The sequence below is a fragment of the Notechis scutatus genome, chromosome 3, assembly GCF_049901735.1.
Source record: "Notechis scutatus isolate UNSWTSFEM ecotype Mainland chromosome 3, rNotScu1.2, whole genome shotgun sequence".
NCBI lineage: Eukaryota > Metazoa > Chordata > Lepidosauria > Squamata > Elapidae > Notechis > Notechis scutatus.
The window spans coordinates 83,761,888-83,833,976 of NC_142011.1; the positions used below are offsets into that span (position 1 = coordinate 83,761,888).

At 40.0% G+C, this 72,089-nt stretch overlaps 2 protein-coding genes across 7 annotated transcripts in view; both read right to left on the reverse strand.

Annotated features, from left to right (window-relative positions):
* Positions 1–6,323: 6,323 nt before the first annotated feature.
* On the reverse strand, positions 6,324–22,899 carry GFI1 (growth factor independent 1 transcriptional repressor). The gene is given in 7 exon segments (XM_026674080.2): positions 6,324–6,644; positions 9,946–10,111; positions 15,587–15,649; positions 15,651–15,725; positions 16,844–17,238; positions 21,961–22,152; positions 22,620–22,899. Coding segments are annotated over 7 exon segments (1,185 nt in total). The 5' UTR covers positions 22,735–22,899; the 3' UTR covers positions 6,324–6,465.
* Positions 22,900–55,463: 32,564 nt separating this feature from the next.
* Positions 55,464–72,089, reverse strand: part of EVI5 (ecotropic viral integration site 5) — an 85,324-nt gene continuing 68,698 nt past the window's right edge. For all 6 annotated transcript variants that reach the window (XM_087960615.1, XM_087960613.1, XM_026674098.2 and 3 more), the window contains one exon: positions 55,464–56,727. In XM_087960615.1, the coding sequence (XP_087816741.1) occupies positions 56,425–56,727 (303 nt within the window). In that variant the 3' untranslated portion in view covers positions 55,464–56,424. The remainder of the gene's footprint in view (positions 56,728–72,089) is intronic.

Sequence of the window (72,089 nt, forward strand, 5' to 3'; positions counted from 1 at the left end):
ATATGATCATTTTGGAAAACATGAATGAATAAAAGTATAGTCAAATGATTGATTAATAATGATATTAATGTATTTAATATATTGATTGAAAATAGGAGATTATATACAATGTAATTATAATTGAAGACTATGAAATGGAAGCACAAAACAATTTGTAAACCAGCCGGCACACTGTATGTACATATATGGAAGATGATTTGATGTTTTTATGTTTTGTTTGTTTATGTTTGTTTTAGAAACCAATAAAAATTTATAAAAAAAAAAAGAAAGAAAAAACTTTCTCCTGCAATGAATCAATTTGCACTGATTAATATGTCTCGGTGTGAATGTGTATATGTAGTGGGCTGACTGTGTGTGCACTAATATATGTGTGCCTTCTCTTATGTTATTCATTTTTGGGTAAGGGCCATTTTGATATAGTGGTATATAAGGCACCAGGCCAGAAATGGGAGAGTGATGAGTTCTAGTCCTGCCTTAGAGATGAAAGCCAGCCAGATGTGCAAATACCAGTAGAAAAGGACTGGGTAATATGTAGCCTGTCTCAGAACACTCAAAGAAATTACGATAAAACATTTAAAAAAAATTAAAACATTCCAAACTCAGTGAAATGAGGAGTCTCCTCATTTGGGTGAAGAGCTGGGGCTTCACAACAGAGCTGAGACCAAACTCAAGAGATAAGACCACAGTCAACAAGAGGGAAATAGAGAACAGTTACCAAAAGATTCTTCTTTTTGGTCAAAACACACAATCGCAAGCCAGTCACCACACAACCTAGTGTGTTGTCATGATATTAGCAATGAGGTTCAATTAATCTGAGCTTGCATACAGGCCAGGGATGGGATCCGACCGGTATAACTACTGGTTCCCTTGCTTTGTGTTGCGCAGAGCGACAGAACCAGTATGAGTCGCACGAGTCACGCAAATGCAATTTACGACCTGCTGAGCTGCCCGGACAGCTGAGCAGCGCTGCGTGCGGGTGCGCAGTGGTTGCAAAAGCCCTTTTTTCTTGCTTTTTCAACCGCAGCTGTGTCACGCAAAGCAGCTGAGGTTGAAAAAGCAGAAAATAAAGGTCAGGTAAGAGCCCAGGCGGGCGGGTGGGCCAAAACAGCAGCAGACATAGAACCGGTTCTATGTATGCTCTCTGTTTGCTGCTTTTCAGAGCAACTGGTTCTACAGAAGTGGGACAGAACCGGTAGAATCCCACCCCTGATACAGGCAGTTCCTGGGTTTAAGAGTGTATGATGTAAGGGTAACCTTACATCCCCTTCCTAAAAATGACAGATGGCACAGTTGTTCCTGGAACCACCATACTGCTGAGCCATTGAAGCTGCGCTTTTTAAAATGCCTGTTTAAAACGCATTAAAAACAGACTGTTTTTAATGCTTTTCAGTGGTTCATAGAAACATTGTGCAACTTCAGTGATTTGTCAGCCAAACAAAATCATCCACTGTTTTTAGGAAAAGGCAGCCTGTTCATAAGTATGATTTCTGACTTATATACAAATTCGAGTTAGGAGAAAGAGTCAGGAATAGAATGCATTCTTAACATGGTGACTGCCTATTCTTATGTCCAAAGACCCTAATATGTCTATTGTTAACTTTTGCTTGCATGCAGATAAACTGGACTATAATACCCTTTAAGCTCATCCACTTAGTTGCAAAGGGCCATGTTTACTTCTGGGTTCCTATGTTATATGCATACAGTAAAAGTCACACCCTTAAGAACAGCAACCTTGTGATTTTGATTGGACTAGTAAAGAATGGCTGGCACTTTCCATGGGTCAGACTGGATTTGAACTGGGTTCCCCACAGTCCTATCTAACACATCAAGCATGGTACCTCATCAGCTCTCAATACATTTGCAAGGCACTGAATTGAGGCAATGCAAATCTCTTAAAGTCAATGAAGGCTATGTACTGTATGTTCTGCTGGAGGCAATCGTTGAAACACACTCAGAGACCTTGAATTTGTTACTTAAAGCAATTAATTTAATGCAAATTACCTTATTGCACTTTATGAGAGTAGAATAGGGTAGAGAGTGGGATATGGTTATCATCCCTGCACAACTTGGAAGAAAGGGAAAGATTTTTTTCAAACCTTAAAACAAAGCCATTTTTCTGCTAAGAATAATATCAGCAAAGAAGAGTGTGCTCTTTTTTTTTTTTTTTTTTAACTGTGGTAAGTTTTCTTCTTGTTGTTTTTTCTCATTTCAGTCCCTCACTCCCACACATTTAAAGATGAAATTCAGCTTGTTTTTCAGAGCTGTGAATCATGATAGCTGGGCACACTCGATAGGTAATTTAATCAAGACTGGATGAAGGAAAGGCTCAAATGAGAAACCACAAAAAGGGTTAGTCTTTCTAGATAGCTCTGTCCTTTTACTCTTCGGCAGACACCGAGCTTCACCAACTGGCTCGCTGGAGGTGTTATTAAAAATTCAGCAAGAGAAACAAAGGTGTATAAGTGCTACATCTCTTCTTACTCTTTCCTTCAGATACTTTGACAGACAAAAGGTAGGAAACCTGCTTCATGAATAATGAGTCACACAATAGACACCATGCATTTTTAATGCACCTAAGCAATAACATTAGGGAAGCTATTTGCAGTCTTCAAATGTTGTACTGTAGCAGACTCAATAATCTGTTGTGATTATTAAACTCTTTCCTTCTTATTTTACTGTGGTTCTGCAGCTTCGCTGGTTTTTTTTTCTGGGTAAATCCATTACCAGTTTAACTCACATAAAGGTTTTTGGAAAAGGCAACTGAATCTGAAGGCCAGCCTTTTCTAAAGAGCTTCGTTCCAAAGATGATGGATTGTTTTCTAAGGATTCCAGGCTTGGCTATGACAACTATATTCTAACACATCTAAAGAGCAGCAGGTTGGGAAGGCTACCGTAGATTCTGATCGTAAAGTAAACTGAGTCATCACTCAAAGAGTTTTGAAAAGGAACTTCCTATGTTAATCTTCAGGGATCAAAAGTAAAACATAATTTGAAGCACAGAAATAAACTGAGATGGAGACATGGTGGTGATGTGAATAGATTGGATGGACACCTATAAAGGCACATAGGTTTGCTCAATAAAACATTCCAAGGTTTGTGGCAAAACCTGAAATACAATCTACACCAGGGGTCTTCAAACTTGACAGCTTTAAGACTTATGGACTAACTCCCAGAATTCCTCCTCCAGTTATGTTAGCTCAGGAATTCTGGGAGTTGAAGTCCACAAGTCTTCAACTTGCCAAGTTTGAAGACCCCTCTACACCTTCAGAGCAATCATAAAATATAGTCTTCATGGAACTGTACAACAGCAGAAAGCATCACTTAAGCACTTCCACACATTGGGGAAATGCCCTTGGCAGTTCAATTGCCATCACCAATGTCAAGCTCTGACTCTTACAATCCACAATAGCTGCAAATTGCAGGAGTGTTCTAGGTTAGTGAAAAAGATTGCCATCAATATTTTGTGGAAGAAGGTGACAGTTATGTTGCTTAGTGGCATACAGGAAGAACATTCAAATATTAACTTTTGATCGGTGCCCTTCCCAAAAGTAAGTTCTACTGAATTTCGTAGTTTATTTTCCTTCCCCAATGGGCATAAGATTGCAGATACTGCATAGAGCCAGGGGAATTATGTGTGAAGTCTCCTGAATATATACAACACGGAGCATTTCAAGTACTTGAACATGAATTAAGGCTCGTTTTCTTACCATATTTGTAGTGGACTCTTATAAACATTATGTGAATGTCTCCAAATTTGGTTCAGAATCATATACTCCCACTTGCAGACTATAGAGAACACTTTTATTCTATGTGTAAAGCAATATATTCTATGTGCTGTTATTATATTGCCTTACAAAAAAAAACATTAGAAATTTTATATATATATATATATATACCTTAGTAAGACTAATACATTTTTCTTCCTATATTCTTATGGATGCTACTCCATTGAAAGTCCATTTAAGATGCAGAACGCTTGGTTAACTCTTTTTGTTGAAATAAATACAACTCCTGAGAATCCTCAGAACTTTATTAATTTAAGCTTTACTTGAATAAATATGAATTAATGAACATAAGACACATTGTAGAATCTACACAAAAAACTTTACATTCCTATCTATAAAGTAAAACAATTTCCCGCCCCCCCTTCTTCCCTTCTCATAGTGAGGTATGGCCAGGATTAGTTAAGGCAACTCTTTTTTGACCCAGAATTATTTCAAAGCAAACTGTCCCATATATAAGTAAGGAGGGGGTTGGGGGAAAATGAGGAATGGTGTACATGTATTTTGATATTGTGACACAAACTCCACCCTTTGTTTCTTGTGTGTGATGTCACAGCATGACTGTACAAAGACAGAACTCACGCTATGCTGTCACAAGACGCGTCTTGTCATTCTGGCATCCTTGTGATTAAGGATAGTCAGCTATGAACTATCTAGCTGTGCAGATCTGATTAGGAGGCTATTTTTGCCTATCTGACACTTAACTACAAAGTTCCAGTGCCATTCAGGGAGGGAAATTCGTCACTCTCCCTACCTGTTCCTTTCCATTTTAGGACAAATCTCTAAAATATCTAGCATTAAGACCCTTCTTGCTTTATGTTTAGTTCTTTCGTTGCAGCCCTCATAAATGACGTTCTTTCCAATGCCTGAAAAACACAGACTATTTTCATGCACATAGACATGTGTACAGAGAATGACTCTCAGTCTTCACTGAGTAGATTCAAACTTTCGAAGGACATCACTGAGACATTGTGTTCCCTCAGATTCCCACCTTGATAGTCATTACTGTAGAATCAATGCATGACACAGGGATGCCGCATTAAATAAAACTGATTGGATATAAGCTTGTGGAGCAGAGCATTAGGGTAGTACTGCAATCTAGCATCCCTATTTTATACTGGTGCATAGCTGAGGGCCAAAGGACATATGAACTTGCGTGTTTCAGTGCATATTTCTTTCCCCATAATTCAAGGCATTCAGTATCCTAATCTGTAAAGGGTGTCATGGGTCTTTCCACTTTGATTTCAGGACAACGCCAATGAGGAACCAAAAAGGAGACTCACTTACAATGGAAACTGCAAAAAATAAACCCCTGCTGTTTCAAAAGATCTTCTTGCAGGTGCAAATTGGAAGTACCAGCAAACTGCAGCAGGAAATAAAAGATTACTGGTTCCTAATCCAAAGGGATTGTGAGGAAAAGAAAATGCATTTTCTAGCGGAAACATACATAGAGGCCATGATGTAAATTGCACACATCGTGACATCATCACATAAATGTCACAAATTACATAATTACCTCATGAGGCACCCAATATTAATTTCCCCCTTGCAGACACCATAAAACCGAGGCGGAAGCTGTGAGGAAACTCTCTTCCTCCAGGGAAAAAAATGTTGCCTCAAGCCCCGACTAGTGTTCAATAGTTTAACAAAATGGCCAGGAACAACCTATAGAAATGGCCTAGTAGGAGCTTCCACTGTAATTTTGAGGAGGCGGACAGTGCAAAGATATTAACACTTTGCTTGTGGTTGATTGGTGAGTTACGTAGAAAAAACATATAAACTTTTTCCTCTGCCTCCCACTGACATTTTTTATTTCCTTTACCCACTTTAATAGGCTCATTGTATTTAACAATGAGCTATAAAAGAGAAATTCACGGGGTTCTTCTCGTTTTTTAAAAACACGTGTGTTTTTAAATATGTGAAAATAAATATTCGAATATAAATATTTGAAAATTTGAATATTCACGTGTGTGGCTGGGATAGAAAGATGGAACTGACTCAGTGGCTACAACATTGATGGCTTCACATCTTCTCCCATCACTGTAGCACTGGAGAGGACCATCTTTTCAATTAGGATTTTTATCATCGAGATGCTTTCTGCCTTACAGAATGGGAAATAACAATGGCTCCCGCCACAGTCAATTTAAAATTCCCATGCAAATAATAATAATAATTTAATGAAAACATGACCTTTTAACTCTTAAATGGTACAAAACAAAAACCACACTCTCCTGTATACCCTTTTGTGGGATTATATACCATGTGAAGTTTGGGCAACCCAGAAAATTAACTTCCAGGAAACCAATGTGGTCTGTGTGATTCCCTGGGGGTGGGTGGGATTTCTGGTTCGCAGGTGCCAGTAGCTTATCCAAATAGGGCCTTTTGTGCCACAAGGTATGAGTGAAAGGGGAACAGACACGGTACATATGTTATTCGTCCAGGATTTCATTCTGAAAAGGTGCCCCACGTCTTTAGGCTTGGCAGTTCATATTCATTCCAAGGCTTTAATTTCTGTAAAATTCTCACCAAGTTCCTTCTAACCTCCTGTTTAGTGAGAATGGGGTAGGAAGTGAACTCGAGCATCAGACCGAGAGACAGAGGCAGGACATGGGCAGCCCACAAGGAGAAAAGGGAAGTTCGCTGACATAGTGTTTGTGTTGCTATTCCAGAGTCCACCAGGTTCTCATTTCAGACCGTGCTGTGTCTCTCGGTGTCTCCGCAAATCCACCTTCCTCTGAAAGCCTTTGCCACATAGATCACAGCCAAAGGGCTTGAAGCCAGTGTGCTTCCGACTATGAGTGATCAGGTTTGAGCTCTGGCTGAAAGCTTTGCCACACACCTGGCACTTGTGGGGTTTCTCACCTGAAAAGGTTGAGAAGATGGACACAAGGTTAAAAATAATACAACAGCCCTACCAAACTAACTTAAAAAGGAGATGCAGATATTCTACAGTCCTACGTTCTGGGTGTTCAGTCCTAGATATTTTGACTAGAAATATGAAGGATAAAATTCTTCTAGAAAGGAAGATATTGTTAGTGGAATCAATTAAATCAGGGATCCTCTACCCTCAGTACGTAGACTGGCACTGGGTTGTGGCATGCCAAAAACTGGGCCATGCAAACAAGCAAAGCCTCATCCGTGGCACGCAGGCAGCATGCCCCCTCCCAAAAAAAACTCTCTCCACAAAACTTAAACTTTTTGCTGCCATTTCATGAACATCTGGATTTTTGAAGTCCAGATCTGATAACTCCAACACTGACGTTTCCAATAATTATAGTTGAAGTGTCATAGGCAAGAATTCCTCAGCAGTTTGTTCATCAAGAGATTGTCAGTCCTCCTCAAAAAATGTATGTCTTCATGAGATCTTATGTAAGCCTGCTCAAAAATCTCATGATTTGGTGATTTCATACAATTTCAGTCCAAATAAATATTGTTTTTTTTTTTTTAATGGGTGCCATTTTAGGGAGCAGCAAGTGCTATGTGGCTACATCCTACCCTCAAATAATACTGACAACCTATTTGGTAATCTTTTTCTGAAACAAGGACTCCCAAATACAAAAAGGATCCAGTTATAGTTATAGCAGCTAAAAGAGCTGATTAAATTAGCCAGAAGGAAATGCCCGTGAAAAACATTCATATAAATCTCAATATCTTTCTATTTGTCATTTGTCTCCATTATTCATTGCCTTAGTTTCTCTGTTTATCAAAAAAGAAAATGACTTTTGAGTTTATGCCACTTTGTCCATTATCACACACAGTTTTAAAGTTATTTCATTGAAAGGAGGTGGTGGGGGGGGAACTAACTAAATTACTTTAGAACAATGAGACAGAAAAGAGCCAATTTGATGTAGTGGTTATGGCATTAGGCTAGAAACTGGGAGATTGTGAATTCTAGTTCCTTCTTAGACACAGTCAGCTGGGTAGCCTTGGGCCAGCCACACTTTCTCAGCCTTAGGAAGAAGGTAACAGCAAACCACTTCTGAAAAATCTTACCAAGAAAACTACACACACACACACACACACACACACACTGAAAATTATAACCTGCTCATATTTCACCTTGTAGAAGAGGTTACTCTTGTGGCTATTGACCACTGCTACGTGTTTTAGAACCTGTCAGAGGGGCAGCCAAGGTGTTATTACCCTCACAAGCCACATATCAGCATCACCTTTTTTCAAATTAACACCACTGACTGATGTACAAATATGCCCCAAACAATCACACAAAGAAACCGTTATCAGTAAAAGACAGGATGGTTGGATTTTAAAGCTTTCAGTTATTAAATAGATGTAGCTTCTTGTTAAAATTCATGACCATTTCTTGTGATTTATATCTGTGATGCCTATTTATTTATCTATTTATTTATTTGCTTAGTTTTATTGATTTTTATGTGATTTTCTTTTATCTTGAGGTTAATCAATTGTTAAAATAATGTCATTTCATTTCATATAGATGCTACCTATGCAGCTAAATTTGGATCTAGCTCTGTTAATACCAGATAGCGCAATGTAACAGAACTCATCTAAAATAGACAATGATTTGCCTGGTATCTGCAGCAGGAAAATCTCCTATTTAAACAAAGTCTCATAGGGACTGGCACTATTAGCAACTTACATAACAAGAAACATTTTTAAGGAAGATAAATCTGACTAATTTTTCTAACCAGCATTCTTAGCGTTTCTGAAAGTAACATTTTTTTACTCTAGGAAAATGATATTTATACCCTTTTCATAGAAATAGGATGTGACCCTTTCTCCCCCCAGACTAGGAGTATGGAAGAAATGACACATTTGTTTGTTTTATTGGTTTTACAATTTAATTATAAATTAGTCTTTATGATGAGACAAACATATAATACTGAATGTGTGTATGGCCCAGTCTAGAGAATGACATGACGATATTCATGATTACTGGAGCCATGAAAAGCAATATCAAATGGTAGTATATAATTGTTGTTATTATCATATGAGGATGCATTTATGTGGAATAGCTCATTATACAAAGAACAAATGCAAATATTCATCATAGCTGAAAAATGCCTGAAAACAAGTCTTCATGCTGACATAGGAAAAAAATGTTTCCAGTTTTATAATTAGGGCTCCTATGGATATACTGTAGCTTCAATATATTCCATTTATTGGTCTATGGCAGGGGTGTCAAACTCGCAGCCTGCGGGCCGGGTGCATCATGCACTGGCCACGCCCACTCCCATTTTAGCAAAGGGGGAAAAGTCATGATACATCACATGAAGACAACGTGACACCCCGAGTTTGACACCCCTGGTGTATAGCATACCTTATTTTTTACATTACTAAGATGGCTGCCTTTCCTTTTTTGGTAGATTTGATCAATTAGCAGATCAATTAGCAGATCAATTAGCAGATATTTTATATTTAATTTTTCCTATATTTTGATTAGTGCTAAGAACAATGGAAAAGTTAAGAAGATTAACATAGTGTCTAAAAACAACACACACCAAATTGCTTTGTTCTGATTTGGTTAATTATAGGAACAAAATATACCTATTTTATATATTTCCATGTACATGCTAAGTCTTACCCTCTAACATAAGATTTTTTCTGTTTCAATCATCAACAACAACCCTATTCATCTTTCTGAAATGAATTAATACTAGCAGATATACTGGTTGTAAAATTTTCTCCATCCTGATTTAGTGAGAAAATTGGTACAATGGATGGATGGAGGGAAGGAGAGATGAGATAGATTAATGATAGATAGATGGTAGATGGAGGGGGGGAGATAAGAGATGATGATCATGAAGAGAGAGAGGGAAAAAACCTAAAAGGAGCTAGTGGGTACATCAATGACCATACATTTATCCCGCCATTAAGAAAATCTATCAAGCTGAGATATGTAATTGAATTAAGAAAGGAATGAGATAATTTAAAATAAGGCTATAGGAAGTAAAGAAAGGGAAAAGCTATTGAAAAAATTGCAAAAATAGTTATAAGATATGGATTAGAATGTATAAGATAGATATGTACTGAGTTTATGTCTGTATGGAGAAGTGATAACCTGGGGCCACGCTGTTCTCAAAAAAAGATATTTTATTTGTATTTGTATGTTTTGTGAAAACTTAAATAAAACTTATTAAAAAGAAAAAAGAAAATCTATCAAGCTGGATGAAAATGCAGACTTCACCTGTGTGGATGAATGTGTGCTTCTTCATGTCAGATTTCTGGTGGAACCTCTTTCCACAGTACTGACATGGATAAGGCCGGGTATCTGAGTGGATGAGAAGGTGGGTGGACAAAGTTGAAGATCTCTTGAAGCTCTTCCCACAGATCTTACAGTCAAAGCTGCGTTCCTGCAAAACGAAAACAGACCTTACTGACCTATACAAGGCACAGCAATACAGCTACAATATTAACTGTCTTATCCTTGTTAATTGATTCACAACACAACAAAAGTGGATTGAAAAGTCTGTTTTGTAAAACAAATTCGTACAGTGTATAGTTTTAAAGGACAATTTGAAAAAGGGAAGAATCTTAGTGGAAGAAGGGATTAAAATATTATTAATGATCTGGAATACTTTTGAAAAAAATAATTAAACTAGATTATAATTAATCTCTCTCTTTATCTCTCTCTCTCTCTTTATCTCTGTGTTTATCATCCAGATATAAATACGTTGATACATTATCTATAAATAATTAGACTTTGGAAAAATAAATTAAACTAAGCAGAGCTAGTGTTTCTCAAACTTGGCAGCTTTAGGGTATATGGACTTTAATTGCCAGAATCGGCCCAGCCAGCCACTAATGGAACACAATCTGGGTCTGGACATATTTCAGAATATTCAGGAAACTCTCCCACCAGCATAGTTTCCTACAGAAAGCAATGAATACTAACAAACTTCTAAAATAATCTACACAAACTGGAAGAATCGATTAGCCTTTATATAAAATTAATTGTCGTAATTACCATGCGGCTGCTTCAATCATCATGGGGTTGAGACCTTATTATCTTCCTACTATTCTGCCTGTCCTGTACAAATACTGTACAAAGGCAGATAGATCAACTCCACAAAGCATCCACACAAAGTCTTTTTTTTATTGGTTCATCAGGCATCCTGTCAACTCACATTTATGATGAGGTTCTTCTTAATGTCCAATCCTTTGCATATCTGAATTGTGGAGTAGGAAGATAATAAGGTCTCAACCCCATGATGATTGAAGCAACTACATCATAAAGGATTCAGGCTAAAGTGAGGGAGCCTCCCCCAATCCAACAAGGGTCAATTTAGTGACCAATCAGGATTACAGATGTGACCACATGACATGGACTACATTTCCCAGGATACCTTAACAACATTTACCATGATGCATTCCCTTAAGGGGACAGCTCTCAAATCCTAACTAACTATCCCAAATCCCATTAACTCTAAACTGTCTGGACAGCACAAATACATTTTTATTTCACAGAAATATCCACTGTGTGCAGGGTAAACCCTGCTTTGGCCTACACCTTGCTGCCTGAAATTTACCTGGGGTTGCATCGGGAAAAGGAAAAATATATCCAATAAATAGCAGAAACTTGATTTTTAAACCTTAAAATGCTTCTGCTTTGGAAGAAATGTGCATTTGCACATATGTCTCACTCCTCGGGGTTGCCATTTGGAAAGTTTGACTTGCAGCCCAAGTGTGAACAGCATGAAGGAACAATGTGATGGGTTTGCTGTTTTGGTGGGGATAACTGACTCACCCAACAAATGGAGGTGTATTGAGGCTCAGATTCTTTTTTATATGTAAAATTCTCCAAATAGAACAGAATTACCAAATGATTGTTTGACTGGTTACTTATTAATTCTAGAAATTCATAGATCATACCTTCATCCCAAAGAAATCTCAGGACAGGCTACTCAGACATAAAAACTAAATATTTCTATGCATTAAGAGCTGCAAAGAAAATTTCCCACAAGGGTAGTTTGTGTGGAAAGCCAAGAAGGAAAGAGATACTGCTATAACCAGAAGTTAAAACAAACACAACACTTATGAAAGCTGTAAGGAAAATATATTATTTCCCAGTATGACTTATGCTGTACAACCCTTTTACAAAATCTGATATTAATCACAGGATTTGCTTGAGTGCAAGACTTTCTTTCACAAATGAACAGTACACTCTATCTATACTGTCCTCATCTAGGTCAAGCTACGTTACCCAAATCTATAATTTGAAAAGGCCTACCAGCAGGGGTGGGATTTAGCTGGGTCAGGCGAACCGGGTGTTAAATTTACATCTGGTTTGCCAAACCGGTAGTTGAACTGACCGGCTGGCCCCGCCCACCCTGCCCCTCCTCTCCCAGGAGTCTCCACGCGGCCCATTTTGGATTCAGGTAAATGCAGGGCCCCTGTGGAGGCTCTTGGAGGGTGAAAAACAGTTCCGGAAATCTGGAAACGGGCCTTTTTCTGGCTTCCAGAGGGCCTCCAGAGCCCGGGGGAGGCTGTTTTTGCCCTCCCAGAAGCCTGAGGAAAGCCTCCAGACTCTGGGGGAAGTGAGAAACGGCCCTCCCGGAAGTTCTGGTAGGTCACGCCCACCATGCCCATACCCACCCATCAACCGGGCAAAGAACCGGTTGTTGGGACTTTTGAATCCCACCCCTGCCTACCAGCTCCCACTGAAGCAAATGGGTAGCAGCAGACATGAATACTCAATCCAGATTACTTTAATCATACCTTCCACAGCCTATCTTCAAGTCTAAATCGGACGTTTATTGAGAAAGCAAAATATAGTTACAATAATTGTTGATGAGGTCTATGTCTACCAATTCATAACGGAAATCAATCTAATCTAGAACTTCCTCTCCAAAAGCAGTCATGTAGATCACAAGCAAGTTCCAGCCATTCTCCTGGGCTACAACTCTCAATTTCCAGTTAGTCTTGTGAAAATAGTAGATCCAACACAGAAGGCAACAGATTGTGGAAAACTGTTTATCACCTTGGAGCAAATCTGAACAAGCTGAACCCCAAGGACGTATCAAATTAAACTGCAAGGTCTATTATTATACTGGTGATGAAAAGCAACTTTAAGTCTCCCTCACCTGTCTTAGACCTAATGCAAATATCTGAACAGAATCCAGAATGTAGGGAAAATTAAGGTTCATACACTAAGTATGCTACTCAGGCAATGTAAATGTAGAGTATAAAAAGGAAACTGTGTGAGAAAAAGCCCTAACTGAGACCAGCCTTGTAATGCAGTTTAAAAGCACCTGTTGCAAACTAAATAAAAATGCAGTTTTCCCTGAAATGAATTTTCTTTCTTCATACTTTCTTATATACCCTTATAAAGAAGAATTGGATTTCTCAAAGCTTCTTATGGAAATGACGGGGAAGCAGTAGTGATAAAATCAAGAAACAAGGAATGCCGTTTTCCAAATTTTGTTGGAAATGTCTTCCGCTCCCCTTCAGCCATAAAACTTCACTTTTCAGTTTCAGGTTCTGTGATATATTAAGAAGGCTCCCTGGGGCTCAAATGCCACTACCGCAGTTCGTTTAGTTGCAGCATCCCCATACACATCTGATCAAAATTCAAAAGCTTGGCGACCGATTCATATTTACGACGGTTGCAGTGTCCCGGGGTTATGTGATTCCCTTTTGTGACCTTCAAACTAGCCAAGTCCATCAGGAAGCCAGATTCATTTAACAACAACTTAACAACTGCACTGATTCATTTAACAACTGTGGCAAGAAATGTCGTAAAATGGAGCAAAATTCACTTAACAGATGTCTCCCTTAGCAACAGAAATTTGGGGCTCAGTTGTGGTAATAATAATCAAGGACTACCTCTATAATTCCTTTGATCTTCTCTCCTTACTAGCCTGCATCGAGTGTAGCTGTTTCCCCTGAATTATTGGAATAGCTGTCTTTAAAAAAAAGCTGAATGTTGTGCTTCCTCCAAAAAAACAGAGAATCCTATTTAATGTGTTAAAGAAATGATTGTAACCAAATTTGAATTTTGATTAATTGATCATTTATCTTTAATCATCAGCTTGATCCTAAAAAGAGTTTTTTCAACAACTTCAATTTTCATATAATAGAAAGATCTCAATGGGGTCTGATGAATGGTAGTTGTTGCACTCAAACAAGCTCCATGTGGCAGCCGAAACTAACATATTAGTCCATCTAAAAGTTTTTCACATCCTCTTTCTCTATACAAGCAACAGTGTGTGTACCTACATACTGAGCTCATTCGCACCACTTCCCTGCCCCATGCCTCACTTAATTTTTGCAGAGAACAAGTTCTCACAAAGGATCTCCATTTCATAACTCGCCCATTGCTGATGCAGACTGAAACCTGTCTTAAGTGTTGGAAAGTATAGTAAATTGGGTTGGGTTTTAGGAAAACGGAAGGAAACCTCCCATGTAAGAACCAGCGGTCTACTGCAGGACCTCTCTTTTCCACCAAAAGCTCTGGCTTCTGCTCTACTAAATTCTACTCTGTCTGGTAGAGCAGGGGTGTCACACTCAAGGACCATGGGCAGGATACGGCCTGCAGAGTGCTTCCAGCTGGCCTGCTAGGCCGCCCTGGGAAACAGCAAAGGACTGGCCTGTGGTGCCTCTGCCAGTGAAAACAGAGCTCAGGAGGGCCGCAGGCAGCCCTGCCAGGCTCCATTTTCAGCCGCGACAGCCTTCTAAAGCACTCAAGGGGGCACACATGGCCAAAAACGGAGCCCAAGAGCCCATTTTCGCTGGCAGAGCACTCGGGCCATCACAGGTGCCCCTGACGTGAGTGACATGAATCTGACCACACCCACCCTGACCATATCCCCACCAAGGTCAAACACATTTTACTCCCCTGTGGTAAAGAGACTATAAACCATTCAAATTTGGTCATGAGCATATCAGCTTGAGGGCTATCAAAAGACTGATAACTTCTTCCACTAATATATCAAAGAAATTCCCTCTGCATTCCAGTATCCACAAGCCTGGTCAATGTCACCCTCTTCTTTCCTAAACTTCATACTCTTTTCTCCTGGGAGTTGCCGCTTCACCTTGGCCTCAGGAGCCAAATGTGTGAGACAAATGCTATTTTATTGCTCTGCCCACCTGGGGACAGACACACTGATTTCCCATCGTTAGCTCTCTTTCCCCCAGCAATGCCTACATATAAAACTTTTCCCAGATTATTGTTATTACAGATCCTGGAAAGAATGAATCAATTCTGAATGGGGATAAGTCCATACACTCTCATGCATCTTGGCTGAAATGCTAAAGGATTCAGCTCCTCTGGCCATATTTGCATGGAAAAATGAAGGGTTCAGCATAAGAGTTCTCTATGAGGAGGACACTGAAAACCAGGTGGCTTTTGAAGCAGTGACTATTATTAAATTTTTTGCATAGGCATTGCTCAATCACAGGCAGCAACAAAGTCCAACCTGGTACCCCTTCAGAAGTCAAGAGAAAATCAATCTTATCATCTCAAGCACTTAGCTATCCCAGAATGCCTCCACCCCATTGCTAACAGTAGGAAAAGGTATTCCATTCATCTGGAGATTGGACTGATGTCACTGCTTATGCCCTAAATAACAGTTATACAGACTTCTGGCCTTTATGTGGAAGTCTGCCACGGAGTATATCTTTTAGCAGCCTGCTCTTAGAGAACGAACATGCAGAGAAGATCTCTTATTTCACTCTTTAATGGATCTTTTTTCCAGATGAGCTACAACTGGAGCTCAACTGGAGGACTCATTCAGAATTAATGACCATCTCTCCGTCCTCGTACCTCCTGATACCTGGAGACTCCATCATCCCCCACCACCCCGAGTTGTCGACTCCTGTGCTCTCACCTGGGAATGCACAGCTTTATGCTGCTCCAAGCTAACGGCATGGCCAAATGTCTTGCCACACATTTTCGCACGCAAAGGGCCTGGTGCCACTGTGTGAGCGACGAACATGCACCTCCAGGCCATGCGGAGTAGAGAAGTCCTGAGAAACAAAAGTATGAAGGAAAACATCAGTGTTGAGTGGCTGGAGCTGACAGCAGGTTCTGACCCTAAGCCCTTGAAGTTGTACGACCAAGAATTTTCCACTGAGCAATAACCAAAGGACAACATGAGCGTAGAAAGGATTCTTAAGAAGTGGTTTACTGTTGACAATTAATGCTGTGCTCTCCCAGGAATTGTATTAAGGATGGTTTCATTCAAGGATTCCCAATCTAAGCTATTCTATACATCCAGGTGAAGGGACATGACAGTTCGAATCCCTAGCATCACGTAACAGAGTGAACTCCCGTTACTTGTCCCAGCTTCTGCCAACCTAGCAGTTCGAAAGCACATAAAAAATGCATAGAAAAATAGAAAAAAAATGCAAGTAGAAAAATAGGGACCACCTCGGTGGGAAGGTAACAATGTTCTGTGCACCTTCAGCGTTTAATCATGCCGGCCACATGACCACGGAATCGTCATCAGACAGCGTTGGCTCTCCAGCTTAGAAATGGAGATGAGCACTGCCCCCTAGAGTCAGGAACAACTAACACATTTGTGTGAGGGGAACCTTTACCTTTTACCTATACATCCAGGTGACTGATTTTTTTAAAAAAATATTACCTGTGATCCATGACACAAGTCAATCAACTAATCAGTTCAACTGAAGACTGAATTGCTTTATGTAAAGGATACTAGACCTCTTGTGATATATAGCATGTGATGAACATGGTTATGAAGAATCCATTATTAATGATGACTTATAATAATAACTATATATATATATTACCCTACAATCAGAATCACAATACTAGATATTGGTAGTTTTTTTAATAGCTTATTGGAGAATATGAGCTGGATTTCATGCCCTGCTGTGGGTTTCTTGTAGGCATCTGACCAATCGTTGTGCAAAAACAAATAATAGGAAAAAAATGGCCCGATGCATCAGATCATTTTGAATCATGTGATCAATAAAAGGTCAGGGCAAGTCATGTGACACTCTGACCCCCTCCCACCTCCCATCACTTTTCAGATCATTGCTCTATCTCTCTTTTGACCACCCTTGCCTTTGGGTTTGCCCATCCTTGGCCTGCCCCCTCCAAAATAGAGTTTAATCCCTACCTTGCTGCATTTGACGCATTTGTAGGAGCCGCTGCTGAGCAACAGAGGGCGACAGAGGAGTTCTGATTCCAATTTGATGCTATTTGCACTCTTCTCGGGTTGCAGTCCAGGTGGGGTCTCCACAAAGATTCCGGGGGCTGCCGCTGGCCGCTCAAAGAGTCCAGGAGAGCCAAAGTCACCATAGAGTCCAAGGGCTGAGTTACGCTCTGAGGCATACAGAGCAGGCTCAGATCCTCGCTCACAGAAGAGGCCACGGTCCAGAGTTGAGCAAGGCCTGCAGTTCTGCACCAAATGTCTCAGTTCGGTGTTTCCCAGGCCGCTCCATGTGTAGGGTTTCAGGGGCAGGGAGAAGTGGGAAGGTTCATCGAAGGATGGACAGATGGACCGCTCAGAAGCTGGTAAGATACAAATAGAGTAGAGACAATTACTAGGAAGCTCATGCACTCCCAAGCAGCAGGGCAGGGCGGGGAGGTGGGGAAGAGAAGGGAAGGGAAGGGAAATTTGCTTTATCAATGTTACATTGCAATTTCATGACAACTACTCTCTCATTCTAGGGTTCCAAATAAACACAAAACGTTTTATCAGAAATAACATGCAGTGAAGAAATGAAACACTCCTGCAGGCAATGAATATTAATTCTGAACAATCTCTCCTCACATATTTAAATGAGCTTCATAATAACTACTCATCTACATATGAATTCAATGTTTTTCATGACCTGAATCTGGTTTCTGTATGCTGTAATGTTATATTTTCCATGTGTATTTTGCTCTAAGTCAGAAAAAGGGGCTGCTTTCAAAACTCCGTACAGTACTCCTTTTTCTGTAGGATCTTGAGATTAAAGGGAAATTAATTCTCCACCTCTTTTTTTGTCCTGGCGCAAAACCAATGAAATTCATTCTCTCATTCTTGGCTCAGAAATGATTGCCTGCATGAATGTTTTTGAGCAATACATGTACCTATCTTCTGGATACATGAAATATGAATAAATACAATGTTTTGAAGAGGTACTAGCAAAAGCACTTCCCATTTTGGGATTGGACTAGAAACAGTCTGGGAATGTAACCAATTGCAATTGTCTTCAGCATCATCAGAAACTTTAGGGATTTGAAATTTCTAGGAGGAGGTAAGAACAGGCTTTCCAAAGAAGAGCTCCACAAATAAGTGACAATATTAATAATATTGAAAACATTGATACAAAATCTCCAAGTGAGAAGCAAATCCAAAGAATCCACAATTGAGGGTGCCTTTGTAATAAACAAACAACCTGCAGCAAAATAAAAAGACTTGGGCCATAAAGATTCTAGAGTACCTTTTTAAAATTTGGTTTGCTTGTTTTTCTGCACATAGAAAAAAAGGATGGTTGCTGATATTTCTCTCCAACATGCTCGCTTGTGGTCAATTGCTGATTGCTTCAATGGTTCCTCTGAAAACCATCAACTCTTGCAAACCCAAACCAAATATACTTGACTACCACTCTGCTGATTTTGTAAATTTAGATGCTTGCCTTTTTTTTAATCTCAATTGACATTTCAAATATATGAGTCAAACTTAATTTGTGGATATATCTCAAGGGTGTTCGAGCAATTTTCTTGGCAACAGTACAGAAGTGAACTGCCATTACCTTGCTCCAGTATTTCTAGGTTGTGTGGGTTTAATTGTGTTTGTGTGGGTTTAATTCTGTTTTGTTTTCACTTATAGGTTTAATCTACAGAATTCCCTGAGAATTCCTCTGGTTTCCCATCCAAATATTAATCTGGTTCGACTCTGCTTAGCTTTTTCAGATCAGGCAGTGTTGGCTTTACAAATATTGGATATATTATTATATTTCCACCTGGAAGCTGCAAGATGTGTCTTCACACTGAATTAGACATTTTAAATGCAATTATTAACTAATTGAATTAATTAAACTGCTTTGTTATGGTGCTTTTTAAAATCTTCACGTGTGTGTGTGTGTGTGTGTGTTTGTTTGTGTGTTTAAATTTGAGAATTTTACTTAAAAAGTTAAAATGCAGTTAAAATGAAACAAAAAAATGAAAACAAGTATCAAGACTTGAGAGGGGCAAATCTATCTGCTCACAAGTCCTTCTTCCTTCCTTCCTGTCTTTCTTCTTTCCTTTCTTTCTTCATTCAATGAAATGATGCAAAACCAAAGGATCAATGTCAAGTGTAATTTGCATGTCCCACAATGAGGTCTTATCAGAAAATAAAGATGCAGGTGGGTGGACTGGTGGAAAGAGCTATATCTTTCGATCTATATGTTTTGAGATTGTTCACATCCATCCTGACAACTATTTTAATGGCCACTGACCTCACACATCTCCCCAAGATTAAGGACCTCTGAAACAGACAGTCCAAATGAAAAGAAATGCAGCAAATATTCACACACACCCTCTTGTATTTTAAATAATTATTTTTTTTACTAGCTAACCAATGAAGATGTAATGTATTTCCTCTCATAATGTACCAATAAAGCAAAGGAATAAAAAACTACCATAGGCCTGGAAGACAAGGGAATTTAAAATTGCCTTTTAAGTAATGTATCTTTACATGTGTATTGTTTTCTGACGATTATGAACACATGCCACTTTTCAATGATGGGCTTTCATTCATATCATAGGCAAAGAAATAATAACTTCTGTAAACTCAGTACATACTCCCAGATTATCTTATTCCTGTTCTGATAATTTCAGTTGGTGAAAGGCTGGTGACTATCTGAACCCACCAGAAAGTCTTTGAGGAGGTATTGACAGATCTTCCACAAAATGCACATGAATCAGGTTCAGCTTTGGATTTCAGAGTTATACTGTTGTTAATAATTTCATTAATTGTTCCAGGAGGGCTGAACCTTTGGTAGCTGGTTTACCCTGTCTTTGAAATTTTCTACCCAAATTGTGGGCATGCTCCTAAAATAGCAGGAGGATGGGAGCTTGCTGATTCCCAAAAATACTCCCATGAGGCACATCACCAATTTCAAAGCATGGTTTTGCCAGAATGCTATCTGCTCCACCCACTAACCAGCCTCCAAGTCCTTCAGAATGTGCTTACTTTAGTATTTTTTTTTTCTAAACAGGTTTGGGGTTGTTGTTTTTCAGTGAAACGTTTTTTTGTTTTTGTTTTTTGTCATCAAAGGGTGAAGAAAACTGGTCAGGAAAAAATTCAACAGGCCTACCGTTAGCCCCAATGATATTTACCACCAGTTGACACAAGTTGGACAACCTGCCTCACAAAACAACTACACCTTGGGGCAGCTTTGAATACATTCTTCCCTATAGGAGCACCGATTCAGCTTTTCATTTTATTGGCCTGAGGCCAAAAGTTGATACTTTTTACAACACCCAGCTCGGTCAAGTCAAATTTTTGATCGCCTCGGTTGGAGGGCGGGAAAAAAAAGCAGCAGGCTGTTTACACTTCTCCTCACGATACATTTTCATAATTAATGGAAATTGTCTCTTAATGAAACTAACGGAGGGCTTTCTCTCTTTCTACGGTAGAGCCATTTTCAGGATTTGGGTGTATTATTATTATTATTGTTGTTGTTGTTGTTATTATTATTTCTTCCCCATTTCCAGTTGCCGGAGAACTCTCTCTCTTTTTTTTTACGCTTTTCTTATTCCAGCCGTAAAACTTCTCAACCGGCTCTTGAAAAAGCGAAAGTTGTTTTTTGTAGTTAAACCAAGGAGGGGAGGGCGAAACGGAGAGAAAACGGCTGCTATAAGAGATCGGCCTCGCCAAACGGCGAGCTGCGCGGGCTTCCACCCGCGTCTCGCCACATCAGAGGCCGAAGGAGCCACCCAGAGACGGCGCTGCTCTGGAACGGTCGCCAGAAGAAGCCGCGGTCGCCGTCGAGGGGCTGAAAGGAAGGGCGCCTGTCAATCAGAGGCGCCCCCCCCCTCTCCGCTTCAGCCACTTTCCCCCCAAAAGGAAAGTTGGGCTGTTCGGCGCTTTCCTGGTAGGGAACGCCAGCCCGTCGCCTAAACACAGACACCCCTTGCGCGGCTCTGCTTCTTTCCCCAACCCGTCGGGGAAATTTCGCCAGGAGAGTCCGGTCCGATCTAATGTGGCGCAGTAGGTTCCGAGACAGCACTACCACTTAGACTTATATACCGCTTCACAGTCCTTTAAAGCCCCCTCTAAGCGGTTTACAGAGTCAGCCTATTGCCCCCCAACAATCTGGGTCCTCGTTTTACCCACCTCGGAAGGATGGAAGGCTGAGTCAACTTTTGAGCCTGGTGAGATTGGAACTGCCAAATTGCAGGCAGCAGAAGTAGCCTGCAGGCACCTTGCCGCCTTGCACCGGTCAGGATCGAACTCCTGGCAGTGAGCAGAGTCAGCCTTGCAACACTGTGTGCGGGTGCTTCACTCATTTTTTTTTTTTTTTTGTCGCCCCAATGTGCCTCGTCTTCTTTCCCTACCCCCACCCTATCCTTTTCTTCGAGGAGACGGGGTCGCACGTTACATCAACACTTCAGCAACTAGGCTGAGGGGTTCTTTGAAGAAAGCAACGCTCTTGGAACCGTTTGGGGACCACCAGGGAAAGCCTCGTTGCCTTCCTCACGGACTCCAGGCACCTGAGGTGTTCAACCCCCCCCCCTCCAACTCCAGCCAGGCTTCTCTGGCAGGAAGCCTCGCTGAACTCAAAACGACGGCGCTCCTCAGCAGGGAACCGGAAAAACCACCCTTTAAAGCGGACCGTTGGGGAGCCCCGGCCCAAACACGGAGGCACAATTCGTGCCGCATTTCAAATGGTTGAAAGGAAGCGATGCTGGAGCGCTCAAACTAAGCCGGTTAACGGCGACCGCAAGGCTTGAGTCATTGACTTCCACCAATTCAAGGACAACGGGAGAGAAAGACTACATTGCCATAGGACGCAGCGAAAAGTGGGGATAAGCTCTCAAAAGCTCCTTCTCTCTCCCCCCTCCCCGCTTTAAAAAGACCCATCTATTATTATTTGCTCAAAACAGCCCCCTCCCAGTGGCTTTGTTACTACGATGTGATGGCCAGCTTGAAATCGCGGTCTTCTGAATTAACCCAATCCTCTCAGGTACGCGGGTCGCAAGCGACTAGCTGCTTCCGGGGGGCCCGTCTCCCCCTCCGCCGCCTCTTTTAATCCCTACCTGGGGAGGCCGAGGGGGAGGGCGGTCTCCAAAAATCCTCCATCTCGGCGGCCGGATCACACACGCTGCTGCTTTCGCAGCTGGGAGCCGAATCGGAGCTCCTGTCCGCCCCATCGAGCGGCTGGGAATCCGGGGAAAGGCGATCCGCGGGGAGATTCCGTTCGGGCAGGGCCAGGTGCGAAGCCGTGCTATCTGTCCAGGAATGAGAAAAGAAGAAACGACCGTTGTTGTTGTTTTCCCCCACCCCACCCCACCCGAGGATGCTGTTGATCCCTGATTTGGGATGGTGTGTGTGTGTGTGTGAGAGAGAGAGCTGAATCAAAGAAGAGAATCGAGGCAGTGTCAACTCGGGTTCCCACGACAGCTTGTAACGCTACACTAATACCTTAAAGACATCGGGGTTAGCAGGTCGCCAGTGATTCAAATGTGACCGGCCGGTTTGTGGGTCAGCGCGTCCCGCCAGCTCAACCAGCATATGGGGACGGGGTGGGAGATGCAGCTTCGAGGTTCTTCAGTCAGCCGCGCCTTGCTTAACCCGGACCTTCTCCGGGATCTCAGCCTGCGGGAAGCAGGTGCCCGGAGAGGCGATTGCCTTGTGCCTCCCGGGCAGGCGGCCGGAGGGAAGAGTCGTCCCCGGAGGGCTTTTTTTGGGCTCTTACCTGCGCAGATCTGAGCCAAGACGCTCTCCAGGGTGCCGCCGTAGTCGCCGTCGGGGGCTCGGGGCTGGTGGTAGCTATGAGCCTTCTTGCTCTTCACTAGGAACGACCGAGGCATGGTGAGGAGCCTGAGGCTGGCCGCTCCCTCTCTGCTCCCCCCGCCTGGCTCTTTTCACGCCTTCGGACCTCTTCGACTGAACAGGGGCCGCGGCCGCCGCGCTCAGTCCCTCTGCGCGCCACCAGCAGCAAAGCTCTCCAACGCCCCGGTCGCGCTGCGAGGGACCTAGGCGGAGGGGGAAGGAGCCATTGGTCACCGATCTCGGGGGAAGGCAGAGGGGAGGAGCGCCGGGCCGGGAAGCCGCCCTACCATCCACCAGGTGGCATTCACACAGGTGGCGGCGGCCCCAGCCCGACGACGACGGGAGCGAAGCTGCAACCGCCTGGCAGGCAAAGATGGACCCTTCGCTCTTTCTCAACCTCTGCCCCCCTCACCATCCGTTTCGCTGGCGCGCCCTTTTCGAGGGGTGGGTGGTGGGGTAATTCAAGCCTAACAGAGGAATAGACGGTTCTAAAAGGAAGGAAGGAAGGAAGGAAGGAAGGAAGGAAGGAAGGAAAGGAAGAAAGAAAGAAAGAAAGAAAGAAAGAAAGAAAGAAAGAAAGAAAGAAAGAAAGAAAGAAAGAAAGAAAGAAAGAAAGAAAGAAAAAGAAAGAAAGAAAAGAGGAAGAAGGAAGGAAGGAAGGAAGAAGAAAGAAGAAGAAAAGAAAGGAAAGAAAGAAAGAAAGAAAGAAAGAAAGAAAGAAAGAAAGAAAGAAGAAGGAAAGAAAGACAGACAGAAAGAAAGAAAGAAAGAAAGAAAGAAAGAAAGAAAGAAAGAAAGAAGAAAAAGAAAGGAAGGAAGGAAGGAAGGAAGAAATAGGAAGGAAGGAAGGAAGGAAAGAAGGAAGGAAGGAAGGAAGAAAGAAAGAAAGGAAGAAAGAAAAGCATGGGGCTCCTCCAGAAAGGTCACCCCTCCCGCATCTCTCTCTGGGGGTATTTCTTAGTAAGCAATCTAGCAGAGGAAAACCGCATCCGGTCTTCTGGTCCACTTGTCAAGTTCTGTCCAATACTGGACAGTGTTGTGCCAGGGAGAGAGGGGGAAAGAGGGAGGGAGGGAGGGTGAGAGAGAGAGGATTTCAAATGTCAAGGATTTTTTTTTTTTTTTTTTTTGCAGTAGAGCGAGATTTTCAACACGTCCAACGTCTGTCTGTCCGTCCGTCTCCCTCGGTCTGTCTCTCCTCCCCACCTCTCTCTCCCACACACACCGTACATAAAAACGCCCACCCCGAACGCAAGGAAAATTCTGGTGCAGAATAGTTGCGCCTTCTCCATTTAAAGCAGTGCGTCGCCCACGTTCTTGGACAGCGGGGACCCTCGAAGTAGCCTCCGTCCGCAGCCCTAGCCGTTTACCGGAGAGGCGCAGGTATACCGAGGAATGCGGGGTTTGGATTCTGTTGGCGGCGGCGGCGGCCACGTCACATCACCCCAGCTAAAAACCAACTTCAGTTTCTGGACTTCGGCTGGCGAGTTGGAATTGACTGCCACTCTCTATCTAGCCTCGCAGCCTTCTCAAGCCCTCACCGCTCCCGCCCTTCTCTCTTGGATGAAGCAAAGGGATTTCTACCATTGATGGGTATTCCTAGGAAAACCCGGGCCGCGCGAGCTTCTAAATCCGAGGGCGCGCTATTCCCTCGAGAATCGTGGGCTCTTTTTACATCACCGTACTGGAAAGAGAGGGACGCGTAGCTTCTAGGCAGCTTGAGGCATATTTCGGGGATATCCCAAAATGCCCCGTCCTTCAAACCCTCATCCTTACAATCCGAGGCGGAGATGTAAAGAAACTAGACTAGAGGGAAGGCGATTTAAGTCAGTCAAACGGCGACAGGATTAGCTCTTCCTTTTTTTTTTTTTTTTTAACGGGAGAAGGTTAAACTACGGGTCAATCTGAAACAGCTGTTGGCAATTCCAATATTTTCACTTCCTGATTTTAAAACCAGTTTCACTAACCTCGACCTTTGCAGGACAAATAGGGTTTTAATTGCAAGCAAGAGCAACAGTGATTAAGGGAATCCGGAGAACTAAACGTCGAATGTCCTGTTTCACCTCAAAGACCATCAAACAATCGCCCGGCCAAGTTTATCCATGTTTAACTGAAACATGGCTTATGCAATTCACCCTATCTTCTGCCTTTACAGGGCACTTCTAGCCAACTTGTTTCAAAAATGGCTGCATTTCCTTAACATTGTTAAGTCCGTTGGCTTTAATCAGGGCTACTGTAGTTGCTTGTGATGTATTGTGCCAATACAGAAATATGTTAATACTGTAACCAGGTTAGTTGTGTTTTGCTAAGGCATCACTAGAAGCATAAATAAAGCACAAGAATTGAGTAGGTTAGTTTAACATTTGATTTGTGGCTTAATATGTCCTTTAAACGCACTGATTTCTTATGATGAACTGGTAGGAATGATAGTAACCTTAAGAAGGGGGGGGGGAAAGGGGTGACCAAAATGATGACATGCTAGATCTATTAATTGTATGTGTATGCAACTAAAATTAATTTCATCACTGACCTGGAAGTCCATCCAATCCTTTGGGGCATACATAGAGGAGAATATTTATAGCTCAGGGTTGAAATAAGAAGTCCTTGGTGCTCTCTGAGCTTGCAGACGTTTCATTATCAAACTAGGTAACATCATCAGTACTTTAACCCTAACTCTAGCACAGAGAACACCAAGGACTCGTATATCCGAGTACACATAGATAGAATTGCACTCCTAGTGTTTAATGATCTTTCACACAATCCATAAGAGAGCTTGTCCTGTGGGTATGAGTGAGGTGATCTTATCCAAAGAATAAATCAATTCAGGGCTGAGACAGATTGTTAAACTGACTTAGGGACCAGCAAATCTTTAGTTCCTTTGCATACACCCCTTTCTCCCCTGTGTCGGAAACGGTGGTTGGTGCTTTGGACAACCAGAATTCTCTAGGGAGAAGAGAAAAACGGATAATTTAAAATGGCATGTTTGTTCAGTGGGGATTTGGGTGGGGCCAAAAAACAAGAGCCTCACAGAAATCTTGTGGTCTCCCCGCTGCCTTTAGGGTTGCTGGATTTTAGGCACTAATTTATGCCACAAACCGTTGGTGTTTACTCAACGTTGGTTTCTGACACTTTAGTGAAAATTGTCCTTCACTGGCAGGAGGGATTTAAAAATTGCATTCTAATCATTAATACACCGCAGTATCAGTTGCCCTAATAGAGAGGAGTAAAGGAAACGTTCTCCTTCGCTTCTGAAAGCAGCTGTTAGTCATGCCTGTGTCCACATTTTACTTGCCTTTTTTCCCCCTCACAAGAAGTAAATTTCAGGAACATTTGGAACCTGCTGCTTTTTTCCCCCTTTTGGAGTACTGCATAGGGTGTGGGAGGGGGGAATATTCGTCCAGGACCGAGTTAAACTTTGAAAGTCCCTGCAAACGGTCAGATGCAACCAGCTTGAGAAAGTTGCTGTGAATTCGGAAGGGCGGGGTTGCTCAGAGAAAAGAATGAACCATTACCCCTCTTTTTCTGTACTGTCCAGTCCTCTGCCAAAACCTCTCCAATTCTAGGGGTAGAAAAGGTTTTGGAAAAGTTCCACATCGCCCCCCCAAAAAAAAAAAAAACCTAGGCTGGAATGATTCGAGTCTATCTTGGCTTTGCAAGCAGCCTAAAGCGTGTTTAAAGCACTTAAGAACAGCTAGGATTGCAAGTTTAACAGGTGGACGGTCTAACTGATATTTACATAGCTGTCATTCCAACTGTATTCAGAGGGTTAGATTCAGATTTGAGACAAATCGTTTTCAGGCAGTTTTTGTTTGGTTAGCCTTCAGATCAATACGGGATACCGTTTCTTTCTTCTCCCTCCCCCCCCACCCCCAAGTTGTTTTTCTGCCCATCCAGAGTAAATAAAGAGCGATTAAAACGCCCTTTGACGAGAGTAAAGGAGAATGTGCATGCATTCACCCAACAAAGACAACCTACTTGCTGAATTCTGGGTCCACATTACATCAACAATTAACTACATGGGCTGAGCGTTCTCCCACAACCTGAGCCATCCAGTTTCTATGGAGGTTCTCAGTCATCCAGACCATGGTTGTCCCAAAGGTGTTTTTTTTTTCTTCCAAGAGGCAACTTGGACTTTCTGGTTTTCTTTCAGCTGAGCTGAAGAAGCTTCTTGGATGAGAAGCGAACCTTCTTCAAAAAAAACAACACCAGAAAGTCCAGTTGCCTCTTGAAAAAAAATCACCTTTGGGACTGAGTCATCAAGGTTAAAACCAATTAAGTGATAAGAATACATCTACTAAGACTCACCTGATGAAACTGGTTGTATGGTGACCACGGCCAGTGAAAGGAATATCTTGCATAAATGTTCCAGGTGTGATTTAAAGGGAGGGGCTAAAAAGTTGTTGGATGAGGTCACTTAACCAGAACTGAAAGATCCTGAGAATTATACCTATAGAATTCCATTTTGAAATGTGATTTTGTCTGTTTATGCACATGTTTCTGGATGGTGAGTTGAGTTTTACATAGTTGAACTCTTTGAGCCAACAACAGGTTTTATCCATTAATGAAATAAAGATGTATTTGGGAACGATATATAAGCAGAAAGCATACTATTTCCAATTCCATTTACAACAAGAACTGAAGTTATACTGGAAAAAACGCCTACAAAAATACCAATCGGGTGCACCCACCATACTACACACCTATATATCCTCTGCACTTGCTTTCAACACATAAACATGTACTGTAAAGTGAATATTTAAGGGAGTACCTCTATATAGTTTAAGTAATTGTTGAATGATTAGTGGTGTCTGCCCACCTATCCTATTTCTGCCCTTAGTTCAAAAGTTCAAGGCAGTACCTATAGCGCTGGCTCCCCCTATTTTCCCCACAACTCTGCAACATAAGGTGGGCTGGAAAAGAGTGACTGGCCCAAGAGCAGCCAGAGAGCTTCCAGGACTGAAGGTGAGCTGTTCATGGGTTTTAGGGAAATGAAACACACCAAGTGACTTCTATTTCTGAAATTAAAAGGAGAAAAGAAGCTGGCGGTTTGATTAGATTTTAAAGCTTACCACTTGGGAATTAGCCTTTCTCCTAAAGAAATATAGACTGGAATCAAGATTCACTTAATAACATTTACATTTGGAGAATTCCATGATTAGGTTTTAAAGCTTACCACTGGGGAATTAGCCTTTCGCCTAAATAAATATAGACGGGAATCAAGATTCACTTAATAACATCTACATTTGGAGAATTCCAACATTTTTGACGGGACGTTCGCCTGTTCAAGAACAATGGAAGGCGCGCTGCCTGAGACGAATCCCTGATGGACGGGGTCGACCTGTCTGGTTTTCCTCAAATCTTTAAAACTGATAACGAGACGGAAAAGAGATACGGCCGATTGATTAGGATACCAGTGCGTAGGGATCTTTCCATGCTTCCACTCTGCGTGCTTTTATTCCACATCCCCATCCTTAAAAAAAGATTAAGGCTACAGAGATGATTTAGAGATATAAGAGGAACAAGACAGAAAAAGTGTTACCCATAGCATTAGCATTAGTAACACAGAAGCTAATAACACCCTATCCACCCACCTGTGACTTCTCCCGCCTCGTAAGTCTAAGGCAGGGGTCTCCAAACTTTACAACTTTAAGACATGGGGACTTCAACTCCCAGAATTCTCCAGCCAGCTATGCTGGCTGGAGAATTCTGGGAGTTGAAGTCCCCAAGTCTTAAAGTTGCAAAGTGGAGACCTCTGGTCTAAGGGGAGAGCGTGTGGGAATTACCATACCATACAACAATCCACACAAGGAAAAAGCGCACTTCTCCCTTTAGGCTCGCTAAGGCGAACCTTCTTGGAGGAGGCCTAGGTTTAATCAAGAGTCACAAGAGGCGTGGCTGCTCTTGACAGGCTCCCCTTCTTCTCTCTTGCCTACATTACATACCCAGAAAAAGATACCCAGAGCGCAGAATGCCTGCTAATCTGCGGATCGGGGAATGCGCTGGCTTGGGCCCTGGCATGGAAATAGGCCACGTTCGCCACCGCTTTGGATGGCGGTGGGAGAAAAACGCCCGCCCCCCACCTGCCGTCTCTTTCATCCTTGAGAAGGAGACGGCGTGGCGGAAAATTGCGAAGGGAAATCAAAGCGCCTTGATAGATTGGCTGCCTTATCTGGCCCAGTCACACACACACACACTCGCGCCCTCGGTTGGATTAGAGGAAGAAAGGCGGAGGCGGGCGGGGCATTCCCTAAGTATGTAGGTCCTTTCTCTCCCGCCCCCGCCTGGTTTCCCCAAATGTCTCCGGGACTGTGCAAGCAAGGTTCAAAAAGTGAGAGGCACGTAGGCAGCCCGAGAGATGCTCTTTTCTGATGCCGGCCCACTTCGCCGTTTGGAACGCGAGTCTCTTTCTGGGGTTGCTCCCCCACTTCTCTTTTTGCGATTGTGCAAAAAGTGGTTTGTTAACAGAAGCTCGGGGCTGAAAAAGTGTCAGAAGGTTCCTTAGGCTGATTCAGATCTCTGTTCAGCTCGGAGTTTGGTGACTTTCGGGCTATTTATATATTTCTTCCTTACTAAACAGAAATTGTGTGTGTGTGTGTGTGTGTGTGTGTATATATATTCACACACCATTCTTAAAACCCACGTTCGCACACAAAATAAGCCTCGCTGGAAAAAAAAACCCTAAAGCTACAAGACCTAACGCAAGGTGCAAAAGTTTACTTTTAGTTGGTACAACCACTCCCCCTGTGTACCAATCTGGATTCCGTCCTATCAAAGTCTCAGGCTAGCCTAAAAATATTGGTGTGGGGGGGTGGGGTTGCGGGAAAATGAACCTATTATCTATTATCTATTAAAACATTTGGATTAGAATAGAAATATACAAAATTAGGTCATGTAGGAGGCGCCTACTGCCTCGTTTGCCCCTCTGCTGTTGAACCTTTAGGCGCGTCAAAGGACGAATTCACACGACTAGGTGTTCGCGGCTGGTCAACCTGCGAGTGACAAACTATCTTCCGAAGACAGGCAGCTTCAAGGCTAAAGCTGTTTACGGCCTGAGGACTCCAACAAAGTTGTATTAAGGGTGAAGGAAAGTAGCATCACATTTCCCTCAGCCAATAGGAAAGGAGCCGGCGAGGGGGGAAACCCCGTTACCTCGCGGTTGCCTTTCGGGATTAATCACCACAACTCTCTGCCAGGCCCCGGCCTTGCTCGCCCGGGTCGCCCTGAAACGCAGGCTGTGATTTGGAGAGAGGTGTGGGACACACACACACACACACACACACACAGAGCAGGTTTATCCAGCCGGCGCCGGCTTTCCACAGGCGCGCAAATCCCAGGCGCAGTTTAACAGGGATTTCGAGGGGAGAAAACCAACCACCTCCTCCTTGCTCGTTTCATTCCGCAAATCCGACCGTTTCACCCCGCGTGGGAGGGCGAGGCGAGTTCTTGGTAAAAACCGACGAGGTCTGACAACGCCCGGGAGACATTCAACCTCCCCTAGAAGTTTCCTAGCCAAACTTTCCTCAACTTCACAAGATTCCTCCGTTGAGCAGAAACCTCTAACCTTGGCAGCTTTTAAGCCTGGCGGACTTAAAAGTTGCCAAGGTTGGAGAACCCCTGCCGTAGAGAACGTCGCCTTCCTTACTCCCGACGACGTTCCCCAAAGAATCCTGCCTATAGGGCTGCTTGGGTCTCGGGAGGGGCCCACTGGTGTGGAGTCCCGGCTTCCCCGACCTCTCTGGACCTTCGGTAGCGCGAAACAAATACAGGATCGCCCAACGCATGAGGAGACACACACACACAGACAGACAGACAGACAGACAGAGCGAGCCCTTCTTGCCTGCTGCGAATCTGATCCGTTTCCAGAAAAAGCTCGTTCCGGGTCCACCGGCTCACGGCGTTCGTTGGTTTGCTTCTCTTTTATTTGCCCCCAATTGAGAGATTTAGAAAGGCGGGGAAAAAATGGTGGGGAAAAAAAAAGAAGCCGGAGGAGGGAAACCGGTAACAGGACGACGGTGCTTCTACGTTGGCCACCTCCGTGTAATCTGGGGGAGGGGGGGTTGTCCGTCGGTGAAGTCTCCCGGAAAACGCGATTGCCCCTGCTGCAAGAGGTGGAGCTCTCGCCTCACAATCAGGACGCCGAAAGTTCGATCCTAGGTAGAGGCTAATATTTGGAATAGACTCTCCTGCTCTCGAGCAGGGTGGTTGGACTAGATGACCTCCAAGGTCCCTTCCAACTCTGTTATTCTATAAGTGTAGCCTCGCGTCTCACGTGGTTTAATCAATGGGCGGGGCGGGGGCTTTGGACGACACCAGGGACGAGGTGTGGGAAGAGGGTCCCAAGTGCGTCACGGACACCTCAAAGGGAGTCCCGCTGCCGCGGAGGCAGGACGTCTTGGGTGTAAAAGACCATTTTTTCCGCACCAAGGCAGACAAACAAGCCCGAGACAGCATCGGAGGAAAAAACGAGAAAAAAAAAGGTGGTTTCATTTACCGTGGGCAAGGACGGTGGAAGGACGACGGTTTTTCTCCCACGGGGAACTTAACTACATACGTTTCCTCCTCCGACTCCTCCAGACTGAAGAATGGCTGTATCTGGGCTAGCCCTCTTTTTACTTCTTTCTCTTTCTTTCTACACACACAACTTTCTGAGCTCAGCCCCTCAAACCGCAAACCTCATTTCCTGAGCGTTAAGGGTGCTTTTGCGCCTGAAACGCCAGTGACATTTGCTTTTGCTTCCTTTCCCCCTAAAAAAAAAAATAGCCTGGCGTTCTTTAGTTTTACTTTATCCCTAGCCTAAGATTTTTTTTTAAAGGTATGAAGTTAACTGGGACTTAGGAAGAAGGTACAGGATATTGCAATGGCACATGGAAACCCATTTCTAAATCTCTCTGGCTGAAGACTAATTAGCAAAAAGGGCTATAAATGGACAATTGGTGCAAATGTGAAAGCATCTCAACACATGTTCCAAATATTAAGACATGTTGTTTATTCCTTAATTTAGGCCAATTTCCATTATTTTGGATTTGTACTGCCATCCTCCCCAATTCAAAAATCTGGAGGGTTTTGAAAGCAAGCTGAATTAAAAATTGATCAGGGAGAATGAATATTGAAATCCAGTGCCGGTACTATTTGGCATACTTCTGATGACAAATGTAATAGCAGGTATGAATTGCTTTCCTTCCCTTTCACAGTTGCTCCAAAGCTGCCTCCCCAGAAGGCTAATTTTGCTTGTCCATAAAAGATTGTGCATTTTTATTATAGATGTTTAAATAGGTTGGTGTTATTAAGAAGTATTCCTTTTACAGCTAACTTCTGTGTCATTCTATCTCGTCCCATGAATGTAAAGTCCAGATGTAACCATGGGTTAGGGTGGCATGTTCTTGATTGGAACCCAAAGATGTACCCCGTGAACAAAAGAAAAAAAATTAGGTAGAATCGTGTTTTGAGGATATTTTGAGCAAAATCCTTTCATTTATGTACCTGTCCAGATTTAGTAAAATTTGCTACGGTTAATCAGAAGCAGATGAAAAGATAAATGACATTTTGGACCAAGAATTGGTACCTCCTGTAGAACATCTCTACCCTTAAATTAGAACTGTGTGGTTCTTCTCAAAGGATACAATTTTTATGTCCGTAACATTCTTTATGGATAAGGATCAGTTAGATGGTGGGAAAGATATGGATGGAATGTGAACAAATAAATTGTTGTGCAAGCTGAGAAAATCCTGCACCCTTCACAATATAAGCCTTCACAATATAAAGCATTTTCCAGTATCAAGTCAAATGCACCCTTCTGGTTTGCCCAGGGAAGAACAGAATATAATTCTGAAGCTAAGCTCTCTGAATGAATTTCAGTCTTCCAGTCCTATAAGAATCCTGTTTTCGGAAATGAAACATTTGCAGTAAAGTCTTCCAAAATGACAGTATATTTGCTCAAAATATTATATTGCTTGATCAGTATATGAAACAGCCTGTTTTGGGTTACATTAAAATGACAGTAATACACAATGGATAATGAATTATTTTCAGCTAAAATAATTTAACTTGGAAGTGATGGAACTGTACTTCTGAAGCATACTAATTGAGGATGCAACCAAACAGATGATCACCAGATGGTAGTAAAGAGTTTTCTATGTCTCTTTGCTATCATCTAGTGGTCCTCTGAATTTTTGCAGTCCAGATATTCAAATGGAATAATCTAAAATGGTATTACTATAATCTTTTTTACTGTTTAAAGCAGTAACATATATTATTATTGTTTAAAGTTTAATGACAGAATTGTTTGGAAATTCTTTTTCAAGTCCAGCAAGCATAAGCATGAAATATACTTTTCCTGTGGAGGTGATACCAAAAAATGTTACAGGCACAGATTGATCTCTGTCCATTAATGTTATCAGCCTCTTGTACTTTTAATGATTCTATTCAAACACTCCATCTCTGCATAATTCACAGCAAAGGTGCACAGAGATCATAACAGCAACAGCACTTATACTTATATACAGCTTCACAGATCCCCTCTCTAAGCAGTTTAGAGAGTCAGCATATTGCCCCCAACAATCTGGGTCCTCATTTTACCCACCTCGGAAGGATGGAAGGCTGAGTCGACCTTGAGTCTGGTGGGATTTGAACTGCCAAATTGCAGGCAGATAGCAGTCAGCAGAAGTAGCCTGCACTCTAACCACTGTGCCACCGCAGCTCTTATAATAGTAGTAACAATATTGGTTGCTAGTAAAGTTTGATAGCTACCACTTTCTACATATCACAAATAACTACCTCCACACAAAAGTACTCTGAAACAATTTTCATATGTATTGAGCCAAGGCTTCTCAGAAAATGCTATAAACATTCTAAAATAAATAATAGTACTTACCCCTCCCTTGGCCAGGAAAGATACATCAGTAAAGCGTGTAGTGATCACTAGTAAAATGTTCCTAATGGTGTGCTAGACAGCAAACAATCCTAGCAAATCACTCAGCACAAATGTCTGGAACTCATCTTGTCAATGCAGACAAGCAGAGAGAATGGAATGGGATCCCTAATTTATATGTGTTTTTGGAATGGAATTGACAGGCAGGGTCAGGCCTTCAGCTTTTCTGAAATAATAGATGCTGCCCTGGAAATCTTTCCTCCATGAAAGTGGCTACTCAGGGATGCACTTTGGGCACCCCGAATTTCCCATTGTGTTTTGAGGCCAAGCCTTTGTGAGTCTTGCTTTAAATCAAGCCTTGTCTAGTATTTCCATAACTGACTGGTATGCCCTAGAACCAGGGGTGGGATTCTACCAGTTCGCACCTATTCGCTAGAACCAGTTGTTAACATTCTAAGCAGTTCGGAGAACCGGTTGTTAGAAGAAATTACTGGCCGAACGCTGTAAGGAAGGCAGGAAGGAAACATTCTGGTGTTGCTTACAGAAACTGCCTCTCCCTTAACCCTTATTACATTCTTGGCAGGACTAGACTTCCTGTCTCAGGAACGTCTCTGGTGTTTTTTCCCCCACCTTTGCTGGTACTTTGCTTGTGTGGAGTGACCATTCAAAGTTACAATGGCACTGAAAAAAGTGACTTACGACCCTTTTTCACACTTACGACTGTTCCAGCATCCCCACAGTCATGAGAGGTCAGTCGAGGAAATGCGTGCCTCGATGTGAGTGATATTGAGTTGGCCATGCCCAGCCAATAACATGACCACCAAGCCACGTCCACCCCGTCACATGACCACCAAGCCACGCCCACCACCTAAACCACACCCACAGAACCGGTTGTTAAAAAAATTGAATCCCACCCCTGGAACCCTTGCCCAAACTTGCTATGTGCACATATGCTATATTTGATTCTATCCCCTTAGATTTAAAAAAAGGAGCAGTGAGGAATAAAATAGGGAACAAATTGTCTTAAAAATGTCTCTAGGCCTATGAGTTAGGAAGCTTGCAGGCAGCAATGCTGGACACATCTTGAAGATAACTTCCATTCTGCTGCTAAATACAGATAAGGAATCAGCCACGTTAGATCTGTCTCTCCTCTTAAAAGCTCTGCTTTACAGCTTCCAGATGTCATTCAATATCTGCCACTAATTTTTTAACATTTCAAAAGGAATAAATTATTTAATCATTTAATTACATGAGCAACATTTAATCCTAGTTGTTTTTATTATATTTAAATCTAAATGAAACCAATGTTGATTATTTCACCCCAACCCATCTGGTCTCTAATGGAAAGGCCGTGTTTGCACCCCACAACCAAAACAAATGGCACGTTCTTATTTTACAGGGCAAGGCTTTCAATACTGGCTCAACTTAAGATCAGCCTGCGGTATTTTACAATTAGACACAAGAGCCAAGATGGCTGTTATCTCCATATGACATACAGAAACCAACTTTGAAACAATCTTATTAATCATTGGCAACCTCTTCCATCCATTGGTGCAGCAAGATGGATGTACCAGGACTATCCAACCTTTTGGGGCCAAACTTACAGTTTTAGGGGGCAAGGGCATGCTGCAATAAACAGGGGAATATCTCAAAGTGGTTAAATTGCCAGGTTGGCTTATTACACCATAGTTTATTTGGGTTTTCTCCTATGGAGGCAGGCAGGTTTTTGGTTGGAAAAAGTGTCATAAAGCTCCTGTTAAGGCTTAAGCTATTTCAAAATGGTAGTTCCAACCTCAGGATGGGGGAGACTGGTTTTCAATCATTTTGACTAGTGAAGGGTGGAAGGGGGCCTCTAAAAGAGGCAAAAAATAAAAAAAGGAGTGGATGCTGCTGTAAAATGTGATGTTGCCAACCCCTGCTTTAGAAAGTCCAAGCTAATGTGGCAGCATTTTCTTTCAAGATAGGGAGAAAAAAAATATTCCACCAGTATGGTAGAAAGTTGAATTAACCAAGAAGCAAAGTGAAGTAACTCAGCTGAGATCATCTCTGTGTTATTTTATTAAGTTGGACAACTATGGAAAACTTCCATTTGGATCCTCTGCCAGTCTGCCTCCAGCAGGCCATCTTGTCCATGTTTCCCATCTTAGATCCTCTGTCTACCTCAAGCATTAAACTGGTGACTTTCCAGACCCACTGACATTTTGAAAATCTTTCTTTCGTCTCCTTGTTGTCATTATTGCCCATTACAGGTCCAAGAAAGATGTGTTTGTGTGTGGAGGGGGGGGAGAGGGAGGGAGGGAGGAAGGAAGTGTGTGTGTGTGTGTGTGTGTGTGTGTGAGAGAGAGAGAGAAAGAGAGAGAGAGAGAGAGAGATTTGTTTCTTGAGGAGAGCCTCTATCTCACTATGATAGAACCCCATCAAGTTCTTTTTAAAGGAGCTTTTGAGGAGATAGGAGCCAAAAAAAAAATCATTCTGACAACTTATTTCATTCCTGCAATATTTCACCTTATTTAATATACTGTCACCATAATTTTCTGCCTGAACTCTTGATACAGTATGTATAAAATATATGGAAAAAAACTAGAAGGAGAAAGGGAATGAAAAAGTTGATTGGGATTCAAAGGAAATAAAAAAGATCCACCATCTGATAAAGAAGGCAAATATATCTCCTTATGTGGTTCCTTAAAAACAAAACAAAAATGAACACCTGCCTTAGAGACCTATGTTGGCTTCCTATCACACCCATATATAGAATAGAATAATAACTTTATTGTCACTTTGAATGTACACTAATTGGCATACATTAAAATGAAATTTTAATACAGTAAATACAATACAGCTCTCAAAGGGTCACCACCTCTTTATTAGCTAATTTGTGTGAACCCTTCAATAAAAGTAGCTAATGGCTGAGTGTGTTGGATTCATTGAATAAACCATGGTTAAGTTACTAACCAACTAACACAATTGCAACTTTTGATACCACTCCTTCCTGCTTTTTCAAACATGCCTTATACTCTTAAGCAGTACCTTCCCCTGTAGTGCAGCAGACAGGAGTTCTAGAGGGACAGCTCAACTCAGGGGCTCAGCCCTGTGGAAAACTTCACCAGTTGATTTCCTTATATGAGCCGCACAGTGGTTAGAGTGCAGTACTGCAGGCTACTTCTGCCGATTGCCTTACCGGCTCAAAGTTGTCTTTCGTCCTTCTGAGGTGGGTAAAATGAGGACCCAGACTGTTGGGAGCAATATAAACCGCTTAGAGGGGGCTGTAAAAGCACTGTGAAGTGGCATATAAGTCTCTAAGTACTATTGCTGTAAACAGTGGTGTAATTAACCATTAAGCAGACTAAGCACGTGCTTAGGGCACCAGGCCCAAAGGGGGCACCACAAAGTTGAGAACATGGCTTCGTTTGTACAGTATGTACAAAGGATGGGGGGGAGGGCACCAAGATATGTCAGTGCTTGGGGCACCAGTGAGCCTGAATCCACCATTGGCTGTAAAGGGATTCTCTTTCTGGGAAGCCTTAATGCGGGAGACCAGGCTAGGTGAAGCTGAATGGAACAATAGACAGAAGGACTTTGGAAGACCCGGATGTTCGTGTGCAGGAGGGAACTTTACGCGCGGGCATATTCTGGTGAGAGCGCGCTCGTTCGGGCCACGCCCACCACAGAACTCTGGCACAGTGATTGACGAAGAGAGTGGTCCCCCGCCGCCACACACACACACACACACACACACACACACACACACACACACACACACACACACACACACACACACACACACACACACACACACACACACACACACACACACACACACCCCTCCCGTAAAAGTCATCGCAGTTTTAAAACAATAAGTAAATAAAATCCTCCAGGGCTGGAATTAACCGGAGGATGACCATGACCTCTCCCGATCTCCTAATAGCCTGTTGTGGAAAGCTCTTCTGGGGACAAACACATCCACCGGCGCGGCTGAAAATATCTTGACCCCCGCCGCCGCCCCCCCGTCTCCCTTCCCCCTTTTCCCGCCGGTCTCCCAGTTTGCTCATTTTCCTCGGGAACTTAGGTCAGGGTTAAATTTGGAAGAAGTGGGAGGCTTTCTCCGCCGGCCTTCCTCGCAGATCGATGCATCCAGGGAGGGAGTTTTGTCTGCTAAGAAAACAAGGGGTGCTGGGGGGGGGGGGTGAGCCACCAACCCCCCCCCACACACACACACACAATAGGAAAAAAAAACACGGTCTACTCTATAAAAACCCGGGTCTCCTTTCCCCACACCTCCCCTTCGCCTTTCCGGGGCTTGCAAAGGACACTCTCTTAAAGGTGCCTGCGGTTTGTGCAAGCCGGCCAAAATCAGCAAGGCTCTGGAGACAGAAGTTTGTGTGTGTGTAGCGTTGTGACTGCTTCCCCCCTTCCCCCACCTGCCCTTAGCCCAGCCTTGGTTAAAAACTCTGCATGAAATCACACCGCCTGTAAAATTAGCAGAAGGCTCAAAACCGCAGAGTTCACAAGAAGAAGAAAAACACACACACACACACACAAGATTTTTTCCCCCATTAGCAGCAGTTGGTCCCCCCCCCCTTTAACCAAGCTGAACGAAGGATGGAAGGGTGGGAAACCTGTCCTCGCCCCCCTCCCAACACCTCCTCGACCCCCCCCACTCCCCAATTATAAGAACCCTCCAGGCACCTTTCAGCAGCAACCGGTCCTCACTAGTGATTTATTTATTTCCTCGCTGCGGTTTCCTAACTCATCCAACCATAAAGAAGCAAAAGTAAGCATGTCCACGTTCTGTGGCAGGCAGGAAGCCAACAGGTAGAGCCTGTGCCTCCCTTGCAACTCCTTAAACCAAGGTGATCAAAGGATTGGATCATCCAGTTTGTGCTTAATTCTGGTTTAACTACACAACCCATCGGGCCACTTTGAGACAATCACTGTCTCTTACCCCAATCCGTTTTACAGGAGAACTTGGAGGCCTATAGTATTAAGCATGATACTACCTTGAGCACTTGGGCAAAGGGTGAGATTAGAGTGCAATGGAACTGGTTCATGGCACTTGGAAAATTCTTGGCTGGGAGCAATTGTCTTGGTCCAAGCGATGATATTGGTAGATAAATAACTAGATTTAGGTTTAATCTACATGAAAATGTAGCAGAGAATTATTGATCTTCTGTCACTAGATCTACCTGAAAATTTCAGGATTTAAACCTGACAGGTTCTGTGTGCAAAATATATGACACGCTACAAGTTATGGTACCACACTACACCATGGGCTTCTCCCCCCCCCCCCACTGCTTGTGCTATCCATCCATCCATCCATCCAGTGGTGGGATTCAAAAATTTTTACAACCAGTTAATACCAGGTGTGGCTTGGTGGGTGTGGCTTGGTGGGCACGGCAGGGGAAGGATATTGCAAACTCTCCATTCCCTCCCCATCCCACTAACCTGCTTTCCAGCTCCGTTCTCCTGTGCAGGGCAACAAAAGAAGGCCCAGCCAATCAGCTGGGACTCAGGAGGCAGAGAAGAGACGGGGGCGGGGCCAGTCAGAGGTGGTATTTGCTGGTTCTCCGAACTACTCAGAATTTCCGCTACCAGTTCTCCAGAATTGGCCAGAACCTGCTGAATTCCACCTCTGCATCCATCCATCCCATCCTTGAGTCCGTGTAAAAGTGTCCTCAGTATGACATTTCCATTCTCCATGACCAATCCTATCCTTAACTCATGAAGTCATCTCTCAAATAATGTGACTTCATAGTATCATACTTCCTTTCATAAATGTATCATGGGTGATGATGATCATGATATACATATTTTGAAGGGACCCTGGCTTGTAATGATTCTTAGGTTCTGTTCCCAGGCCTTCTGTTTTCCATGTAAAGCAGGGATGTCCAGCCTTGGCAACTTTAAAACCTATTCCCAGAATCCCCCAGCCAGCTATCCTGGTTGGAGAATTCTGGCAGTTGAAGTTCAAAAATCTTAAAGTTACCAATGTTGGACACCCCCTGCTCTCAACAAATTTGACTCGTTTTCAGGCCACCCTCATATGCTGTCAGCATAAGGGAGAAAATGCAAGTAGTCCTTGACTTAAAATAGTTCATTTGGTGACCGTTCAAAGTTACAATGAAAAAAGTGACTTATGACCATTTTTCACACTTAACGACCGTGGCAGCGTCCCCATGGGCATATGATCAAAATTCAGATGCTTGGCGAGTGGTTCAAATTTATGATGGTAGGAGTGTCCTGGGGGTCACGTGATGGACTTTTGCGGCCTTTTGACAGGCAAAGTCAATGGGGAATCCGGATTCACTGAACAAACGTGTTACTAACGTAACAAATGCAATGATTCAGTTAACAACTGCGGCAAGAAAAGTCGTAAAATGGGGCAAACTCACTTAGCAACATAAATTTTGGGCTCAAGTGGTCGTAACTCAAGGACTATCTGTATTGATTTGTCAGTACAGAAACATGGCGCCTGTCTGACCTGGGTTGGGGATGAGATGAAGAGGACATTGTAGGAAAAGGAGGGTGTAAGGGCATGTTTGTGCCATAAATATGTTGAGGACAATGAAAAATATTAATCCTTCACCGTTGGCCATGCCACAAAACACTGACTTGCAGGTTTATAATAACCACTGTAATGTTAAAAGCATTAGAGCTCTGCCCCCAGAAGGTGGCAGAGCCCAAGCAAATTGTTCACACCAATATTTTGCTACCTCTAAATTTACTGACAGGGAGGGGGGAATAATAGGGAGGGATAATAGAAAAGATTTGCCCATGAAGTGCCTTCCAGATATATTGGGCTAAAACGCCCATCACCCCCTAATCACGCTGATGGGGTGACCATAACAATCAAGGCCTGACAGGAATTGTAATTTGCCACATCCAGAGGGCACCAGGATTGGCAAATGATGTAGTGGGATATCATAAATATTTTTCCTCAGGAATTTCATGCCAGAGCTCACCCCATGAAGTGGAAATGTGTGCATCTTCCTGTGGATTGTTGGTTGAGCATTATGAATATTTGTTTCTTTCTTTTTTAAAAAAAGAGAGACTTTAGCGATAGAATTCTGAAATAGGATAGAAAATATTCTGGTGAGCACCAGCATGTCCACAGAGCCTTCCTCTGGTGCTCCCTGACCTATCTTTGTTTTTTTAAATCCTTTAAATTTAAATGAAAAGTAGAGTTCTCAGGGGAGAAAACAAAACTGGTGATTTGCCTCGGGCTATTGTTTTGATTGGAAGTGTTGACTCAGTTGCATAAATGAAAGACACAAACATAAACCTGGGTTTGAGGTAATTTCCTGGAGACAGGATCAAGCCTTAAGAAGCCATAGCCTATCTTCCCAGTGGCAGCTATTTTCATTTTAATTACATCTCCATGTAATTGCTTACCTTTTTTTTCTTCCAAAAGTTGATAGAAAAATTACTTTGTCTGAATGACCTTTAAGAAGAAAAAAAATAAGACACATACGATTCCATATACTAAAAAAAATCAGAGGACCAAGGAGCAACTTATACTTTAGCAAATTGAGAACATATTTTATACTCAACAAACAACAACAAAACAAGATGCCTGAGGTTTTCTATACATCCGGCTAACCATTGCTTGATGTTTCATATTTTAGATGACAAAATCTTTGTCTCAGTTCACTGTAGAGATAGCCGAAGTTCATTTAGTTTCCAAATTGTGCGTTTTCTTTTCCCCCTGACACAAATCTTGATGTACAAATTATCTGGGGCACCTAATTCACAATCTTGGTGGTTACAAAGTCAGATGGCAACAGATGAGCTTCTGTTGGATTGGCTGAGAGGCTGCATGCAGATACGCCTTTTTCCTGGACACTAATCCCTGTCCTCCATGGCCTACTTTTCACAGAAGCACAGAGGCGTCTTGAGTAAAGAGTAGGAATGTCCAAGCTGATCGCCTTGTGATGAGGTTCCATGCAGAAAACCCAACCAAACCTTGAGGAGGGGGGGTCGCAACCCTAAGTTCTATATCTGTAATAAATTTGTTTTCTTCTTGTGTTGTACAGGTCACCTTCAGGAAGTGAGGGGAGCTGAATGTCAACTAAAAAGATACTCCTTTGGTCTTTTTAGCTGCCAGAAAAAGGGAGTGAGGAGAAAACAAGGCATTCTTGAAATGCCTAGATATCAACTCAGCAGCCCAAAGTTGTCGAAGCATACGAAGATTATTGTAGAGCATGATGGATGACTCTTGGAGACTGATGTGTCCTATTTGAGAAGTCACATACAGGGAGCGGGAGGAAAGACCAGGGTCAAGGGCAGGGTTGGGTTTCTACCAGTTCTGTCCACTTCTGTAGAACCGGTAGCTCTGAAGAGCATCAGACATAGAACCGGTTCTATGTCTGCTGATGTTTTTGCCCACCTACCCACCCGGGCTCTTACCTGACCTTTATTTCCTGATTTTTCAACTTCAGCTGCCGAATGAGGCACAGCTGCAGTTAAAAAAGCAGGAAAAGAGGGCTGTTTCAAAGACTGCTTCTCTGCACGCAGCGTGCTGATGACGACTTACAGGCGGGCGCTCGCAGCGTGCAGGGAAGCACATCATAAATCACCGAACCTCGTAAATCACCGAACCGATAGTTAACCCTGTCATATCCCACCCCTGGTCAGGGGGAAATGTATGATGTGATTTAGTACCGTCTGCACCCAGCAACGCATCAACATGACAAGTTCTAATAAACCAATTTATTTTTTCTGAGATGCAGCTAGAGATTTTTGCTTCGAATGAGGGAGATTTGTTGGAGTCCTGATACTCAACTTATGACCAAAATTGAGCCCAAAATTTCCAGTGCTAAGCCAGGCAGTTGTTAAGTGAGTTTTGTCCCATTTTACGACCTTTCTCGCCACCGCTGTTAGGTGAATCACTCCAGTTTATTCAGTTAGTAACATGGCTGTTAAGTGAATCTGTCTTCCCCATTGACTTTGCTTGTCAGAAGGTCACAAAATGGGATCACATGACTCCTGGGACTCCGCAACCGTCATAAATACGTGCTGGTTGCCAAGTGTCCGAATTTTGATCACGTGACCATAGGAAGCTGCAACGGTCGTAAGTGTGGGAAATGGTCATATGTCACTTTTTTCAGTGCTGTTGAAACAGCTACTAATGGTTGTAAAACGAATAAGTTTTACAAGCATTAGTGAGTAAGTTACCTCAACCTGTAAGGTAGCCCTCAAAGTACGGTCACAATTGAGCCCCCAATTTATGTTTCTAAATGAGAAATTGGTTAAGTTACTGTTCTGGGCACATTAATTGAATCATTGCAGGTGTTAAATTAATAACACGGTTATTAAGTGAATCTGGCTTCCCCATTGATTTTGCTTGCCTGAAGATTGCAAAAAGTGATCGCCTGAATCCGAGACCATCATAAATATGAACCAGTTGTCATGTATCTGAACGTAAATCCCATGAATATGGGGATGCTGCAGCGGTCATGAGTTTGAAAAATGGTCACAAGTCCCTTTTTTCAGTGCCATTGTAACTTCAAACATTTACTAAGTGAACTGTTGTAAGTTGAGGACTACCTGTATACAAAACACAAAGATCTGTAACAGATAACAGATAATCAGAGTTGGAGGGTACCTTATGGGTCATCTAGTCCAACCCCCCTACAGCATTTCTGACAAAAGGCAGTCCAATCTCTTCTTAAAGGTCTCAAGTGATGGCGCTCCCACAACTTCCGAGGGCAAGCTGTTCCATTGGTTGGTTGTTCTCACTGTCAGAAAGTTTCTCCTTATTTCCAGGTTAAATCTCTCCTTGTTCAGTTTCCATCCATTATTCCTTGTCTGGCCTTCAGGTGCTTTAGAAAATAGCTTGACCCTTCCTCTCTGTGGCAGCCTCTCAAATATTGGAAGACCGCTATCATGTCTCCCCTTCTCTTCACTAGCCTAGCCTAGACTGTGCTTTACAAAATGCCATTCAGAAACCCTGTGGGCTCCTAATACACAATTCAAATGCATTTATATACTTATACAAAATGTCTTGCTCAGTAACATAGTTAAAAAGATAGTACAAGCTTAAAGTACGTAATACATAGTTAAATGATAGTAAGTCCTCCTCGGCTTATGACCATTTAGCAACTGCTCGAAGTTAACACCGGAGCTGGAAAAAGCAACTTATGACCAGTCCTTGCTCTTACAATCATTGTAGTATCCCCATAATCATATGATCACCATTTGCAACCTTCCCAGATAGCTTCCAAGAAAGTCAGTGGAGGAAGTGGTATGGCCATTTGTTTAACAACCATGGCATAATAGGTCATAAAATTGGGCATGATTCATTTAATGATTGGCTTGCTTAGAAATATAAATTTTGGTCCTGGCTGTAGTTGTAAGTTGAAGACTACTGGTAATCTAGAGGCATCTTGAAGATGTATGGACTAAAATTCCCAGAATTCCTCAGCCAGAATGCTAGGGAACACTAAGCTAGGATCAACCCATGGCAGTTTGCTATGTCTATTTTGTACTTCATACCATGTTCAAATTTTGGTCTATGCATTTTAACTGAGGTTGACAAGATTAAAAAAAAGGCAATTATAAATAAAATTATGAAGAGAACTACTAGGTTACAGCTTTTGAAGCTTGTTCTGGACAAAAAGGCACATGAGGGTGGTGTATAAAGTTATATAAAGTTATATTTCCCTTCTCTCCTGTAACACTGGAAGCCTAGTGTAGGGAAACTGAATGATAGGGACTCAAGACAAAAGGAATTTCTTTCCCCCAAAGTGTGTTACAATGCAGAATATTCTGTGGCAAAAGTTTGAAATGGCTATCAATTTATGCAGCTTAAATGAAGAATTAGCCCAATGATGAACTTAATGGTTGGTACTGACCATAATTGATTATATACTGTATATTAGGGCAGTGCATTATTTTAGATCAATGTCTCTCCACCTGGCAACTTTTAAGATTTTTGCACTTCTTTTCCAAGAATTCTCCAGCCGTCATCATTATCAGTCAACAAATCAGTGTTTTAAATATTGTACCTTGCCAGATCCTTGTGCTTTTGCTGAGACAAATCTGGGATTTCTTCTTATGGAGTTAGTTTGTTGAAGACAGAACAAGTCCATAATCTAGAGTTCTAAGAATAGACAAAACCCATAGGTTTATTGTGACAATGCTAGAAATAAGAGTGTCTGTGGATACAAAGAATTCTAGAATAATTAGATGTCAGAGAGAGAAGACTAAATGCTATTAGGATTTAGAATAGTGGCTACACATCATGTCTTTGGATAATATTTGTAGCCATTTACAAACCTAGTAGCATTCATCTGCATTTCCACTTTCTTGGCACTACAATATGCAACAGGCCCAGCCATCGGCAACCAATAATGAAGGCTGGTAGATGTTTTTCTAGGAACATCTGAAAGAATGTAGATGTCCCATCTCTGGAGCACATTATTAATGTTTCTAGATTACGTGGAAATAGAACAGAGACGCTGTCTCCTTCTTCAATCAGCAAACTATCATTAAAAATATTTTCAAAACAAGACCCAGCTCACATGACCCCGGAACACTGCAGCCATCATAAATACATGCCAGTTGCCAAGCCTCTGAATTTTGATCCCATGACCACAGAGATGCTGCAATGGTTGTAAGTGTGAAAAAGGGTCAGTGCCATTGTAATTCCAAATGGTCGCTAAATGAATAGTTGTAAGTCAAGCACTCCTTGTACTCACCATAGTTGTTCCTATCATGATATTCCTTCATTTCTGTGAAGATGTAACCCGTGAGGCTCAGTCATAAGAATGCCATCCCTCCTTTCCCAACTTGTTAATTTTTACCAAATGCGATTGTAGGAAAATACAATTTAGAGTAGAAAAGTTCAAGGTGAGCAGGTTTTTTATTCCTGTTTTCTGCTGGTGCTCAGTGGTGCCTTTTGGTGACCAGAAATAAAAATACAGTCTTTCCTCTGGTGGATGAAAAGTAGTGGGGGAATGTGAAGAAGGAGGAAGAGCAGGAAGGGGAGATTGGAGAAAATGGCTCAAAGACGGTATCATGCTGTTTCTCACACTTTGGTTTACTTCTGGTCCAGATTGCAACTTAAAACCGAAATCAGATAGGATCACATACAGTGTGACCCTGACAGGTTCATGCAGAGAAAACAACTTCAGTTTCCTATTCGTAGCACCTGGCCAATACGTCGGTTGCTGCAAGATCATTACACTTCACTGTTCAATGTGTTTTATGGCCAACTTTCAACTGAATTTCTCATGCCAGGGACTGAAGAGCTTTGCTTGTGCAAAAACCTGCAGCTGGCACCACCAACGACAGATATACAGATCCTTTCTTGAGAAGCTCAGCTGCCCAAACCCAGGTGCCGAGAGTCACAGCTGCTTATAGTTGGATTCTCACCGGGGGAAAATAAAGCAGATGCAATCTACAAAGAAAAGTGAGCGACAGGGTGTGTTATGTGTGTAAATATACGTGCACATGGCCTTGGTTTTACAAACTGCATTTTACTTTTGAAGACCGAGTGCAATGTTCATCCCGCAGTCCAGGGAAATATCTTTTGTTGGAGAAATGAAGCTTAGATTCCTGGAGGCTGCTAAAAATAGTATGCCAAGGAAAAACTGAAAGTTAGAGAAGCTCAAAAGGCTGTTTAAGAATTTCCTGGAGACCATCTATTTATGTGGACAGATCTATTTCTTCTCCTGCAATTTTCAGCTAACAAGGTTTCATTGTTTAGCATACTAAAATACGGTTGTGGCTTTTTCAAACTTGAAGCAATCAAAGATGCAGTTTAAAAGTTGAATTCACACACTGCACAAAGCTCTGCTTTTTAACTTATGGCTCACTGAATTTATTGCAAAGAATCATATAATGTTAGATATTTACTAAGATATTTTAAAAATGATATAACTCTTAAGATGCAGGCTACTCGAAACCTCCAAGCAGCTTCCATTTCTCTTATAATTTTCCAGAATGTGTGGAACTAATATTCTCAGACTCTGGTTGATTGTTTCTAAGGGTAAACTGGGTGATTTAAGAAATTCAATGTGTAAAATAGTATTTGACCTTAAAACTTGCAGATACTTATTTAAGAAGCTGAAAAACATTATACTCACTGTTTTGGCAATATCATATTACTGGCTGTGCTCTTTGTGAACCATCAAGCACAGCATAAAGTCTTTATGTGAATCTTGGACTGAAAAAAAAGTATTTATTTATAGATGGGAGATAACTTTGGTCAAAAAAGTGACCAGGGCTCCATATCATATATCCTATCAAATCTTTATTATGGTCATAGACCAGCATTAGGGGTGCATAAATCATACATAAAAATAAGCACATGAAAAGAAAAAAATATAGAACAGCTATATAAATTAAAAACTAAACCTATATATAAAAAGAAGAATCTAAAAGAAGGGGTAGGAACATTAGATGAGTGTAAGGGAACATTAAAAGATGAGTATGTGGAAGGCTATATGAAGTTACAAAGTAATGCAGTACAACAAACTAGGTGCTTGTGAAATCTAGTTTATAGTATAGGTTATTGTCCAATGGATTTTGTGCACAGCTCCATAGCTCCATAACATTTGTTCAGACTTCACCTTGCTTAATCTCTATATTCTTATATTGTTTAGTTTAAAGGACAGAACATTTGTGTGTGTGTGGGGGGGGGGGTTGTGGCTCCACTTGGGAATACTGTAACATGGGTAGAACTGTCACAAGGGAGAAACTACCTGCATAGCTATGGATATGGCAAGTTATAGAGCAGAGACAGTTTGGTGCAGCGGTTAAGAAGGCATCAAACTTGGAAACTGTGGGTTCTAATACTGCCTTGGGCATGAAACCAGATAGATAACCTTGGGCCAGTCACTCTCTCTCAGCCCTAGAAAGGAGGCAATGGCAAACCACTTCTGAAAAATCTTGCTAAGAAAACTGCAAGGATTTGCCCAGGCAGTCTCCAAAAATCAGACATGGTTGAATGGAAGAAAGAATCTATATCTATATCTATATCTATATCTATATCTATATATCTATAAACACAATACAGAAGCCTGATGATGGCAGATGAGATTCTGCCAAAACGTTGCTACAACTTTAAAAGCACAACTATAATGACGTGGGAAAATACCCGAACAAAGCTGAATATCATAGATAGATGATAGATAGATAGATAGATAGATAGATAGATAGATAGATAGATAGATAGATAGATAGATATAGATGTTTTCTTAAGTTTTTGCGGGTACTTACATGTATGGTATTCAGCTTTGTATATATATATATATATATATATATATATATATATATATATATATATATATATATATATATATATATATATATATATATATATATACACATACAAAACATCGTTTACTATCAAGCAGAGCTGATTTTGCTTTCAAATGCCTTCTCTAGTATCCCAGGGTGTTCTCTGCTACCCCTTAAACTATAGTGAATTAGTTTGCAGTAGATTTATTTGGTGGCCTGAGTTGGGTCCTGAGGAAAGCTGTAGTTATATGATTACATGCAAATAGGACAGAAACATTGAGAGGAATCAGAAGTGTTATCCATATGGGTGCATATTTTTTCCACTGGCTTAATAACTACAGTAACAATTCAGTGTTCCCAGAATCAGGATGAGTTATTCTATTGCACGGCAATAATACAAATTAAACAGTTTCACCCCTGTAGACCATCCTCATGCATTTGCACGAATCTGCCGAATATTTTGTATAAATGTACGATGTCTCTTTTTCTGTGCTAATTCAGCTGGAAAAGATTGTTCAGCGAGGCTTGTTCCCAGGTCAGCCTGCAGAATTGCAACCTTAATTTTAGAACCCATACCACAGAACTCAAGTATGTAATTATAGACACAGCCTGAATTCCCCTGATGAATTGGTTTGTCAACTTATGCAGGAAAGATTATTTTTGAAAGGTGAAACAAAAAAGAGAAGAGGCTAATAAAATAGCAACTGCAACATTTGCAACGGTTCTTCTTGGGATCAGCCCCTTCAATCCCTCTTCTAATCTTGGAGGGAGCAGCCTTTTTCAACCTGTTTTGGAAACCATGGAATCTGATGAAGAGATCTAGAGTGCTCCAAGATGGGGACGCTGACAAATCACTCAGTGACTTTAGTCATTTACTGACAAGTGATTTAGTGTCTTCATAGTAATCATCCAGCCATCCTTCAAATGATACAAACCTGGTTCCCATTACTGTTATTTTGGCATAGCCATACTGAATGACTGGCGGGCTGTGATTTGCTAGTGGGCCAATGACTGTGTTAACTAGTTCTTCTATGGCAGTGATGGCGAATCTTTTTTGGCACCGAGTGCCCAAACTGGAACATGCGTGCATGCCTATGCATGTGTACATGCCGGAGTGCTGGAAAACCAAAGAGTGGCTGGTGGGTGTGTGCATGCCTGTTTTTTGGCCATTTTGGGGCTGTTTTTGGGCTGAAAATGGCCCCCAAACACTCTTTTTTAAAACCATTTTTGGGGTCATTTTCAGGATGTTTTTTGGCCCATTTTCCGGCCTGAAGACAGCCCAAAAGACGACCTGAAAATGCCCCAGAAAATGCCTGAAAAATGGCCTGAAAACAGCTGGAAAACTGGCCTAGAAAACGGCCTGTTTTTGAGGACCAGCTGGCCAGAGCTCACGTGCCCACCAGAAACCCGAAGAGCAACTAGCGACGGCACACATGACCACTGAGAGGGCTCTGCGTGCCACTTCTGGCACACGTGCCATAGGTTCACCATCACTGTTCTATGGTCTTCCAATTCAGTTTCTCTCAAATCTCTATTTTTCCTGGGATTTTCTTTTTGTTATGCGATTTTCATGCCTTGCCTCACTATTCTAAGGCTACTTATATCTTTCTCCTCTTTATATCCTGTAGTAGTCTTTCATTAAGAGTCTGCCTTTCCTCCAGAAGTTCAAGGTGCAAATCAAAATTCACCTCTCTCGTTTGTGAGGCAGATCAGGTCTTTCAGATCAAAGTCTTTCAGTGAAATTTATAGGACTGGATCTGAATCTGGGTTTCGCAATTCTAAATGTAATCAACACTAATAGTTTATCATATAATTCAGACCTATAGTGGTGATAGAAAAATAATAATGGCTAAATGATATATCAGTTCTATACAGGTAGTCCCGCATGACTTACGAACAGCATTTAATGATGGTGCAAAGTTATGATGGCCTTGGAAAAAGTGGCTTATATGACCTGTAACTTATGAACCCTATACCATCTCTGAGATAACATGATCGCAATTTGGGCACTTGGCAACTGGCTTGCATTCACAACAGGTTCACATATGTATTTTTAAAGTACTTTATTCTTTTTCTGTTCTTTTTAAAAAATATTTTTACTTTCTGTATTTCCAGTTCTCTCCTAATTTGCTTTTTTTTTTGGGGGTAAATTTTATTTGAGTTTTCACAAAAAAATACAAATAAAACATCTTTTTTGAAAGTAGCGTAATCCCGGGTTACATTTCTTTGTACAGACACGAATTCAATTTCGTGCTCATTTTTATGTTCTATTCCATATCTTATTACTGTTTTAATTTTCTACATAGCTTCTCCCCTCTTTTAATTTTCTCAATTTTATTTTAATTATCTCATCTCAATTCAAATCATTATATTTATACTTTTTGTCTGTCCTTTTTCAATTTCATATTATCTTTTCTCATTAAACAAAGTTTCTCCTGTAGTTGCTGATTGGAGTATGACACCTTTATATCTTTTAAGTTTATCCATTTAACTCTTATTTAGGCTTCAATATATACCTTAAAGTTATAACATTCAATATAATACATAACTTCCATTTGGATTCTGCTTGGTACATTCTTAAAATACATACTATATCCTTAAAAAAAGAAAAAATTATAAATATATGTAATTAAAACAACACATTCCATTCCAATTCAATTCCATCATTAATGTTAATATTCATTAAAATCTTAACTTCTTTAACATTACTTTTCAATTAAATATCATACTTCTATGGGAACAGTTATAAGCTTTCCATAATTAATCCCCCCCTTCACTTATATTTTATAAAACATTAACTAATTAAAATGTTCCTGTCCCTTCCTAATTCAATTTTCTCATTTATTTTATTTCATTTATTTTATTAACAAATATTTCACTAGATTACAGTAACTATTTTATCCCTCATTTTAATCATACATTGTTTCCAATTTTCTAAAATTATTTCTATTACTAATATAACAATACAATCTTATGTACCTTTACAGAATCCCTTTTTCAGTTAGATTTCCACCCATTATCTCTAAATAGGCCCTGTTTCTCTATATCTTGTTTCTGTCCTTTGTAACTTCTTTTCCTTTCTTTCTTCCCTCTCTTCTTCTCTCTCCCTTTTACCCCCTTGTCTCTCTACCTCTATTTCTCTCTTCTGTATTCCCCTCTTCTGTTGCTTTCCAGTATTATACTTATTTTTCGAACTATTTTTCTTTTCTTTGGTTGTTTTTTTAAGTCTTAAATTCTCCATTCTCTTTCCTCCCTTTCCTTTTTCTTCCCCACAAAGAATTACTTGTTCATTAAAGATGGCTTCTTATTTGTCCCAGTCTTCTTGTTTTGCAGACATTTCTTGTTGTTTCTCATAGTTCCAAATCTTCATTTCTCATAATTGAAAAACGAAGCCAAAAGAACCCCTCCCTTCTTGTGCATCTTCTTTGTACTTTTTAAGTTCCATTTTCAATTCATCCAGAAGTAGTGCCATTGTATAAATTTTTAAACAACCACCCGATTAATTTTAGTCATTCAAATGCAATAACCAAGAATCCAAAGATCACCAAGTAATCCAAATACACGCAAGCTGTTTCTTTTTGCTTTTTTTTCCACTTTCTCTTCCTGGGGTTCTATTTAGTTGCCAAGTTTCAGTTAAAATGTATCTTTTAGAAGTCTTGTTGAAGTTTTATTGTAGATTCCTTTTAAGTCCAGGCAGTCTCCTCCCTTTTTTCCAGATCCTGCCCTTTTATTCTTTTTCTCTCCTTTCCTGCTTATAAAATTTTTTTAGTGTCCAGAAATCTTTATTATCCCTTTGACATTTTGTTTTATTTTCAGCTTAAATGCCTGTTGATGTCAAAGTGGATTTTTTTCCCAATTTCTTATTTAAGTCTCTTAGTTGTCAGTATAGGGAAAGGGAGAGAAGAAGAAAAACCCAAACCTTTCCCTTTTCACTTTCCTTCGCTGCTTCAGAATCTTCTTTGGGAACGATGTTATTATTATTTTTTAGTTTAAATTCCAGGGTACCTTAGTTGTTGCTTTTGCAATTTAACCTGGTCAGCCGAAACTTTCACTTCTTATCTTCCTCCTGCACATTCTTTTCCGGTCGAGTCCTTCTTTGAGGTGGCCATTTCTGACCACCACTGCAACCGCCTTCGGGAAAGGGAGTAATGGCCAGCTGAGGAGGGGAGATGCGGCTCTCCTCAACCCTGCTGGCAGTCTCCCCCCTCTTCACCACCTCTACGGGGTGGCTTAGCTCCGAAACCAGCCAGCTCGGGGCACTCCAGCAGCGAGCCCAGACCAAAACCGCGCACGATCACGGATTTCTGTCTGTCGCCGAAGAAGCTCAAGCCAGAAATTCCACCTAATTTGCTTTTAATAGAATGAAAAAGTGCAACGTTTTTACAAGCTTTTTGCAGCTATGAATTTATGTTTTGCAATACTAATGTAACCAACCTTTAACAATTGATATAAATTAAATATTAATTATTTAGAGTTCTCTTGCCTTTTCAAGTAATCTTTGTATGCTTTCAATGATACAATGATTTTAGAGTATTTTTTTTACTGGAGCAGCAGCCTCACCTTTTTTCTTTCTCTTCTCAGGGTTATTATTGTAGTTGTCTTCTTTCTTCTTTAACAAATCTATTTGCATATATGCTGAAATGTTTTCAGTTTCATTCCTTTAATGAGTGAGGTATTTGGTTAAAATTATTTCATTAAAGCAGAATTTTTCTTCCAACTAGAATTTAACATTTTCATTCTTTTTTCCCAACTTTAAAAAAAATCTGTATGCAAGCAATGTTTGAAGTAAACAAATTGAGAATTTATTAATGTTTCAAATTGTCTTCATTCTATTGTTTTCTGCTGTTTTATCATCTTGCTTATCAATGAGTCCTCAAAGCTTGTATCTGAATATTTTTGCTGTGTGCTTTTTTCAGTCATATAATTCCTCTGTATTTCTGTCAGCTTCCTCATTTATACTCCTCACTGATAATTTTCTGTATTTTATTAAAGTGCTCCAGTTGTCTTGTTTCTCTTTTCTATTTATGTGCTTCCTCCCATTGACTTTCTCTTGTACAACCTGCTCAGCATCCTTATTCTTTTTGTTTTTTTCTTTTTAAATCACTGAATCAGCCTTACAACACACATCTGATTTTCTCTTGCCAGTGGCTGATTATGGCTGGCATTATATTTTAATTTTTGCTCATAATATTATAAACACAACTGAGTTCATATTTAACTGCTAGTAGATCTCATATTAAGAAAAGATACACATACTTTAATTGGAGAATGGAGAAAAAAATCTGCTCATAATTCAAGGACTTTTCTGAATGGTTTACAGGAGGCATTTATTATAATCCACCCTATCTTATCTGAAGATTTTTTTTTTAAGGCACAGATGTATGTAGTAACTATTAGCTTTTATCTCTCCCCCACCATCTATCATTTATTTACATGAAATCAACATATATCCACCCATCTCAAAAGCAAGCAACTCTAGTGACATTCAAAGAACTAAATAACATTAAAAACATATAAACCAAACTAAAACAAACAATAGACAAAGGTTGTTAAGCCACTGGAGTCCCAGCTCTTGGTTTATCACTCTTTGGCCTTGTACCACAATGTTCTATTTAACATAGAGAAGCAATTAAAGAAGGAAAATGCAGGTGAAGAGCAGGCAGAGCTGGGGGCAGAGTCAAAAGAGGAATCTGTCTAGAGTCATCACGTTGCCACAAACGATCCAAGTTCCACCCCACTTGAATTCCTTTGACTATTCTGATAACTGCCTGATTTTTTTGTGTGTACCTTGTTTTTATTGAAAAAACAAAGGAATGGGGGAAAGGGCTCAAGGTATAATGAGAAGCAGGAAAAAATGATTATCAAGCTCACCTGAGAAATTGTATGTAACACTGTCCTATCTGCTAATTATTTTGTGTTAATACATAATGCATTCAGAAAGTACTCAGGCGTCCTTCACTTTTGTTGATTTTGTTATGCTGCAGCCTGATTCTACAGTTGTTGAAAATAATTTTTCTCTCTCTCATGAATCCACACCCATAATGACAAAGTAAATACAGAATTTTAGAAATGCCTGTACCATTTATTAAAAAGAAAAAAACTGACATATTGGCATAAGTATTCAGACCCTTTGCAACAACCCTTGAAGTTTAGCTCTGGTGCCTATTTCTCTTGATCGTTGCTGACATGTTTCTACATCATGATTGGAGTCCACCTGTGGCAAATTAAATGGATTAGACATGATTTGGAAAGGCACACACGTTGCTATAGAAGGCCTTATAGCTGACAATGAATACTGTCGCAGAGCAAAAGCCATGAGGTCAAAGGAACTGCCTGCAGAGCTCAGAGACAGGATTATTGCAAGGCTGGGGAATGCTACAATAAAATTTCTGCTGTGCTGAAGGTTCTAATAGTACGGTAGCCTCCATAATTCTCAAATGGAAGAAGTTTGGCACAACTAGGACTCATCCAAGAGCTAGTCACCTGGTCAAACTGAGCAAGTGAGGGACAAGAGCCTTAGTAACAGTGATGATCAAGAACCTGATTGTCACTCTGACTGAGCTCCATGTGGAGATGGGACAGAGTTCTAGAAGGACAACTATCAGAGCAGCCCTCCACCAACCTGGGCTTTATGGCAGAGTGGCCAGACGGAAGCATCCTCTCCGTTCAAAACACATGAAAGCCTGCTTTGAGTTTGCAAAAAAGCACCTGAAGGACTCTCAGACTTTGAGGAACAAGATTTATCTGGTCTGATGAAATCAAGATTGAATTGCTTGCCTTTGGCCTCCATTCTAAACATTACGTCTGGTGGTCAACCAGGCACTGCTCATCACCTGCCTAATACCATCTCAACAGTGAAGCATGGTAGTGGCAGCATCATGCTGTGGGGGTGTTTTTCAGCAGCACTGGGACACTGCTCAGGGTTGAGAGAAAGCTTGAATGGAGCAAAATACAGGGATATCCTTAATGAAAACCTCTTCTACAATGCTCAGGACCTCAGACTGGGCCAAAGATTCACTTCCAACATGAGAATGGCCTAAGCACACAGCCAAGACAACACAAGAGTGGCTTAGGAACAATTCTCTGAATGTCCTGGAGTGGCCCAGCCAGTGTCCTGACTTGAACCCTTATTGGAACATCTCTGGAGGGATCTGAAAATGGTTGTACACTGATGGTGGCATCCAACCTAAGCTTGAGAGGATTTGCAAGGAAGAATGGCAGAAAATCCCCAATCCAGGTGTGTAAAGCTTATCGCGTCATAACCAAAAAGGCTGTAATTGCTGTCAAAGGTCCTTCAAAAAAATATACTGAGTGAAGGGTCTGAAAACTTATGACAGTGTGATATTTCAGTTTTTTCTTTTTCATAAATTTACAGACATTTCTAAAATTCTGTTTTCATTTTGTCATTATGGGATACTGAGTGTAGATTAAGGAGGAAAAAAATGAATTTCAACAACTGCAGAATCAGGCTGCAGCGTAACAAAACTGACAAAAGTTAAAGGGGTCTGAATACTTTCTGAATGCACTGTATTATCTTCGCATGATAGGCATCTCACTGGCTGTATTTTTTTATACTTTTATTTACTATAAAAAGTTACTTACACATTTGAGCAAGCTTATGATCAATGCTTTTGAGGAAGAGTTAAACTTAACTGCTTAACATTTGTTAAATCATGAAAAAGGTTTTATTATATAGTTAGATATACACAAAGTTAAAATTTCAGTGAATAGCATCGTTTCAAACATAATTAAATGGAACATCAACTGTAGATCATCTGATCATTAACTGTAGATCATCTACAAGTCTCAGAACAAGTTTAGTGTTTTTCTAATTTTTTTCCATACATCCTTCCCAATTTCACTTGCTTACATGTAATTTCATTTTTCTTTTAAAATGGCTAAGATACTTGTATAACATTTACACAGCTCATACAAAAATTCAATATACATTTTAGGTAGGAGTACAGTTATACAAATATATACAAAATAGATATTATTTGTAGTTAACATATCTGATCAAATTCATTAGCAACATGTCAAAAACAAATGCACATAAATGTTGACAAAAGTTTTCAATCCTTTAGAATGAACTATGACCATTGATTATATAAAATAGCACAAATAGAGGCTTCAGACTGGAAACTCTGTTAGTCTCCAGTAGTTGAAGTTAATTAAAAATAAGACACTCAAAATAATCAGATATTCCATATCTGATATTTCTAACGTGTGCACATCCATCTTGATTGCAAATTGCTTATGGAACGTAGTTGTTCACAGAGCATTAAACTATTGCACGAGACAGTTCCTTCCGAAAAGTAATGATTTTCCATATTTATGAACAGCAGCTATGGTTTTTGAGAAGGCAACAATTATGAATGCACATCTTCTAGCATGAGAAACGTACAAGGAATAGTAATTAATACTGTTAAGAGTTGTCAACCACCTTATATCTTCTCAGTCTATTTTGTGACAAAAATGTCAAAGAAAGATTTGGCAAACACAGATGGAGATAGGCTGTGGCATCAGATAAGATACAAGGACAAGTCAACTTGAGTGTTTAATGCTAATTTTCTTAATTATGGAAGAAGCTCTTCGAGAATGAAAGCCAAATTTTTCACAGTGATCACACCGTAGTAGAATAAGATTCCAGTCTTTTTTTATTGTTTTCCTTCTCAGTATTTGTGCTCAGTGATTCTGTGTTTTCAGTATCGCTGCCACTACTGTCTGCCACTGTTGGATTCTGCTCCATGTGACCAGTTCTGCTGTGCAAATGAAAATGGATCCCGTGTTCTTGAATGTGATTGGATATAAAATCTTCATCTGAAGAATGCAATGATTCATCATCTCCTATCAAATGGTTCACGATATGAATCCCATCAAAAGTGTTTGTGCCTGGAAAAGTTTTCTTACTTTTTAAGCATTTGATCTGTTAAAAAAAAAAAAAAAGAATTAGAGAACAGATCCTTTGTCCTCTTCGGTGGACCAACTGCTGTTGGATTATGGGCTGCAATTACAAAAGTAGAGTTTCAGTATATGCAAATCTTTGCTCCTTCTGTTTTAGAAGAATTTGAAACACATGAAAATATATGACTATAAACTGATCCTGAATAACTTTACATAATGACGGCTTTCAAGCTTCCAATGATAAACATGATTAATTAGATATTTGAGCATTGAACTTTCTGAAATTGTTTATTATGAACTTCAATCTCATCATTCAAGTTACACGTGAATCATTTATAGTACGAGGAAACGCAAACATCAACAGACTTGAACTATACAGAAAAACTACAGAAAAGACCATAAAGTTTTGTGGATGTAGAACCCTACATTTTGGCTTTGATGCATTGCAGCCTGATTCTCAAAACCATCTGGGGAATTCAGGTCAAAAATCAATTTTTGTAATTTCATTTATATCTAAATTGAGTTAAAAATGAATTTAGTTACACTAAGGATTATCATTTGACAATAATTTTGGTGACCTCTGGGGATCTCAGGTTGTATATTTTATACAACTTTCTTATGTTTTGCAATGTTCTGCAAATATTTCCTCCTCACATCTCTATAAAACCTATTATTTTTATCTTATGCTTATGCCTGATCATCTGAGAACATGACAATACATACTTAATATTGAAGTTGGAATATTGTAATATTGTAATATCTGTTGACATTGTTTAGAATAAAAAAAGTGTACTATGTAAAATTAAACTCTGCACTTGAAAAAACACTGTTAAAAGTCCAGACATGTCAATTAATATAACATTAATTAATAAGCAGGCTTAAAATATTTACAGTTTTTAGGCACTAGAGCTAATATTCCAAACAAAGTGCCTGTTGAGGATGAGAATAAGTTGTGTTCTAGAAAATTTTAAGCTCATTTTGGTAGCTTGATTCTAACAAGTATTTCAGTGCAAGTGTCTTTAGGAAATGATCTATGCCAACCACTAATTAGATCTAAAATGAAAAGCATACACATTCAATACATCATGCACAGGGTCTTAAATAAGATGTTGAACCATAAATGGTGAGGAACCATTGAAAACATGCTTGAGATGTTAAAATCATAACATGAAATTACAACAGACTTTGTATGTAAAAGCGCAGAATTTCAGAATGAAGTATTTAGCAAGATGTCCCATTTTAAGACTCTTTGCCTTAGTAAGACACCTCATTATAGTGAGAAATAATTTTTGGAAAATGCCAGGCACCTTGCCCAAATTAGATACTCCACAAATAAGATTGCAGCATTTTCAAATGCAAATCAGAATTTGGTAGACTATGCCAGAGTTTAAGAACTTCACACTATGGGACTCAAATTTTAACAGCTCCAAAGCCAATAGGAAATTGCAACTTAGTAAGATCTGAAAAGTCATGTGTTACCCATCTCTACTTTTAAGCGCTATCAAATTGAGTTGGACACTAATGTCCACTAAACTTTGTGAACTTTTTTTTTCAAACATTAAAATGGAAACAGCCACCCACATGCAAATTTTAAGTAGCCTACAAACTATCTTAGTGCCATGTAATTTTGAAAAGAAATTGAAAATAATTTCAGAAAGGCTTTTGACTTTTTCTCCTGCTGATATGTTCTTCTTAAAGCCAAATTAAATTATCAAATTTTGGCAGAATAAATATTGATCTTTCTGCATTCAAGGTATAGTATAGTAGAGAAGCTGAAATGAACAGCAATATCAGTCACACCCTACTTGGTTTCAGTTACTGCACTGCAGGCTGGAAATTATCCTGAAACAAGAAATAAAGCAGGAAGTGGGAGACACATTGTTAAGCTCACTGGTGCTAAGTATTAAGATGTCTTTAAAAACATGTCCTATTGGCTTTGGACCTTTCAAATGTTAACTGTGGCTTAACAGTTGGACATGGAAGTCATCCATTCCAAAGCAGTAAAGTACACAAGGAGATAGCCTTAAAGTTATGATGGGCAGGAAAAGTTATGCCATTCTGGAGAAAGCATGGCAACAGAATGGAAATGTCTTCTATGCCAACAGCTAAAGTAATACATAAGTGTATAGAAAAGGAAAGAGAACCAGACTTGGAAGAAGGCCAAGTTTTTAAAAAATTCCTTGGGAGATATGTGAGCTGTGGAATAACTAAGGAAGAGTATTTGAATATTTCAGAAAGCTACTATTGGATAGAACTCTTGTTCTTGCAATGCTAGCATAAATCTGAATTTCACATCTAAAGTGATGGGCAGATAAGATTACAAGTATGACAGAACATGTGCTTTTATATGTTTGAAATAAAAGGGATGATCCAGACGGTGTGGATAAAGAAATAGAAAGATTAACCAATCAAGTCTCTCTCTTATCAAGCTTAATTCCAGATGAACTTCATAAATATGTCCATGTAGTTTTCCTGACAATATATGCAACTAGTTTGCCACTGCTTCTTTTCAGATTTTTTTTTAAAGCTTCCTAATTTTGCCTCCAGCACTGGAATTCCATGGTGGTCTCCAACCTACATAGTAACTAAGTCTGATCCCACAGTACTTAGCTTTTTAAGATCAGCCAAAGTTCAGTAGATGCTGCCACTTAACTGGATTGAGTACCTGAATTTAAGCATCAGAAAGGTTAGCCAAAACTATAGATTATTATTACCCCAACTACTGTATCTTAAATAATGTTAGCAGTAATGACAACTGTTTTCCCTACCAATGTCACTTTGAAAAATGAAAAGGCAGAATTAAGTGAACCAAAGGATCTACAAACCCACATCTGTCACACTGAAATCTGGTTATCTTCTTGAGAACACAACATAGCCATGCTCCAAAAAGACAGAAATTCATACTGCTTGAACTTTTTCACAACATGCTCTTCTTACCTGTACTTGACTGTTACACCCAAACATAAGCAAGAAGAAAAAGATAGCAGAGAAAAAAAAATTAGAAGTATTAAACCATTTTAATCTACATTTTAAATGCAACAAACTATGGCAGCAATTTAAGATTCAAATCCTCTAAAAATATTATGAATGGTCAATGTGTGGTTTTTTTTGGGGGGGGGGGAATACAGCATAATAAAATAATTATTTAGTTAAAAGTTTTCTCTCAATTAAACAATAACAGAAAGAATATATTGCCATACAGAAATTTCCAAGAATATATGCCGAAGAACTGTTACCTCTTTTATAATTGGATCTGCACCTTAAGTGATGGTGCTAAGAATTGTCACAAATCTGTGATTTTATAGGTTTAGAATTTAACCTACTGTGTAAGATGTTTCCACCAATTCCTCTTAAGGCCAAAAACAGAAAATATGCACTGTGGAATTATTTACAGTTTTTGTTGCTCTGATGCACATTGGCTACTCTAAAATTAAAACGTAGGCAATGCAAATTCCAGTTAGAGATCCATTGCATCAGGTATCTTTTGGTTCTCTATTTGTGAAACATTGATATTTCTCTTCCACAGTTTGAAAGTGTTGAGAACAGATGATATAACTCAAATCATACTTTTATTCATCTACACTGTGAAAGCAGTATGCAAGTTGTATGTCTGTGTAATCTTTCTTTTCTTTAACCTACAGTTTTTGCATGTGAAGCTTTCTTCCACAGCTTGTTTCTCTTGGTAGCAACACAATTAGGAAGCATACTATTATTACTGAGAGACAAAACAGCAGCCCTATCTCAGTCAGCATCAGAAGTACAAAAAAATACCTGATTAATCAGAAGGAGCCTGTTAGCACCTTTTAGGCTGACAAACTTTATTAAAATGCAATCTGCCTTTGTGAATTGTGATTTACCTCAACAGGTGCTTATGCCTTTTAATAACAAGTTGTTAATATCAAATCAAACTTTTATTAGGGTCAAATAATCTAAAATGGTGAATCTGAAAAGGTGCTAACGGACTCCTTCTGTTAGCTGTTGGCTACCTTATTTAGCCTAACACAATCTCCTCTTCCAATATCTCCTCTGATTATCTCAATAATCCTTGTCCAGGTGTCTACCAAAAGAACCAAAAGGCTGAATTGGGCCTAAAGCAAACTGGACTAAATAGCCATAAGTGTAATATCTTGTGGTGAGCCCTCTTGCTGTTGGTCTATACCAGGGCTGTCAAACTCCCGGGCCGTGGTTCACAACTGGACTGTGGGAGAAATGGGCGTGCACATGAAGGTCCACTCACACGAGTGGCAGTTAGCACACATGCATGAAGCTCCGCTCGCACGAGCGGAGGGTGGCTTATGCTTGCATGCAAAGCTCCATTCACGTGAATGGAGCTTCACATGTGAGCACTCTTCGCTTGCGCGACTGGAACTTCAAGTGTGCATGCTTCTCCGCCACTCACACGAGTGGAGTTTCAAGGGCAAGCACTTTCCGCTCAAGCACGAAGCTCCATTTGAGTAGAAGGCCCATGGAGCTGTGCGCTCACATGCACCTGCCACCCACACACACCCTCCCTCCCTCACTGGGTCGCCAAGTTGGAAAGGTCTGGGGATTGCTGGTCTATACCTATTGCTCCAGTGAGGTGGCAAATAATTATGTTGAGAGAAGATAGTCCTCACTTACTGACCATGATTAAGACCAGCAATTCTGTCGCGAAGCAGCATAGGCATGAAATGAAACATCACATTACTGTGTGCCTAACTTATGACATATAAGTACTGGCTGTGGTCATTAAGTGAATTACCTGCAATTACTAAGCATGATGTCATGTGACCATGGTTTGCAGTTTCCTGCCAGTTTTTCTGCTCTCTTTGATGGTTGTGAAAGTTGCAAAAATGGAGATCATGTGACCACAAATACAACCACCCGAAATGCATGCTGGTCACCACACACTTAAATCATAATCACATGATAATGGGGATACTGTAATGGCTGCAACTTCAAGGAAGGAATATTGATATGTCTCATTGTTCGGTGCTGTTATAACTTTGAATGGTCGCTAAATGAGCAGTCAGTAAGCGAGAACTACCTGTATTTTCCAGATTATATTACTAAAATTGCATCAGCATAGATCATCATGCTATTTTGTTAAAGAAACTTCTCATGTACAGGTAGTCCTTGACTTACCACCACAATTGAGCCCAAAATTTATGTTGCTAAGTGAGAAATTTGTTAAGTGAGGTTTGTCCAATTTTACGACTTTTATCGCCACATTTGTTAAGTGGATCGCTGCACTTCTTAAATTAGTAACATGGTTGTTAAGTGAACCTGGCTTCCCCATTGACTTTGCTTGTCAGAAGGTCTCAAAAGGGGATCATATGACCCTGGAACATGGCAACCACCATAAAGGTGAGTCAGTTGTCAAACACATGACCATGGAGATGCTGCAAAGGTCGTAAGTGTGAAAAATGGACATAAGTCATTTTTTTAGTGCTGTTGTAACAGAACAGTCACTAAATGAACTGTTGTCAATCAAGGACTACCTTTATAGGCAATATGACTGGATTGTGTAATAGTCAGTTTAATTTCCATTAGCCCACGCCATATCTCAAAAAGAAAAGTATTATATCCCGTAATCTAAGAAGAGGTAACAAATATGTTTAGTAATGATTAATTCTCATGGCATATATCATTGATCCAGAATCAATTTGCACATATTATTTCAGGCAAAAGCTGCTATTAATGTGAGCCATTCATAATTACTGCATTTATCTGAAATAAAGAACATCTTTCTTCCCAAATAATTCACCTTTAAAAGGGAATAGTCAATTTAGACTTCCAGACAATACGATAATATACATAAGATGTGGGTAGGGATGGGGTGGGTGGTATGGAGGGAGGGTTCTATTAATTTGCAGGGTGGTGGAAAATACTTTACTTTCACGTAAGTGCTAGAAACATAAAACCTGAACCTTTGTAAATGGCTCAATGTCCACGTATGATGATGATGCAGTTTTGTTACAACTGAGCATGTTATGACACTTCACTTTCACAGAAACACCAAAGTATAATTAGACTGAAAATTAAAGTTATGCATATCTTAATTCTGAGCAATATATTTATGTTCTAAATATCTGGATAATTTTTTTAAAAAAGTCATGGGAGTAGGTTTTGAAGCTTTATCACTTATCGAAAGCTAAACAGCACACCGGAAAAAAAGATTTTTAACACTAAGATCTTGTAGTGCTAGCTTGACAAAGATTAAAACTTGTGATACACTGAGAGCAAAAGATTTCAAGTAAGTCAGAACAGGAAACCAATAACTTGATCAGGCAGGGTCATGACTTTTTGATCACTGTGCTAATACCATATAATCAAAAGTTTTGAAATCTTAATAGAAAGTATGTGATTGAAATTATGGCATGCAATCAGAAGAACATGTTTCAAACTCAATTCTATAAGCAAGTTTGCTTTTTGCAAAACAAATCCTAGTGCCGTGTTATTTAGTAAAGGGTTCCGCGATCCACTATCGTGGCTGTGACCTTTTCGCAACTGGGCTGCGTGAACGGCAGGCCGGCACACATGCGCACATCTTAACTTGCGCAAGTCGAGCTGTGCATGCATTTCAACATGCTGCTCACACAGCCCGGTTCCCCTGTCCCCCTCCCCCAACAGCTACAAAGGTGGGAACCATTGATTTAGCTGGTAGCAAGTATAGGATTCAACAAAGAATGATAATCCTTAGCAGCCATCATAAATTTTAAAGAAAATAAAGACATAGTGAGAAATAACCTAATAAAGAGGTGTAACACGAACGGTTTCTTTAGATGATCAATTATGGCCTCATTAAGTCAGATTGTGTTTTTTATATATATATATACAATTGAGCTGAATTATAAAATCCCCATTCATCTATGATTCTCAATCAGTATAATTTTTTTTCTATTAAATTTTTCTATTAAAATGTATACCTTGACATACATGTTTCACAAATTCGTTCCTCTGTTCCTTTTATTAGTTAGGTTCCAAGAAAAATAGTCCTTTGCATTTCACATTGTGAAACAACATTAACAACAACAACAACAACAAAAGATATTTTTTTATTTATTTAAATTCAATTTATATGATTTCCCGCTCCGCACCTTGGAACTGGGGTGAATAATAATCAGTAAAAACTACTCTAAAATTACAAACAAAAATGAAAAGACATCCTACTTGTAACATTTTCCATTAGCTAAGGCAACAAGGCAGTTTAACTATTGGAAAGAAATGGAAATACAGGTAGTCGCTGGTCACATGACATCTTACTTGATAACCACTTCACTCAACAACCCAAGATTTCTGGCCCAATTGTGGTCCTAAGTTTGAAGACTACCTCTGTAGACTGAAATTTCTAGCGTGATGGTGTCAGAGAGTGGGAAAGGGAAAAGAACTATCCAGTTGGATATGAATTATATTAAACGTTTTGTCAGTTATCTTAAACACAGAGTGCAACATGTAAATATTAAATTTGTACTGCAGGGTTTACACCTTCTTTCAGACAATTGTGGGGTAAATTAGAAAACAGCATGGTTTTGGATTCAATTTGGAAGAAGTGCTTCAAAATGCACAATACCACAAACTCAGTTCCTGTCTGTGATTTATTAAAGGGGCTACATCTGTTTCCAGCATCATCCTGTTACAATAGAAGTGTCTCTGTAGCAGCCATGGGATCCTAGAAAAAAGGATGTAGCTGTTAACAAATCGCAGACAGGGTGCTGTGCTCTCATTCCCTTCTCTCCTGAAATGTGTCTTTTGAGCTCCTAAAAATGGCACAAGAAGGGAGACATTCTCACCAAAAAAAAATGCTATTAAGGCCCTCAACTTTAATAGCTATCTGGCATGAACAGCAGTTCTGTTTTTCAAAAGTATACACATACCCTTCAACATATCAAAGTAAATAAAGTTACTTTAAAACTGAATGTCCATAAAGCTGCTATGTTAGATTGGGTATTTGCTAACCACATGACCTCACAAATGCTATCTTATCGCATCACAGTTTCCTCAGACTGACCACAATCACTGAAAATCTAGACTCCACCAGCATAGATGCTCAGAATCTGACACGTAATAACAAAAACAGCAACTTTTAGTTGTCCAATAACTTTGCTGTTGTGGGAGGACAAATCTGGTGGTGTGGTCTTGTCTTACTGCATCTGCAAGATACCGTACAAGGAAAGCACATGATTTATTGTTCTGAAAGTTTTCACCACAAGTTGGAACACTCACATTTTAAATCTGAAAACATTTTTTCCCCTCTCTTTGGTGTCAGAAGATCATGAAGCAGAAGAAGTTTACGTAGTATTGTATGTTATCATCATTACAACCATATGCATAAATGTCAAAAGTTTGTATCGTTTATTTAGGTTCATATGACCATCTATCTCAATTTCATGGCTCTGGGCAATGAACAGCGGTTAAAAACTTAAAATTAACTTAAAATAAATAAAGCCATCAACACACTCATACCAAGGGCTCTGTCACATCTCCAATGGCATAACAAGGTCTTCAAAGATGGCTGAAGGCCAGCAGGTTGGGGCTAATTTAATCTTTCATATGGGGATGCTCCACAGAACAGGCACCTCAGAGAAAAAGTTCTCTTTCTGGGCCCTGCCAGATAGCGCTCTTTAACAGATGGGAGTGAGATACCAAATTATATTAACAACCAGGTTCTAAACTATTTCTTCAAAGATTACCCACAATACTTTGTACTGAGACTAAGTAAAAGATGGAAGCTAACGGTGCATTTGGTGTAATAATTGAGTCAATCTCCTATTAACAACTTGGTTATTTCTGGATCAACAATTGTTTTTTTGGATCTTTTGATAGGAAGTCATACGATGTTATTCAGTTGTAATGGAACTAAAACATATATAAAAACAACTGGAGTTTTTAGTTTTAAAAGTAAAATTAAAAGTAAATTTCACATATTCCTATTATTTAGCACAGGGGTGTCAAACTCGTGGCCCCCGGGCCAGATGCATCACGCACTGGCCACTCCCGGTTTAGCGAAGGTGAAAAAAAGTCACGATATGTCACGTGATGACGTGACAAACACAAGTTTGACACCTCTGATTTAGCACTACTAGATAATTCCTTTTCTTATTTAGTCTGAATAATTTAGCAAAGTAATTATTCAGCATTTACAATTTTCTAAAAGTAGAACTTTTGCTCTTTACAAGCCCATTTTGTTTCAACAGAAACATGATCTGAACAAGAGATAGCAGATCTATCAGAATCTTTTACTAACTGCATTAGGAGAGAAACATCAGATAAGTGATAGCACAAGGTTCATAGGGGATGGGAAGAAAGAATTTTTAGCTTTCAAGTTTAAGAAAAGGAAGTGAGATAGTTTCAGAAAAGAAATCCCCTAGCTTAAATAATCTCTGCAGGTATTTATAATCTGAAATGATTAAAAGCCTTCCATAAAGAGATTCTAGATATCAATCAAATGTTCTTCAGCTAAACATTTCTTTATCAGAAGGATAACCTGTATCTGAGCAATTCTGGCTCTAGATTTTGTTTACTTGCAGATCCAAATCAAAAGAATAGTTAAAGTTACAATAAACTAAAAATTTTTTAAAACAAATCTAGGCGTACTGCTTGCAGAGGTGAAATATAAAAAGGTCACATAAGATTAATATCTTTCAATTACTTTTCATAACAGTGAAATGTAACATATCTACAGATATGAATTTAATTCAAAAATAGGGTATTATTCGGTAGTCGTTGACTTACAGCTGGTTGTTTAGTGACTATTCAAAGTTACAACAAACACTCCAAAAGGTATAACCCAGTTCCAGAGTTCTGATGGATGCCACTTTCCATAGTCACATGTCAGTATTTTGGGTACCCACCAACTAGCCTCAATTTATAGCTGCTTGCAGTATCCTGTGGTCATGTAACTGTGGGTTTACAATGTTTTTGCTGAAAAACATTTACTTTTGTTTTCAGCAAAAATGCCCCAAACAATGGGTTTCCTTAATAAGTGCGGAGTTTGCTTAACAACCATGGATTCAGTTAGAAAATATGGTGAGTCATTTAATGACTATAGCAAAAAAGGTCATAAACTAGGTCAGACACAATACCCTGCTTTATAACCATCACGACTTACAACTGTAATGGGAAGTCTCCATTATAGTCTTAAGTTGAGGACTAGCTGTATATCAATTTCATATTTTTATAGAAAATATCTCTTTTAAAAAGAGGCTAACAATGCTTCAGATCAAGGAATGTGTAAAACAGAAGGCATCAATAAGTTATACAAAACAATACTACAGAACAAAATTGTCTGTTCTAATAAAGGAGATGATTGGCATTACAAATCAGATATGGTATTGCTACTGGATTTACTGCATAGAAGCCTGCTGCTATTACTATATAGAAAAATTATTTCCTGAGAATTAAAAAAAAAACAGGAGAGGATCTAAAACAACAATGCAACAGTCACAACCTGCAAATCCAGGATTTTTCTTCATTCTATAACTGGAAACCACTATTCTTTCCTTCTACTTCCCAAGAAACTTTGTGGTTTGCCAATGTAGCCTGTGGGTAATCTTATCAATTCTAATCTTATATACCACTCCTCTAATCTACACAACACATTTGTTCCATGGAGTATCCAAAAGGAAGCCAAAACAACTGTTCAGGAATGCAGAACATATGTAAATGGCACTAACTCCAATTAAGGCAATTGATAAAATTGAGAAATAGTACAAATGAGAGAATAATAATAAACATATTTTTAGTTTTGACTTGATCTTTTCAAGAGCTAACTGAATCAATATATCTTCCTGAAGAGGCCTGTTTTTGTATCAAGCTGGCTCATGTTAACATTTATGATAGTTAGCAGCATATACCTACAGTAAAAAAAAATGACTGTCCAGATATGGATGCAGGTCATTAAACTAAACCTTTCTGAAATTTCCTTTGCTAAGCTCCCCAACTAATGAAATGCAGGCACTGTGGTTTATGTTATAGTACACTACCTAGTTTTGACATATTGTGGCATTTACTAAATGCTGGAAAAGCAAGCAATCTGTTTGTTTCAACAGTTTCAAATCCATAGATATTTTCAGTTATTTTACATATCCCTGCTCTCTTCATGCCTCACAGGAGATAACACCTGGCTGGATTTGGCTGGGTTCAATTTATCAGTACGATGAGGCCTGACAGTACTTATAGATGGGAGATGAGTGATATTTGTTTCAATTCTGGCTACTATTGTCTTGTACTGCAGACCTAAAATATTCCTCCTTCTCAAGGGATTATTTACTCAGATGCAATTTTCTGAAATGGATAATATACTGTTTAAAAATTTGCTTGTTTCTTCCCAGAGTTTTGGCAGTCTGGTTGCTACCTAACATTATTTTGCACCTGTTAACACCCAGTTTTCTACGTAATTAGTTCATATAACAATGACTTTCAGGTGAACAACATGTTTCCACTCTCCCTTTCTCAAGGAGAGATATTTGAGGTGCTTACATACAGACTTACGCTAGAAGAGTTCATATTCATTTTCCATAAGATTACATAATCATCTATGATTATCCAACCTGGTTCCTATATATCTACGAAAAACTGTAGCCATTTTTGTGTATCTTAAAAGAAGATGACCTTAAATTAGATATCCATGAATGTTCTGAAAAGCACAGCCAAAGTTGGGGAAAGGAAGGAAATAATTGTTTCCTTTCTATAGTGGTATTTTGATAGGTAAAGGTAAAAGGTTCCTCTCACACATACGTGCTAGTCGTTTCTGGCTCTAGGGGGGCGATGCTCATCTCAGTTACAAAGCCAAAGAGCCAGCGCTGTCCAAAGACATCAAAATGCATTGAGTACCAAATTCAACAAGTTTATTTATTTATTTATTTATTTATTTGATTTGTCAATCCCTTACAAGATAATAGGTATAAGTATATACATAGTTATGAATACATAAAATGGGTACATATAAGAAAAATAAAAGAAACAATAGGACAGGGACAGTAGGCACGTTGGTGCGCTTATGCACGCCCCCTACAGACCTCTTAGGAAAGGGGTGAGGTCAATAGTAGACAGTCTAAGGTTAAAGTTTTTGGGGTTTGGGGAAGAAACTACAGAGTCAGGTAGAGTATTCCAGACATTGACCACTCTGTTGCTGAAGTCGTATTTCCTGCAATCAAGTTTGGTGTGGTTAACCTTGAGTTTGTATATATTGTGTGCTCTTATATTGTTATGGTTGAAGCTGAAGTATTCATTGACAGGTAGGACATTGCAATGTCTGATTTTATATACCATACTTAGATCAGACCGAAGACGGAGTAAGTCAAGGTTTTCTAGGTCTAGAATTTCAAGTCTGGTGGCATAAGGTATTCTACAACGAGTAGAGGAGTGCAGAACTTTTCTTATGAAATATTTCTGGACTTTCTCAACTGTGCTAATATCAGATACGTAATGTGGGTTTTGAAGCAGTTTTGAAGCAGTCAAGTACCGAGATACCACGATATTTATTGCTCACAAATGTATATGCCTCATTCTATCAATAAGACTTCTGTATTGATGAAACCAGCAAACATAATATATTTACTTAAGTCACAATCTATTAAATCTGGTTTTCACTGGATTAAAATTCTGTGAAGATTTACTATTGGAGGAATTAAATCCATATGGAAGAAAATGTTATGTCAAAATGCAAGATTTCCTCATAGTACATCCCACCAGGCTCAAGACTGATTCAGCTTTCCATCCTTCCAAGGTTGGTAAAATAAGGACCCAGATTATGGGGGCAATATGTTGGCTCTGTAAACCACTTAAAGAAGGCTGTAAAGCATCATGGTATATAAGTCTAAGTGCTATTGCAATTACTATTATATTTATTTTGTAATTTCCAAAGGCAATCTATACATGTCTATCTCTTCAGAAAAGGTAGGTTTGCTACACACACAATATGCTAGATAAGTATGCTTTATGAAATAAACTTTTTGAACTTTTTTTTTTTTTTGGAAAATTTTATTTGAGTTTTCACAAAGAGAAAAAAATACAAATAAAACATCTTTTTTGAAAGTAGCGTAATCCCGGGTTACATTTCTTCGTACAGACACAAATTCAGTTCATGCTCATTTTTATATTCTATTCCATATCTTATTACTATTTTACATTTTCTGCATAGCTTCTCCCCTCTTTTAATTTTCTCAATTTTCTTTTAATTATCTCATCTCAATTCAAATCATTGTATTTATATTTTTTGTCTGTCCTGTTTCAATTATCTATTATCTTTTCTCATTAAACAAAATTTCTCCTGTAGTTACTGATTGGAGTATGACGCCTTTATATCTTTTCCCTAAAGTTGTAACATTCAATACAATACATAACTTCCATTCGGATTCTGCTTGGTACATTCTTAAAATACACACTGTATTCTTAAAAAAAGAAAAAATTATAAATGTATATAATTAAAACAACATTCCATTCCAATTCAATTCTATCATTAATATTAATATTCATTAAAGTCTTAACATCTTTAACATTACTTTTCAATTAAATATCATACTTCTATGGGAACAATTATAAGCTTTCCATAGTTAATTCTCCCCCTCTTCACTTATATTTTATAAAACATTAACTAATTAAAATGTTCCCGTTCCTTCCTAATTCAATTTTCTCATTTATTTTATTTCACTTATTTTATTCACAAACATTTCACTAAATTACACTAACTATTTTATTCCTCATTTTAATCATATGTTGTTTCCAATTTTCTAAAGTTATTTCTATTACTAATATAACAATACAACCTTATGTACTTTTACAGAATCCCTTTTTCAGTTAGATTTTCACCCATTATCTCTAAATAGGTCCTGTTTCTCTATATCTTGCTCCAGTCCTTTGTAACTTCTTTTCCTTTCCTTCTTCCCTCTCTTCTTCTCTCTCCCCTTTTTACCCCCTTGTGTCTCTACCTCTATTTCTCTCTTCTGTATTCCCCTCTTCTGTTGCTTTCCAGTATTATACTTATTTTTCGAACTGTTTTTCTTTTCTTTGGTTGTTTTTTTAAGTCTTAAATTCTCCATTCTCTTCCCCCCTTTCCTTTTTCTTCCCCACAAAGACTTACTTGTTCATTAAAGATGGCTTCTTCTTTGTCCCAGTCTTCTTGTTTTGCAGACATTTCTTGTTGTTTCTCATAGTTCCAAATCTCCATTTCTCACAATTGAAAAATGAAGCCAAAAGAACCCCTCCCTTCTTGTGCATCTTCTTTGTACTTTTTAAGTTCCATTTTCAATTCATCCAGAAGTAGTGCCATTGTATAAATTTTTAAACAACCACCCAATTAATTTTAGTCATTCAAATGCAATTAGCAAGAATCCAAAGATCACCAAGTAATCCAAATACACGCAAGCTGTTTCTTTTTGCTTTTTTTTTCACTTTCTCTTCCTGGGGTTCTACTATTTAGTTGCCAAGTTTCAGTTAAAATGTATCTTTTAGAAGTCTTGTTGAAGTTTTACTGTAGATTCCTTTTAATTCCAGGCAGTCTCCTCCCTTTTTTTCCAGATCCTGCCCTTTTATTCTTTTTCTCTCCTTTCCTGCTTATAAAAAATGTTTAATGTCCAGAAATCTTTACATTTTTGACACTTTGACATTTTGTTTTATTTTCAGCTTAATTGCCTGTTGATGTCAAAGCGGATTTTTCCCCCGATTTCTTATTTAAGTCTCTTAGTTGTCAGTATAGGGAAAGGGAGAGAAGAAAAAAACCCCAAACCTTTCCCTTTTCACTTTCCTTCGCTGCTTCAGAATCTTCTTTGGGAACGATGTTATTATTATTATTTTTTAGTTTAAATTCCAGGCTTAGTTGTTGCTTTTGCAATTTAACCCGGTCAGCCGAAACTTTTACTTCTTATCTTCCTCCTGCATATTCTTTTCCGGTCGAGTCCTTCTTTGAGGTGGTCATTTCTGACCACCGCTGCAACCGCCTTCGGGAAAGGGAGTAATGGCCAGCTGAGGAGGAGAGATGCGGCTCTCCTCAACCCTGCTGGCAGTCTCCCCCCTCTTCACCACCTCTACGGGGTGGCTTAGCCCCGAAACCAGCCGGCTCGGGGCACTCCAGCAGCGAGCCCAGACCACACACGATCGTGGATTTCTGTCTGTCGCCGAAGAAGCTCAAACCAGAAGTTCCACTTAATTTGCTTTTAATAGAATGAAAAAGTGCAACATTTTTACAAGCTTTTTGCAGCTATGAATTTATGTTTTGCAATACTAATGTAACCAACCTTTAACAATTGATATAAATTAAATATTAATTATTTAGAGTTCTCTTGCCTTTTCAAGTAATCTTTGTATGCTTTCAATGATATAATGATTTTAGAGTATTTTTACTGGAGCAGTAGTCTCACCCTTTTTCTTTCTCTTCTCAGGGTTATTATTGTAGTTGTCTTCTTT